This window comes from Nelumbo nucifera, chromosome 1 (genome assembly GCF_055504915.1).
Source record: "Nelumbo nucifera cultivar China Antique chromosome 1, China Antique-T2T, whole genome shotgun sequence".
Lineage (NCBI taxonomy): Eukaryota > Viridiplantae > Streptophyta > Magnoliopsida > Proteales > Nelumbonaceae > Nelumbo > Nelumbo nucifera.
The window spans coordinates 134,355,207-134,413,245 of NC_142649.1; the positions used below are offsets into that span (position 1 = coordinate 134,355,207).

Here is a 58,039-nt window from a genome sequence, read left to right on the forward strand (position 1 = left end):
AAATAATAGGAAAACCAACCCTAGTAACAATTATTAATTAATTAATTACTAATATTTTTATTATTTTATATCTTACTATTATTAATTATTAGTTATAAATATTTTAATGAAATTAATTAATTAATATTGATAATTATCTAATTAATTATTAATTAAGAATAACTATTTAAAAATTTATTTTATTAATATTTACTATGAATAAATTAATATTTTTATTTTTATTATTACTTATTTAACTATTTTATTACTTAATTGTTTTTATTGAATCATTAATTACATTAATAATAAAATCCTTACTTATTTATTCATTGATTGTTTTACTTTTCTCATCCATCTCAACTCATATTTTTCCATTTCAACAAATTCTTCCCACAATCCAAACTCTCAATATGGTTCATTTGTAATGTATTATCTAATGAAATTCTGAGTTGGTTAGCAGTTGCCCTATCATTGTTTGGAAAGCTCGCAATGATTTTATTGTTTCATAATGCTCAAGGTTCTGCTAACACTATTTTGGCTGCAGTCTCAAAGGTCTTTATGGTAAGAAGTTCTAGCTCAACTAGCCAGAATCAATCAATCCCCAGCACAGATAATCTGACTTGTGTTTTGCCTCCTTTATCTGATTTTGATGTTATCATGAAATGTGATGGAGGTGTAGCCCCAAATGATATGGTAAGGTGTGGTATTTGTGTTTTTCAACCTTAAGACTTTTTATATTGGCTGCAGGTGGTAAGAAGAAGCTTGGGGGACTTCGGTGTTGGCTGAACTTTTTGCAATATACTTTGCTCTTTTGTTGGGATGATCCAAGAATTGAAGACACATTCTGGTGCTTTCAGATGCTAAAATATAGTAGGCTTTTTGGAGAAGGGCTCCCCTTCTCTTCCTTGGGAATCTTTTTGGTTATGTGACTGTATTCGTTCTATTTTGGGCTGGTTCTCTGTAGTTAAGTTTTGTTTTGTGTCTCGGTCTGCTAATAGGGCTGCTCATGGTTTGTCTCAGTTATCTAAATCTTTGTACTCGGATTTTGTTTTGTGGAGCAGCCCTCCCCCTGTATAGAACAATTTGTTTCCCGTTTCTGTTAGTTAATTACTTTTATCTATCAAAGAAAAAAGTTGTCCCACTAAGAGAACCTTTCTTAACTAATAGATAATAATGATTCGATGATTCTTATTTTTTTTTTTTTGCTGATTTTAGTGGATTACCCATAGGTGGCTCTTATTTTGGTTGTTGGACGATTGTAGTCTTTTTGCTTCTAACCCGCCTTAGTCCAACTGAGTTACTTGTACTTCTGCAGAAATCATGCTTGCTCTGTCTATAATAATCATTATGTGGTTCAAGATGCTCCCCATTTCGTGTCTTTATCTTTTTGTTGGCTCCTCTATATTTCTTGAGGACTACCACTTAAATGAGTCACTAATTTGATGTAAAAGGTTTAGACCTTGTTTTATGTAATTTTCATTCCTTTGAAGCTTAAAAGTTTCTATACTCCTCAGTTTAGTTTAATTTATTTATTTTTGGATAGTGATTACACAATTCACACACAGTCTCAATGGCAGATTCAGGGGCCATTGTTTGGTTTAATGGTAAAATCCTGGGCTGGAAGCTTGAGAACATGAGTTCAAATATGAGAGTGACCACTTCGTGCACACACACAAAAAGAGGGTTGGGACCATATCAAGTCTAACCCTCCCAAAACCCCAGATAGATGGGAGCAACATTGAGTAATGGACTTTTGGTTGTCGTTTTCATTTCTAATTTCTGTTGAAGGTTTTCAACAGTTCCTGCTTTTCCATGTAGTAGGCTATGGGTAGTTCATCTCATTGTCTATATATGTGGGTGCACTTGATTGACCAGCATTACTTGGACATATTCTTTTGTGTAAGCTCCTTGAAGTCTTTGCAATTTTACTATTTCAGGGTTAAGATGATGACCTTCTGGATTCACCTATTTCAAATAATTCCCTTCTAAAATTATTGAAACCACCCCTTGCCGATTCCATGGAAGATAAAGTCCTCACCACTGGTTGTAAGCTTCTAGCACTATGCAAGAATCCAGTCATAATGAATGATACAATGAAAAGATCAGATTTTAGCTCAAGTGGCATCATTTTGAAAGTTCAGGAGCTTCTATTGAACTGCAAAGAGATAAAATCAAGCAATGGGGACAATAAAGAAAAGGTGAAGCCAGAATTAAGCCCAAAATGGATAGCTTTGTCGACAATGGAGAAGGCATTCTTATCTATGGTTTCTCTAGAAGGTACTCTGACGAGATTTCTCCAATTTATTTATTTTGGTTCCTAGGAGCTTATGATATTTTGAAAAGAAAAAAGCTCTTGTTAACAGATATTGTTATTTTGTTAACAAATGATTTCTAGAAAATTGCTAAGTGCATAGTTTCTTCCCCGTATGCCAATTCACTACATCACACATCCAGGATATTGTGCCTGGGACCTACCTATACTGGTGGTTGGGGATCCAACTGTAATGTTCCCAATATGTGATATATGGTGCATTTGTAATCCATACAGGAAAACAAATTTGTATTCTTAGCACTGCTCTCATTTATGTCCTCTTGATTGATTTCTCTTAGGCCTTTATGCTACTTTATAAGTTTATATTATTTCAGATATGTCTAGCACTATGAGACGGGTTGGTGGAAATTTTAAGGAAAGGTTACAAGAACTTGGAGGACTGGATTCTGTCTTTGATATCACTACCAATTGCTGTTCCACCATGGAGGTGTGAGTCCATATGTTAAGTCTGGTGATAATAAGTACATGTCATGAATTCATGATTAAAAATAGTTCAAGTGTATGATCTAAGGTTGACATAGTTGCAAAAGTTTGATTTTTTTGAAGTCATAATATCTCAAACTGCCTTCTGGTTTATTACTTTTTGCTTTTAATGGCCCCATCTAGTATGATAAATTCAATTGAATATTTGCAGGAGTTCTTATGGGGAGTTAAAGGATTGAAGAAATTTCATTTAGCCAAATGGGACAAAGTTTGCAAGGAAAAAAGGATGGGGTTTGGGAATAAGGAAATTGAAGGTCTTCAATAAAGCCCTCTTAGGCAAGTGGTTATGGAGAAGGAGGCACTTTGGAGAAGGGTGGTGGCTTGCAAATATGGGGTTATTGGCTTCAGATGGGACCCTGAAGAAGTGAAGGCATCTTATGGGGTAAGTGTGTGGAAAGGGATTATGAGCTTCCAATCAGCTTTTCTCAATCTTGTTTCCTTTAGAGTTGGTGATGGATTGACAATTAAGTTCTAGGAAGATGATTGGTTGGGTATTGGGAAGCTCTGTGACCATTGCCCTCAGCTATATAGGTTGGGTATGAAGAATAGCTCTGTCGCAAAGAATGTTGAGATCAATCAAGGTAGAGCAGTTTGGGGTCCAAAATTTAGGAGATCTCTATTTGATTGGAAAATTCAAGAGTGTATAGATCTTCTAACAAAATTACAATTAGTGGAGCCTCAGGTGAAAAGGAAAGACTCAAGATGGTTGAAAGAATTAAGAAATGGTTTATTTTTAGTTAAATCCTTCTATTAGTCTCTCTCAAGGTCAAACAGGGATATCTCAGGGTTGAAAGGCATTTGGGGAAACCCTATTCCTCCAAGGGTGGAAGCTTTTGCTTGGTTAGAGGCTTTTTGCTTGGTTGTCTGGGGTAAGTTGGGACCTGGGACTAAGAAGAAACTTGAGAGACAGTGAGCTTGAACTGGCAACTTAGTTCTTGCAAATGCAAGTCCTTGATTCTGTTTTTCTGGATCTTTCTAAACCTGATGATCGTATTTGGACTCCACACCCTAGGGGTTTGTTTTTCTGTGCTTCTTTCTTCTCTTGCTTGTGTTCAGCCCCGATTCACTCCCCTTGCCCGTTTAAAGAATTCTGGTCCAAACCTCTCCCTCCCAAGGTTGGGGTTCTGTTGGGAAGTCTTTCTTGGAAAAATAAACACGTTAGACACCTTGCAAAAAAGAAGACTTACCTTGTGACTTTCCCCAAACTGGTGTATCCTTTGCAAAGCTTGTGGTGAAAGCTGTTACCACCTCCTAATTTCTTTCCCTTTTGTTGTAGGCCTCTGGGAAAAGGTTTTTGATCTTTTTGGTCATAGGTGGATTGTACCTCTGCAGATTGGAAATCTCTTTGACTCCACGACCTTCAGTTGGCCAAAGAAGAGAGGTAAAGTCATGTGGAGATGCATTAGGGCTGCTGTAATATGGACGGTGTGGGAGGAGAGAAGTGGTAGTCTTCAGTGACATAGAAAAGAGTATGGAGGCAGTTTGGGAGTGTATTTTTAATAGAGCTATACATTGGGTTAAAGCCTCAAACTTGTTCTCAGATTTCTCTGTTGATGACTTGCGGAGAAACTGGGGAGCTGTAGCTAGAAGTTCTACTGCAAGGAACAGATCAGTGGTAGCTTGGGAACCTCCTGATGAAGGCTTTATTAAGTTGAACTTTGATGGCAGCAGCCTAGGGAACCCCAGGTCCAGTTGGTGTAGGAGAGGTCTTTAGGAATAATGAAGGACTCATTGTTGCTGTGTTCTCAGGCCCGGTTGGAATAGGGGACTCAGTTTTTGCAGAGTTCCAAGCAGTCTTGCAAGGAGTACAGATTGCGAGACAGCTAAATTTTGATAGACTGCTCATTGAAGGTGACTCTAAATTGATAATAGGGTGGCTGAAGGAACCAAAAACAGTGAGTTGGAAGTACAACGAATCTATGAAAAAGTTCAAATGGCTAGTTAGAGACATGACAGTTCTTGTGAAATGGGAAAGGTGGTCTGCAAATGGAATGGCTGATTATTTTGCGAAGATGGGGGTGTTTAAGTCTGAGCTGTTCTTGGCTCAGTTGTAATTTGGGTCATTGTAGAATGGGGTCGCACCTCATGTCCCTATTGGGATAGTTTGTTTTCTAAATCTTGATGTGATCCCTCTTTTTTAATAAAATGCTATCACTTATAAAAAAAATCATCTTCAAGACAAAGGTTTTCACTTGGCTAACAGATGCTACCTTTGTGAGAATTCTAAGGAGGATGTGCTTCATATGCTGGTTGAGTGCCTTTTCTCCAAGTTCATATGGGGTTTTTTCTTTAGGCTATTCAAAGTGGGTGGATGATCTCCCAATTCAGTGGAGGAAATCTTCTCTAAATGGCCAAAGATAGCTAGGAATGACAAGGAAAAGATCACTTGGAGTTGCATTCCTTTTGCAGTCTGTTGGGAGCTTTGGAAAGAAAGGAACAGGAGAGTTTTTGATGGGAAAGCTCAATCAAGGGATCACATAACACTCCTATGTGGCAAATGAGTCATGGATTGGATTCTGATTCTCCCAGATTTCGAAGGAATCTCAAGTAAGATCTTGGTGCTGAATTTTGGAATACCTCGCAGCTGGCGTGATGTGTTTTTGTTTTTCCTTTGTTGTCTATATGGCCTATGCTTATTGTATCATCCTTGTATTTTTCCCTATTTTGTTCCTCTTTGTAGGGTTGTACTCCAGTGATATCTCATCACTTCCAGACGTACTGCTTTTTTACTTTAGTAATTTTTCTTTTTATTGATTACCAAAAGAAATAATATCTCAAACTGCAATTTCAATCTCATATTTTTATTTTAGTGCTACAGTCGATATGCCAAAGAGGATTTAGTGAGTTATTTAACATAGTATGCCATTCCTATTTAAAAAAATGATATTATGTTTTGCATTGAAATTATCCTTTTAGTATGGGAAGTTTATTTCATGAGAACCTATGATACTCACAACTGCATATACCTAGCTTACTGGTTTCAGGTATGGTATGTACCCACTATGATGGTGGATACTGCATGGACACTTTGAGAGTATACTTCATAGCATTGACACCTAAGTTATGATACTCAGATAACTGCGTATACCTAGCTTACTGGTTTCAGATATGATATGTACCCAATATGATGGTGGATAATGCATGGACTCTTTGAGAGAATACTTTATAGCATTGATACCTAAAATATGTAAAATGGTATGTTTTAACAATCGTATTATAAAAAAGATCTGTATATCTTAGAAGTTTAATTGAATATGATGAGATATAAATTTTGAGAAATGATAGTTGCTTTAAAAACTACATATAGAAGCATGATATAAACATGTTGGGATAGTTCCTAGGAAATGGAGTCATATCACCATTTGCTGTACCCGTGTCCTTGTTGGTATCTATATCTGGGTATCACAGATGAGGAGCACAAATGCCATTTGATTTTCTGTTTAACAAGAAATGCAAATATGTTGATAATTATTGTAATGTGACGAAATATTCTGGAAGATTTACTTGCTTGGATGGGTTTATTGATACTTGTTAGGTTTAGCAAATGTTCCATCTGGGTTTGTATACAAGCAGTTCTTCACATCCCTGACCTAGGTACTCGTCAGAACTGGATTGGAATGTGATCAGACTTGTGTTTTCTATCCAAATTATTGGAACCATGGTGGACAAACACAAAACCAGGAGGAAATTCTTTTCCTCCTCAAATGCCTAAACGTGCATCTATTCTCAAATACAGCATTAATTTCAACTACTTTAGTTGTGTTGCTAGATAGTTTGTTGCTTTCAAGTCCCCACTCTATCCCCAATACTTGTATTGCTTTTGCATTGCTAAATTCCTGGTGTCATTGAGCTTATAGTATGGTTTATGCATTTCTTTTGAGTGGTAATCCTCTGTTTTACCTTGGATATTTGTTCCTGTCCTAAAGTGTGTATTTTTTTTTTCATATATTCAAGGCTGTGTATGCTCAAATGCATGCTTGTGTTCTTGTTGAGAACGCAAACACATAATGTGCATATGCATATGCATGTTATAGGATATACTCAGACTTAAGGTTGCTCTGTAACTCCAGACATGAAATACAAGGGCTGTGTTTATTACCATTAGGTTTAATGGGAATTATCTTTCTGGGAATTATTCATTGTTTTCATCTTTGTTTCTCAATTATTTGTTTTTTACATTGTTTAATAAATATATTTTTTCCATGTCCTTTATAGATATTTCTTTACAAAAATTCCTTTTTTTGTAGGGATGGTTAAAATCTAACTTGCCTTGTGTTTGCAAATTAAAAGATGATGTGGTTTTGGAAAATATCATGCTGCTCCTAAAATATTTAAAGATCATGGAGAATGCCATGTTCCTAAGTAAGGAGAACCAGGTACACCTTTTGGATTTTATTAAACATCCCTTGACACATCACTTTTGCAACCTTTATGTTTACTTTAATGACAGAACCATTTACTTGGAATGAATGGAAAGTTGGTTTTTGAGGGATCCTCCCTTTCTGTAGTTCGACAGAGAAGAGGGAAGAGAGAAGAGAGAATGAGAGAAGAGAGAAGAGAGAATGAGAGAAGAGAGAAGAGAGAAGAGAAGAAAAAGATTGTATTGTCTAATCTAAAGCTGGCGGCGCCTAAGTTAGTATATATACTTAGGGCGACAGCTCATAAAAAATACAAGAGGAAAGGGCAGACATGCCCCTAGTAGGCCACAGGTCGCTACACATTACAACACTCCCCCTCAAGTTGGAGCATATATGTCAATCATGCCCAACTTGTCACATAGTTCATTATGTTGTAGATAGTGAAGGCCCTTTGTAAGAACATCTGCTAGTTGTTCCTTGGAACTGATGTAAGGAGTACAAACTTCCCCCTTTTCGAGTTTCTCCCTTATGAAGTGCTTGTCAACTTCAATATGCTTGGTCCTGTCATGAAGAACTGGATTGGCAGCAATATTAATGGCTGTCTTGTTTTCATAGTAGAGAGATATTGGGCCATCAACAGAGAGACCCAACTCTCCAATCAAATTCTTTACCCATAGTACTTCAGCAACTCCATGCGCCATGGCTCTATATTCAGCTTCAGCACTAGATCTGGCCACAACACTTTGTTTTTTGCTTCTCTAAGTAACCAAGTTTCCACCAACAAAGGTACAATATCCACTAGTTCATTTTCAGTCATCCACTACCCCAACCCAATCTGCATCTGTGTAGACTTCCACTCTCATATGATCATGTTTCTTGAAAAGTAACCTAGTTCCTGGATACTTCTTTAGATACCTGAGAACCCTCTCAGCTGCCTCTAAATGAGAGGATGTTGGTGCATGCATAAACTAATTAGGTACACCAACAACATAAGCTATATCTGGTTGAGTCATTGATAGGTAAAGAAGTCTTCCTACCAGCCTTTGAAATTTCTTGACATCTGTCATGGGTTCTCCAGTACAATCACCAAGCCGATGGTTTTCCTCAATAAGAGAATCTATAGGCTTTGCTCCTAACTTTCCTATGTCTTGCAAGAGATCTAGGATATACTTCCTTTGGAAAATGAAGATGCCCCTTTTTGAGCGAGCAACCTCAATACCAAGGAAATAACATAGCTGTCCCAGATCTTTCACCTCAAATTGCATAGCAAGGGATTCTTTGACCTTCTTAATCTCAGAGTCCCAATTCCCTGTAATCACAATGTCATCAACATAGACAACTAATACCATAACATTCTTCTGATTTCACTTGACAAATAGAGTATGGTCAGATTGGCACTGCTTGAATCCAATTTGCTGAAGGGCCAAGTGAAATCTATTGAACCAGGCTCTTGGGGATTGTTTCAAACCATATAAAGATTTTTTTTAGTTTGCAGACTTTCCCTTCACACCCTTGTGCTACAAACCCAGGAGGTTGAATCATGTACACTTCTTCTTCCAGATCCCCATTTAAGAATGCATTTTTGTTGTCCAGTTGGTGGAGCTCACAATCAAAGTTAACAACCAAGGATAGTATAATCCAAATAGTGTTCATTTTAGCAACCGAGGCAAAAGTCTCAGCGTAGTCAACCCCATACACCTGAGTATACCCTTTTGCAACTAACTTGGCTTTATACCTCTCAACTGACCCATCTGCTCTATGCTTTACTGTGAATACCCACTTGCATCCCACTGGCTCTTTTCCTTCAGGAAGATTCACCAACTCCCAGGTGTTGTTTTTGTGAAGAGCACTAATTTCTTCCTTCATTGCCTCTATCCATTCAGGTGTAGATAAGGCTTCTGCAACACTTTTGGGAATGGAGACACAATTAATGGCAGTCAAAAAGGCACGAAATGAGGGAGCAATGTTTTTGTAAGACAATAACTGAGCAATAGGATGCTTAGTAGTACATGATCGAACCCCTTTTCTATGAGCAATTGGGATATTAAGATCATTAGTAGAGTCATCAATAGCAATTGGTCCAGTAATATCAAGAGGAACAAGGGTACCTGGATTTTCCTTCAAGGAGTCAGATGGTGCTGGATGTATAGTCTCAAGTTGCTCCACAGCCTTTGAGTTCAGCTGTCCCTTATGGCGCCTCAAGAAGACACGAAATGGAGAGGAGTCAGGAATAGAAAGAAGAGGAATTTGAGTAGTTGCTTGCCTCTCCTCCTTCACACTATTCTCCCCCTGAGGAGAGGCATGGAAGAAGGGTTCAGATTCAAAGAAGGATACATCCATCGACACAAAGTACTTATGTGTGACCGGATTGAAGCATTTGTAACCTTTCTGGGAAGAGGGATAACCCAAGAAAACACATGGAACAGATTTGGGATCCAATTTACCCCGGCTGGGAGAAAGATCATGAACAAAACACTTACACCCAAACACACGTAGTGGAATGGAAAATAAAGGGGATTGAGGAAAAAGAAGTTGATGCGGGGCCTTGTATTGCAGGAGGCACAATGGCATACAATTAATAACATAAGCTGTAGCCATCACAACATCAACCCAAAAACGTTTTGGAAAATGTATGTGAAGCATCCTACTGCGAGCAACTTCGAGGAGGTGGTGGTTCTTCCTTTCAACAATGCCATTCTATTGTAGTGTTCTGGCACATGAGCTTCTATGAAGAGATCCATGAGAAGAGAAAAACTCGGCTAAGTCATGATGGAAATACTCCTTTGCATTATCCGATTGGAAGATTTGGACTTCAACATGAAATTGAGTGAAAACCATGCAATGGAAATCTTGCACAATCTTGGGGACCTCTTCTCTCGAATGCATGGGATATAGCCAAGTGTATCTCGAATAGTCATCAATAAAGCTGATAAAGTACTTGTACCCACACTCAGTAGGTATGTTTACAAGGCCCCAAACATTAGAAAAGACAATATGGAAAGGCAAAGTAGATCTTTTATTATTTGAAGAAAAAGTTGTTCTACAATTCTTGTTCAACTGACACGTTTGACAATGTAAACTAGTAATAGGCACTGACTTGAACAATTCAGGAAACTCAACTTTCAAAGACTCAAAGGACAAATGACCAAGGCGATTATGCCATAACCATAGTTGACTGTTTGTAGACTGACTCATAAGACTCACAGAGGCTGATGCCGCAGGACCAGCTTTATTCTCCAAGATGTAGAGGCCATCAACCATATTTCCTTTACCAAACGTCCTCCCTGAGGTTAAATCCTGGAAAACACAAAAATGGGGAAAAAAGGTTACACAACAATTTAAGGACCGAGTAATACTACTTATAGATAACAAATTACTAAGAAGCTTAGGAACATGAAGGGTATTGGATAAGACAAGGCCATCTGGAAGGGATATAGATCCCTGACCAACAATGGTGGATAGAGACCCATCAGCAAGTCTCACTTTATCCTTTTAGAGAGAAGAGTGTAGGTCTGAAAGAGATTGGGCTTACCAGTCATATGGTTTGATGCCCTTGAGTCAATGACAGGTGATTCGGGAGCAGAGGTACACACATGAAATGCAGAAGCACCTTTAGCTGATGTAGAAGCGAATGAGTTAGAAGGGGTAGGAACCGACCTATCTATCTGTTTGAGTGTCCTACCATACAATTCCAGATGATCTCTGAAGGAGTTGATGATGTCTTCCTTGGGATCGGAGCCACTGGGATGTTCTTGGGGAAAAATAGTAGTCTGATTATTCAGCTGATAGTCTTGTGTGGCCAGATTTGCAGGAGTAAACTTCTTCTGAGGAGGCTTCTTTGAAGTGTCTTGACTTTTGGTTGCCCACTTGGGCTTCCTCACTAACTCCCAATAGGTTTCTCGAGTGTGTCTAGGCTTCTGGCAATGAGTACACCACAGTTTGCCTTTATCTTCACCTTTCCTTGGTTCCCCCTTTTTCATTCCTGTGTTACCCCCTCATGCAGCTAGGGCAACAGGTTGCTCCCCCTCAGAAACATTCATGAGATTTTTTCTGCTTTCTTCAGATTGGACTAGAGCATATACTTCATGAATTGAAGGAAGTTCCCTACTTCCCAAAATCTGCACCCGGAGAGGCTCATAAGCCGGATTCATCCCATGCAAGAAAGCAAAAACCCGCTATTGGGAGACAAGTTTTTTATAGTCCTGTGCATCTTCATCATTCCTCCAGCCAATAGTCTGATAATAGTCCAGTTCCTTCCAAACAGATGTAAGGGCTGAGTAGTATGTAGGTAGGCTACGGTCCCCTTATCTACACGTAGATGATTCTGCTTGAAGTTGATAAATCTTGGCAAAGTGCCTTTGTTCAGAATAGGTTGCCTTGGCTTGTTTCCAAATTTCACAGGCTGTGTCAGCCCATATGAAAATTTTCCTTACATGAGGTAACATGAAGCCTAACAGCCATGACATAACCATGCTGTTTTCTTGATCCCATCAATCATGTTCAGCAGTACCGGACTTTGGTTCTTTTATTTTTCCGCTTATATAACCAGCCTTCCCCCTAGCTATAACATAAAATTTGATGCCTTGGGACCATTCCAGATAGTTCAGACCATCAAATGGGGTAATGGACATAGAGAAATTCATGCCGTCCATCCCCCATTTAAGTTTCCTTGCTGGGAAGTAATACCAGAGGTTGCTGAATCCTCAGTAGCCATTTTCACAGAAAATCTACTGCTGTTTTCTCAAAAACCGAATCTGATATAGAGGGTTTTTGTCTGAAAAAAAATTAGGAGTCTCCAAAAAAAGTTTAACAGTACTGTAGGTGATAACTTTTCGTTGAAACACCTCGGTTTCCTGGAGGAAGAGACAACCAGTCCCTACAATCCTCAAAACTGTGACATTCACAGTGGTCAAATGCTTGTGTGAATGTAACAGTACATACCTGTTTTCCACGACCCACAGCACATAGAAAACCCCTCAGAAAATCAAGTTTTGGTGAATTCGGCTGCCACCACAAACCCAGAAAGACACCTTATGCATTCGGTTGCCACCACAGATCTAGAAAGATCTCTTACTGCATTCGGTTGCCTCCACAGATCTGGAGATATCTTTTACTGCATTCGGCTGCCACCACACCCTTCTCCTTGGTACAGAAACCAAGAGAGAGGAGAAAAAAAATCAGGGCTGAAGGTTGCGCCCAGAAGAAGAAACCACGATCTGAGAAAAAAAACAGATTTCCAGAAAAGGAAGGAAATCACGATCTGAGAAGAGAAGAGAACTTGTGCCCAGATCAGAGATGCTCTGATACCATGTAGTTCGACAGAGAAGAGGGAAGAGAGAAGAGAGAAAGAGAGAAGAGAAGAAAAAGATTATATTGTCTAATCTAAAGCTGGTGGCACCTAAGTTAGTATATATACTTGGGGCGACAGCTCATAAAAAATACAAGAGGAAAGGGCAGAAATGCCCCTACTAGGCCACAGGCCGCTACACATTACAACACTTTCTTTTGCTGGGCTCATTTTAATTATCATCAAAATTCTTTCTGGTAATTTTACAGTGTGTTAGTTGGGCTTGAAATTTCCAAATTTGGCAAGCTTACATTAAGAGGTGCTAGAATTATCTTATAGTTTTTTATTTGACACTGTTGCAATTGCTTTCTAGGTTTTTCTCTGCTTCAGAGTTCTTCCTCCATTTCCAATGTTGTAAAGTCTCAGCATGTTCTGATGGGAATAGTGATGCTTCAGAAATTCCATTGATGGAAGACCATGGAGGTACTCAGTTATTCATTTGACCATAGATCTTGTGTTGATGCTCTTTTATGTTATTTTGTATATGTAGTTATTATGGATAAATAAAACTTCACAATTCAAAGATTTACTTCTGGAGTTCCATTTAGGTGCATCAAGAGAGACAACCTGCTACCAAGGAAATTTGGCTGCCCTTCAATATGTGGAAGAGATTTCTATCCTTAGATTTGACAATATTTTTTTGTTTTCATTATCTTAGAAAAATAAAATAAACAGGATCTTCCTCAAGAATACTCACTGATATTTCATTTGAGCATTTTTCAGTTTACCATATTGCCCCCCCCTATTCTATTTTCAAAAGCATTACAATTTGGAGAAAGGGTGTAATTCAAATCTTTTAACAAAACCATAACACTGTTATATCCTTAAAGGTGGAGTGTGATATCTTGCTTGGTGCAGCAAAGATCCTAAAGAGAAAGGGATGTACTGCACTAGTGCAATAGTAGAGATTTGATAAATCATAAATGGTGGTTGGCGTTGACGTTGACAAAAACTAGGAAAAATAGACATTTGAGAATGAGAAGATGAAGTTTCACCACCATAGGAAAAATCTCTCTTCTTGAATCAAACAAATTGAAGAGCAAAAAATGGAATTCTTAAGTTAATTTCACATGAAATGACACAACTGTAGAGGAAGTTAGGTTCCTTTAGGGTAAGAAACCATACTTGTACAGAAACTATACTCTTCTGGAGATAGAAAGATCTGCAAAATGTTTGAGAATGGAACCTATGTGGGCCTACACCATCTGTCCTTCATGTGTTGGGCTTGATGGAGAGGCTTCTTATATCTCAGCCTAGGGAGAGGTTCCTGCTTGTGTACAACTTTACTCCAGTGAATCTAATTGTATCATTACTCAGAATTATCTAATTACAAATTTGGTATGGGGAAACCCTAAAAGTAACTGATGTCACATTATTATGGGACTTTACAGGTTATGGTTGTTATATCACTATATCATTAATTTTTTATATGCGATTGTGTTTATAAGAAGCCTTTGGCTCTGATTGAGAAGACCTTGGATTTGGGATTCCTAACCTCTTGGCATTGGTTTATTACAACCCAATTGTCATTATTGAAGGGAGCACAGTTGTGCCAGGCCAAAACTAAAGATCAAGACTCAATATGTATTAATTCCTTTCACTATTTTTAGTTATCCAATTTAGGGCTGCAAATGGTTCAGAGCGAACTGGATATACCTAAATTCTAATTTGATTTGTAAATATTGGATTTGAGTTGATCCCGTCTGTTGGATTTATATTGGGTTTGGATGATCAAATATGAATTGAATTCCATTAACAATTTAAACTAAAAATTATCAAAATATTTTTTATTTCATGAATAAAATGAATTGAAAATAACTACTATGAAACTTGAACTTATAATACTCATTAGAACACATACCAAATCAAAACCAACTTTGCTAATAGATACAGTGCAGATTTTATGCAGTTGAATTGGATCATAGCACGTAGGATGGGGTGGATCCATATTTGATCCAACTATAAACAGATAGAATTCATATCACCCTTTACAAGATTGAATTTCGATAAGCAGATCGTTTTTTTTCAGCTACAATCCAATTCCAGAGAGAAGTGAGTGGGCTAGATATAACTTTCTACATCTTGCAATACTGTTGAATTTCTTTATTTTAACTGGTGGATTTGCTACATTTCCGTTCAAATTGGTGTGATGTTGAGGTATCTGGTATTTTTTCTTATATTTATTTTATTGTTTTACATTTATTTTTCACTTCACTTTTTGGTTAGTAGATAAACTTGCATCTAGAAAAGAAAAAGAGGCCTTCCAAATTCAGGTTAAAAGAATTTACCAACCTGGGTTGGAAAGAACCATTTCTCAATCAAAAGGAGAAGGGGAAAAACCTTAGGGGGCAGAAACAGCCACCATAAAAGTTGAGGCATTTGGCGATCATGAACCTGTTGAGTTGGTTGAATGAACTCTCCTTGTCTAAAAGAGACATGATACAATAAATGTGATGATTAGAGTTGCAATGTAGCAAGGCTACTGTGCTGAGTTCCAAAAGAGGGTGGAAATCCTTTTGTTGATAACACTAAAATACAAGAACATAAGCTTTTCCTTCAGGTTTAAAGAATCTAGAAAAACGATAAGGGATATTTTCAATTCATATTTAAAGCATATGGAGCCTTTGGAAAGAAGAAATGCATTTGCCATAAGTTGAGGCCTTTGGTAAGGCACTGAATCCAATTTCCAATACTTAGCTGAAGATAGTTATAACTTATGAAATCTGATCCTTGAGAAAAGGAAATTCTTATGTTAGATGATCATTAGTTGTCTAAAGAATGTCTAATAAAATAGTGTCACTATAGAAAAAAAAAGAATAACTAGGTTGGTTTTTATGATGGGTGGATAGACTAGTGTATCATTGTTAGTTAATGTTATCCAGTTTTGAAAGGTATCTGGGGAAGGATATACTCTTGGGCGGCAGCCCATAAGATATTCAAGAATATACCTTATAGCTCTTTTTTTTTTTTAATTTCAGTAATATTTTTGTATGCAATTAATTCAAGTAGAATTTGGGTTGTACAAAGAAAATACTTGCCTTTCCCAGTGCCTAATTGTGCAAGGCTTTGTATATGTTTTTAATTTTTTACTTTAATGAAATACTTTACCTTTCTCTCAAAAACGTTATGTTATCCCAGGCATGCAAAAGACATGAATGTTTTTCTTTTAACTATCCTCTTTCTTTCTTTCTTTCTTGAATGCAATGTATATAATGGATTGTTAGTGATAGTTATATCATTATTTTTTTTTTCAGATAGTTACATCATTATTGCTAATATAGTTTTTGAAATAGGTATATTTCTATCCTAAATTTTGATGCCAAAGTTAGGAAATTGCTTTAGTGATGATAATTTACATTTTTGTCCCTTAAATTGCAGTTTTACGAGATGGTACTATATCTAGCAATTCTTCTAGAGAATGTTGTAGCATCATGGAGTATGTCTTTCTTATGAAAAGCTTGAGGTTACCTCAGAAACGTCAATGGTTGTTCTCTTTCTCAGGGTTCTCTTTATCTAGTTCTGAAACAACTGTTGATTTTGTGGCGGATGTTTGTTCAATGAAGTGGGATGACAATTCTTTGACATCAGGTTCATATTGTGGGACACGAAGGAGTTCAAATGATAGAACTTTTGTAAACCCTAACAGGTCAAACATGAATATTGGTCCCAGTAAGAGACCTAATGTCACTGAAGATACAAAGTATGGAAGTTGAGAGGACAGCGTAGATCCATTTGCATTTGATGAAGATGAACTGAAACCATCAAAGTGGGAGTTATTATCAATGAGAAAAAAAGGTCCTCAAACTCAGAAAAGCAGGGTAGTGGTTAGAGAACTCAAAGTGGGTGTGAGCCCCTGTTAATTGTGAGCCAAGACGGATCAAGTAATGGAGAAAATCACCATTCTTGTGAGATCTCCTGTTCATCCTCAGTTACAGAAGAAAATTCTTCCTTCTGGATGGCAGTATACTTAATGCTGTTAAGGATGTCTCTCTTTACATTAAGGATGTCTCTCTTTACAATTTTCTCATGTTAAAGGATTATACTATTCAGGGTATATCTATCTATGTATATATAATGGATTAAGAGTCAGGATTTTCCAATTCCAATTATTCTGATTTTTTCCCCTAGATCTCCTAGACAAGGCTTATAGAATGCCAGGTTCCTCCCAGTGCATAAGCATTGTATCTAGTTTCTGTTATGAAATAGCATAAAGTTCCTTGTGAATCTGTGATATCAATTTCAGGTTGTTTAATGCTCATGAGTCATGACCTGATTGCTCTTCAGGCAGTTTCACAGGGTGGCATAATGTTGGCATTTCACTAATTGAAATTTACTAGTCTAATATCAATTCTTTCTCCTTGATACTGGAGTTGCCTTCTCCATCAGTGTTTGTTTTAATCTTGATTTTCTTGGTGCATCACAGTGGGTGTGAAATCAACATTAAAAGCATTTCTTATTTGTTCTAATTTCTTGGAAAGTCCTAATGAACTTAACAAATGACAATCCTGTAGCAATAGCAGATTCTGGAGGATTGAAAACCATATCTTCCTTGACAATCAGCCATTTTCCGGTATTCATCTCTTGCTTATCTGAGCGCAGCCAATTTGAAGAGAACATTCCGTTATCAGAGCTCAATAATCAGAATGAGATACATCTCACAAATCACAAAATAGATTTTCTGGTTGCTATTTTGGGACTGCTTGTGAACATGGTTGAGAATGACAGATGGAACAGGTTATATCTCGATTTTTACCCCCTTAAGATTTTCTCCTGGATGTGTTATTGCATTGAAAAAGCTTATAATTTGTTACTATTAAGTACATTTCTGGATTATAATAATTTGTTATTAGTAATAATCTTTGATTTATATGTTGAATTCTGTGCTTTAATTGGGATTTTTGCTACTAATGCTCTATGACTTCTCCCAACTGTTCAAACAATTCAAAAGAACCTATGAGTAGCTCCAATAGGTGATAAAATGAGAGAAAGTAGACTAAGACGGTTTTTTCACGTGCATGGAAAATCACCTACTGCAACCTGTAAGAAGAAGCAAGTTGTTGCAAGTTGAAGGGCTAGAAGGGCTAAGAGCATACCAAAAAGGACATGTAGTAAAGTAGTACAAAATGTAATTCATGTATCCAACCCCCATATAGTAGGGATAAGGCTTAGATGATGATGATGATATAACTCCTAGTTGTGCCTCTGTAGGAAAAGGGTGTATAAATCTCCTAGCATGCGTGTAGTGCAAGGAATAGTAGGAAAATTGGTTCTTACTATCTGGCAGAGCTAGCTCTAGATAGGTCCAGAAAGGGAAAAAATTGAGAAAAATAAATAGGGTTAAAAACATGATTAAAGACCAGAATGTGTCTTTTTGCAATTGACTTAAATGCGCATAATTTAACTTGGATATGGCATTATATAGAACGGAATGGTGAAACAGGATTCATGTAGCCGACCCCATATATTTGGGATAAGACTTGGATGATGATGATTATGTGCCTGATGGTGATTATCTATCTTTGAAAGAATATACGTGAAGTCAATCAATTCTTTTTTGTTTTGAGAGAAAGTAAAGTATAATTTCATTGAAAAAAACTAAACAAGTTGCATAAGAGGTTGATCAATTCTCACTACCTGGACTCTCACATGCATATCCTTGCATAATAGGATAATCTCTATGTGACCTCTTGCCATGTTAATCCATGTTCATGAAAATTTCAATCTCACATTATGTACATATGAAGAAGAATACAATCCTTTTGTTTTGTAGACCTTATAGTGAGTTCTGTTGCAGATCACAGATAGCAGCAGCTAGTGTTTCATTACACATAACTCTGCCACATCAAAAGGGAACGACGAACGAGAGTCACAGGGATGTAATCCCACTACTGTGCTCCATCTTTTTGGCCAACCAAGGAGTTAGTGAGGCTGCTGGAGAAGACTGTTTCCATAGGTAAGTAAATTTATTTTCCAGCCACAATAGTCATGGATGGCCACCTCGCTTAATCACCTACCTATTTTATACATGCCACATGCAAAACTTTTATATTCTTTGTTTTTTCATTTTGATATTGTAATAATTAAATAGATATTGTTAAACTAAAATATTTGTTTGGTGGGTTTATATACTAGTTTCTTTTTATGATTTTCTTATTTGCTAAGATTCAATCAACACACGTTGGCATATGCTGCTTGAACCCTCAAAGACTTCCACCCCCCTTTTTCCCTTTTCCTAGACAGAAATAGCGGCTCAGCCCATATATTTTCAGAATTTCAGAATTTTCTTTTCTTTCTTCTTTTTATTCTCATAAATATGTTTCTATGTTTTAATATCAAAGCTTATACTTTTTTTTTATGAAGTGTTATAGATTTTGTCAATGAAAGATGGTTGCTGGTTGCTATGGAAACCTAGGGAATTATTCTAGGATTCATGGTTTCTATGTAAAAAATTCCATCGCTTAGGTGCCCCCTATTGCCCAGCTTCGCCTTGGTGCCTTGAAAAACTATACCAGCCACTTTTTCCATTTCAATTATCTACAATTATGGATGAACCTGGGCCGTTGAGTTGGAAACAGTCTTTCAATGGTTTACCCAATCACTGGTATTGGTTGGTTCTAACCAATTCAGTTTTTTTTTCCTTGGAATGGGGGTTACCCAACTGATTTGGCAATAGGAACCTCGTCCCTATAGCCTTATTCATGTCTTGGGTTTAAAGCACTGCTTCAAGTAAATGCAAAGATCTGAACTCAACTAAGCCTTAATCCCAACTATTTGGGGTCGGCTACAGAAATCCTGTCATTGTGCTTAGTTTGAGTTAGGAGCCACGTTTACTGTTAAATTTTTAGGTCCTTTGATAATTTCTTACTACATCCCACATTTTTCTTGGTTTTCCCTTGCTCTTTTATAGCTTTCCACTTGCACCAAGTTACTCCTCGTGGTGCAGTCATCAGTTGGCATTGCTTGAGGCAAATGCAAGGATCATAAGCAAAACTTTCCCTCTTTCTTCACTACATTGGAATAAAGCTGAAAATACAAAGGAATCATTAGCAAACTCTCTTGCATTCAAGCAGTGGCCATGGTGCAAACAATAACTTGATAATGAGACCCATGTTAGACTTGGCAGTCGGTTGGCCTTCAATCACAGATGCTTCTGTTTATATTTTAAACCTTGTAAAACTGGCTCAAACCTAGTTAATTGTCTAATTGAACTCTTGACACTGAAACTAGATGACTTTTGTTGAGCAAGAGCAAGTGAAGAGAGGAGAGGAGAAGAGAGAAGAGAGGTGAGTCGAGTGACTGAAAGCCCTCCAGAACATCGGGGGCGAAAGAATGATTTTATTATTTATACTAGTACAGTTGAACAATATAAACAGAGGAGAAATTACAACAGTACCCTTATGGTACTAAACCTGAATACATAAACAACTGTCAACACTCCCCCTCAAGTTGGAGCATAAATATCAATCATGCCCAACTTGTCACAAAGATCATGATGTCTGGAAAGGTTTAAACCCTTTGTAAAGATGTCTGCAAGCTGGTTCTCAGAAGTGACATAGGGGGTACACACTTTGCCTGTGATAACTTTCTCTCTGATAAAATGCTTGTCAACTTCGATGTGCTTTGTTCTATCATGTAGCACCGGATTGGCAGCAATGCTTATAGCTGCTTTGTTATCACAAAATAGAGTTATAGGTTTGGTCACTAGGAAACCCAACTCCCCCAACAAATTCTTTATCCACATGCCTTCAGCAACCCCGTGGGCCATAGCACGATATTCAGCTTCAGCACTAGATCTAGCTACCACATTTTGCTTTTTACTCCTCCATGTAACAAGGTTCCCTCCTATAAAGGTGCAGTAGCCACTGGTAGACTTTCTGTCACTTTGGGATCCAGCCCAATCTGCATCTGTATAAACTTCAACTTTCAAATGTCCGTGCTTTTGAAATAACAAACCAGTACCCGGATACTTCTTTAGATATCGGAGGATTCTCTCTGTTGCTTCAAGATGAGAAGACCTAGGAGCATGCATGAACTGACTGAGGACACCAACAACATATGCAATGTCTGGGCGAGTCATAGAAAGGTATAACAATCTCCCTACAAGCCTCTGAAACTGTTTCACATCCTTGAGCGATTCACCACAGTTGTCACCTAATTTATGGTTGGGGTCAATGGGAGAGTCAACTGGCTTCATCCCCATCTTTCCAGTGTCCTGAAGTAAATTTATGACATATTTCCTTTGAGAAATGAAGATACCCTTCTTTGATCGGGCAACCTCAATTCTAAGGAAGTATCTGGCAGGTCCTAGATCCTTCACTTCAAACTGAGTGGCAAGAAAAAGTTTCAATTTCTGAATTTCATCCTCCCAATCACCAGTAACAATTATGTCATCCACATATACAATTAGAGCAGCAATTTTACCTTCTCCTTTTCTCACAAATAGTGTGTGATCTGATTGACATTGCCTATATCCTTTCTGCTGAACTGCCACATGGAATTTGCTAAACCAAGCTCTTGGTGATTGTTTCAGCCCGTATAAGGACTTCTTCAACTTGCACACTTTCTGTTCATTGCCTTGGGCTAGAAAACCAAGAGGTTGAATCATGTACACTTCCTCTTCAAGGTCACCATTCAAGAATGCATTCTTGATGTCCAGCTGGTGTAAAACCCAATCCAGATTAGCCGCAAGAGAGAAAAGGACTCTAATGGAATTCATCTTGGCAACGGGGGCAAAAGTTTCTGCATAATCAACTTCATACACTTGAGTAAATCCCTTTGCCACTAAGCGAGCTTTATACCTTTCCACTGTTCCATCAGCCTTATGCTTGACTGTGAACACCCATTTACATCCAACTGGAACCTTTCCCTTAGGAAGATCAACAAGTTCCCATGTGCCATTTTTGTGAAGGGCATTAATTTCTTCCCTCATGGCATTTGTCCATTCAGGAACTGAAAGAGCTTCTACCACATTCTTAGGGATAGGGACACTATCAATAGAGGTAAGGAAGGCACGGAAAGGATGAAATATTCTCATAGGAGACAAAGTTGGAAATGGGATGTTTAGTGGTGCACAATCTAACACCCTTCCTGTGAGCAATAGGACGATCAAGATCATTAGCAGTAGAGGAATCATTTTCAATAGATTCAAGGACATCATTGGGAGCCAAAATACCTGATCCTCCCTCGAGGAGTCTGGTGTCACTGGAGGTACAACTTCCGGATTCTCTACAGCTCTTGAATTTGGTTGGCTTTTGCGACGACGAGAAAAAACACGAAAAGGTGGAGGGTCAGGGAGAGAGGGAAGCTGAACCAGTTTCTCCTCATGCCTACACTCCCCCTGAGGAGAAACAGGATAGAAAGGCTCATCTTCAAAGAAAAAAACATCCATGGAGACATAGAATTTACGAGAAACAGGATCAAAACAACGGTATCCCTTTTGAGTGAAGGAGTAACCAAGAAATATGCAAGGGATAGCACGAGAATCCAATTTCCCACGGGTGGGAGACAGATTTTGGACAAAACACCGGCAACCAAAGACACAAGGAGGAATAGAAAGAAGGGGAGCCTTAGGAAAGAGAAGTTGATGTGGGGCTTTGTACTCTAACCGATGAAAGGGCATACGGTTTATAAGGTAAGTGGAACAAAGAACAACTTCAAGCCAAAACCGTTTGGGAACATTCATATGAAGTAGTAAACCTCGAGCCACTTCAAGGAGATGTCGGTTCTTCCGTTCGACCACACCATTTTGTTGTGGTGTGCGGGCACAAGAGCTACGGTGAAGGGAACCATGCGAAGCAAAAAATTCCGTGAGGTCACTATGAAAATTTGGATTTCAGTTTGAAATTGAGTGAAGATCATCCGCTGGAAATCTTGAATGATTTTTGGTACTTCTTCCCTGGTTCGCATCGGGTATACCCAAGTATATCTAGAATAATCATCAATGAGGGTAATGAAATACTTGTAGCCACTCTCAGATGGTAAAGTAACAGGGCCCCACACATCAGAATGAACAATGTGAAACGGAGATTCAGATTTACTATTTCTTTGAAGAAAATGAGTTCTACAATGCTTACTCAACTTACACGTTTGACAAGAAAAATCAGAAACAAACATTGACTTAAAGAGTTATGGGAATACAACTTTCAAAGACTCAAAAGACAAATGACCAAGACGACAATGCCATAAATAGACTTTTTTCTTACAGGACTGACTCATAGGCTTTGTAACATGAAGACCAGCCTTATTCTCCAGCATGTAAAGTCCATCAGCCATACGACCCCTACCAATCGTCCTCCCTGAGGCTAGATCCTGAATCACACAATGAGAAGGGAAAAAAGTCGCTGAGCAATTCAAGGAATTAGTAACACTACTAACAGAGAACAAATTAATGGGAAAATTTGGAACATGAAGAACATCAGAAAGGGTAAGGCCAAGAGGAAGAGAGAGAGTTCCTTGACCAGCTATGGAAGAGTATGATCCATTGGCTAGTCTCACCTTGTCTCTTCCAGAAAGAGGGTGATAGGTTTGAAAGTAAGAGGACGTACCAGTCATATGTTTTGATGCTCCAGAATCAATGATCCATGGAGAGTCAGGGGTGTGAGAAGCAACATGGAAAGCAGTGGTAGGGTTACCTGACGTAGATGCAAATGAGGTTGAGGGAGGAGTATCCATCTAACGAATTGCTCTACCATAGAGCTCTAAATGGTCACGGAAGGAATTCATAATGTCCTCCCTCGGGTCAGGTCCAGTGAGATGTGTTTGAGTCACAGTAGGAATGGGAGGCTGATTCTCCTGAGTAGCCATGTTGGCCATGTGATGTTTCTTTGTACTTTGCTGTCCGTACTTCTTATTCACCTCTGAACCTTGCTTCTTAGTCAGATCTTGAGCCCATTTTGGTTTCCCATGAAGATCCCAACAGGTATCTTTGGTGTGTCAGGGTTTCTGGCAATGAGTGCACCACAATTTTTCCTTATCTTCTGTTTTTTTCTGGAGATCTCCTTTCCGGGAAGAAGATCCCACACCAGTAGATACACCCCCTTTTGCAACTAACACAACAGCATCCCCACCAGGGCTGTTCATCAAATTTCTCCTGCTTTCTTCAGATTGTACAAGAGCATAGACTTCTTGAACAGAAGGAAGATCCTTAGAGCTGAGAATCTGAACCCTGATAGATTCATACATAGGATTCAGACCTTGTAAGAATACAAACACCCTTTGCTGGGAGACAAGCTGTTTGTACTTCTTAGCATCCTCATCACACTTCCAATCCACACTCTAGTAGTGATCCAACTCCTTCCAGACAGATGTTAAGTCAGAGTAATAGACCGATAAACACCTCTCCCCCTGTCTACAAGTAGAAGATGCTGCTTGCAGTTGATAAATTTTGGCATAGTGTCGCAATTCTTAATATGTAGACTTTGCTTGTTCCCAAATTTCATTCGCAGTTTCAGCCCACATGAAATTCTTCCTGATTTGAGGTTGCATGGAAGCCAAGAGCCAGGACATAACAATACTGTTCTCCTGATTCCATCTATCATATTCAGCACTCCCGGAGGATGGTTCTTTTATCCTCCCATTAATATAGCCTATCTTCCCCCTTGCAGTGATGTATAATTTGATCCCTCTTGACCACTCCAGGTAATTTAAACCATCAAGAGGGACAACAGCCATAGGAAAGGATAGGTCACCCCCACCCATTCCATTCAGCATTGAGGAAACTCCAGATGTGGCTGAATCTTCACTGCCCATGATATCTGAATAAAAAGTTGAAACAGCAACCAAAAAAGTACAGCCGTACAAGACTATTTCAGAGATAGGTCCTTCTGACCACCGGTTTCACTGAGAACAAAAGAAAGAGCACTGCTGTTGCAGTACAAGAACAGGTCCTTCTGACCTACAGTTTCACTGAGAACAAATAACAAACTGAACACTGCTGTTGCAGTACAAGAACAGGCCCTTCTGACCTACAGTTTCACTGAGAACAAACAACAAACTGAACACTGCTGTTGCAGTACTGAAATAGGTTCTTCTGACCTACGGTTTCACTGAAACAAGTCTGCACACTGCTGTTGCAGTACAAGAACAGGTCTGAATGACCTACTTAGTAGGGCTGATAGCTAACCAGTCAAGGAGATCAATAGGGTAGCAGAACAGTCAATTAATAAGATTAATGTTGAGCAGACAATTAGTCGGCTAAAACAGACCATCCACAGTCCACAATACCAACAAAAAAAAGGTTTGAATACAGTTACTGTGTTAAGGAATGCAGTCGCTTAACAGTAGGGCAGCCGAACAGTTCATCAGTCGCAAACAACAGTAGGGTAGCCGAACAGTCATCAAACAGTTCAGCAAACAATAGGCATCCGAATAGACAAGGATGATAGTACCTCTTTTAGTTTCAGATGATAGTTTCCCTTATGGTAAACCAGAACTCCTTGACTGTAAACCAGAGCTCCTTCTATGAATCCTCAAACAATAGGCAGCCGAACAGAAGATGAGCAATACTTCTTTTAGTTTCAGATGCTAGCCTTTCTGAAGACAGAACACCTCTACGAACTGCAAACAATAGTCTCTCTACAGTCGAGCAGACAGGAGGAGCAATTTCTGGGCTGGAAGACGAAAAGACTCTGTAACTTCTGGGTCGAACTGACTTCACCAGATTAGGAGTTCGATTGGAGACAGCATTGGATGCAACAGTAGTTAGCTTGACACCACCCTTCAGGCTTGGACGACTTGCTCTGATACCATGTTGAGCAAGAGCAAGTGAAGAAAGGAGAGGGGAAGAGAGAAGAGAGGTGAGTCGAGTGACTGAAAGCCCTCCAGAACATCAGGGACGAAAGAATGATTTTATTATTTATACTAGTACAGTCGAACAATATAAACAGAGGAGAAATTACAACAGTACCCTTATGGTACTAAACCTGAATACATAAACAACTGTCAACAACTTTCTTCAAATATGTCAGTTTATTTTTTAAGCTAGTTTAGGAATGCTTTAATAAACTACATTTTCTTCAATTTAAGCATATACAAATCCCTTTTTGTTAACAAAACTATATTCTTAAAGTTTTCAAGAAAGAAGAAAACCCTAGTAAATTAAAAAAGATACATAAGGGTTTTGCACGAGGCTCAGTTTGGAAAGAACAAATACAAATATGTAGAGTGCAAAACCTTGTATTTTGTATGTATTTGCACTGTACATATTTGCATTTGTACATATTTGCACTGTACATACCTTGTATTTGCACTGTACATATTTGCATTTGTACTCTTTCCAAACTGAGACTTAGGATTTAAGTCATTGGGCTTGTGGTCTTGGGGAGGATCCTTTGTCCATCTTCACTTGTCTACCTGTATATTAAGCTTGGGGCATGTCCCCTTTATAGGTCCATTAATGGTCTGAATTTCTTGACATTAATGCATCCTTCAGGCAGTGGTGATCCATTCTAAGCTTAGCTACTGCAGAGTTGTAAAGAGAGTGAACAAACAGAAAAAAGGAGAAAATGATAGGTATATTCCAATTTTATGTTTTGTATTTGTTTTGAATTGTCAGAACGGTGAGGCTGCTGTTCTAAAGGAGAGCATGAAGCTGAGAAGATGATCATTGAGGCCTATTGTGCTTTGCTTCTGGCATTTCTTTCAACTGAATGGTTCCTCTCCAACCTTTATTTTCCTTATATAGAAATAGATAATTTTTGAGGATTTTCCTAATAGAAGATTATGTCTTCCCCTGACAGTCAGCAAATACGTGACAGCATTGCTGGCTTTTTCCCAGACAACTTAAAAATTATTTTTTCCCGTGTTAGAGAGATTTGTGGTAGGTATTTCTTGGGCTTTCTAAGTGGCAAAGAGTATGAGAGTAGCTATGTTGCTTTGTTCTTCTTCTTCTTTTTGATTTACAATTTGGAATTATTTTTATGAATTAATTTGTGATGAGCAATGAGGGTGGGCCTTGGTGCAACAGTTGGGTTGCTCCATCACGACCTGGGGGACCAGAATTCAAATCTTGGAAACAACCTCTCTGTATGTGCAGGGGTTAGGCTGCATACATCTGTCCCTCCCCAGACCCTGCATTGGCAGGAGCCTCGTGCACTGGGCTGCCTTTTTTTATTTTGTGATGAGCAATCTCATTGAATTGGATCATCAAACCCTTTGAATTGGAAATAGCTAGAAACCCAAATAAAGTTACACCCAATACAAGAAATGGTGCATTGGTGCACCAAGTTGGGAGCTAAAATGAATTGAGAGGGCATAGTTTTGGAGTGATTCTCTGTTTCTTGTTTTTTCCCTTTTTGGTAAGAACTTTGTTTCTTGTTTGGGATTGTATAATTTATTGTTTGCATTTTCTTTTTCAGGCGTTCCATCTGACACTAAACATGATATCGCCAGAAATCCATAAAGCTGTAAGTGAAGTTATTGAATCATGCAGGGGGCCTTAGATTATAGAGACCATCTGTACTCTGGAGGTTTTCCATCTCTTTCTCAGGCCTAACTGATTGACTGACTATTCTCCTTCGTCCTTCCACGATACCCAGAATGACTGGGGGTGGTTGCAGTTGCAGCACAGTATATTGAACTAACCACGCATCTTTATTGTAATGTCATTGATTCTTTTTGCCCTATTTGCTTCTTTTGGTCTTTTCTACGTTATTTTCAGCTTTCTTTGACCATCTGGGCACAGTGCTTATTTTTCTTTTCCCACTGATGGATGCTTGTATACTAAATGATGCCATAATTCCAATTGTTAATTCAACTCAGTCTTTTTTTTTTCTTTCTTAATTTGCTTTGTAATTACATTATAGACAACCTGTAATTCGCAATTTGTTGTTTAATAAAAGAAAGGATAGTTGTTTGTTTAATATGTTCCAGTTCAGAGGATCTTACCTACTAAATAATTCTATTTATTATTTTAACGAGTAACATGCATTCGCCATTGTGGAACTGGGCACCAATTCAATATTCAATGGGTGCGTTTTCTTTAAGGGGGTCTTAGGTTGGTGTTTCTTTTTTCTTTTTGTTTGTGTGTGTATGCGTGGAAATGAACCGTAAAATGTAGTCATAGGATTATAAGAAATGTTTGGTTATTGTATTTTTGAAAACTGGAACCAGTAAACCGGGTTGACAGGGAGTCTGATTTTACTTTTTAAAAATATTAGTAAACATGTACGTGCGTTTGCAGGTGACAGTATCTCCAAGACAAAACTATTTACAATTCATGGACAATTTTTGAACAGTTATAAGTGGACAGTTTCTTAATTGTTATAAATTGGCAGTTTTTGAACAGTTATAAGTGGGTAGTTTCTTAACTGTTACAAGTGGGCAGTTTTTGGAGTGAGAGTAAATGACATATATGCACTTTTTATGTCCATTGTATGTTGCTTAGATAGGGGGTAAAAATGTCTAATGAAAAGTCCAGAAAATGGGGTTATTCGCTTTTTTATTAGTAGCATAGATATAGATATAGATTTCTTTTTTTCTTGTATTTTAATGTTGTGTACAGTCGTAGTGGCCTCCATGGTTTTGAAAACCGGACTGGACTGGTTGACTCGGGAACTGTCCAAGCAACCGTTCTGTTTCACCTTTAACTCGTATTTGGCCAAAAACCATTGATTGTTCAATGGTTTTTGGCCGTTTTTTATTTTAATTATTTTAATTATTATTTTATATTTTTTAATTGGGAAAATTCTTGATTAATCATGTACTTTGGCTCGAGTGACAATTTGGTCCCCAAACTTTAAAATGCGACAATTCAGTACCCAAACTTTCAAAATGTGACAATCCAATACCTATTGTTAACCAGTTCGTTAATCAGCTGTTAATTGACATTTGAAAAGTTAAAATTGCCCTAAGAATGCCATCTAATTCTCTTTATCCACCACCCAAACATTGACAATAAAATGAATAGTCCCAAATTCTAGATTCTTCTAAACAGTCACCAACTTTTTTGAATAAAAGAGGCTAGAATTTGGGACTACTCAGTTTTTTGTCAATGTTTGAATGGTTGATAAAGAGAATTAGATAACACTCTTAGGGCATTTTTGACTTTTCAAATGTCACTTAACGGCTGATTAACGGACTGGTAACGACAGGTACTGGATTGTCACATTTTGAAAGTTCGGGTATTGGATTATCACATTTTAAAAGTTTGGGTACTGGATTGTCGCATTTTAAAGTTTGGGGACCAAATTGTCACTCGAGCCAAAGTACAGGGTACTGATCGGAAATTTTCCCTTTTTAATTTGGAACTGGATTGTCTATTTGAACTAGACGGTCGAACCGCTGGCTTGAAAACCAGTGGCTTGAATGGTTCTGGTTTTGGGTCGGTTTTTAAAACCTTGGTGGCCTTTGGCTTTCCAAGGTGGGCCCATACACAATCTATAACAAGGTTTTAAAAATCGGACTAGACATGGAACCGTTTTGGGGACCGGTTCCTAGGTCAAATGGTCTGACTGTCTGGTTCGAACAGATGGCCTATTCTAATTAAAAAATAAAAAAAGAATAATTGAAATAAAAAATGTAAGAAAACTGTTGTCTGGGCCAACAGTTTAACTGCCCGGGTTAGAGGGTCGTTGACCAAATCAATGATTTTTGGCACATGAGCAGTTTTAGGGTGAAACGGAACCAGTTGCCTCGGTCCGATCTGGTTTTCAAAACCATGATCTATAAGCATTGTTTGGTAAAATGGGAAAGCCCAAATCAGCTGTCAGTCAGTGATTTGAAGGGTGGTTCGCTTCAGTTTCTTTAAATAACTTATCCAAAACATTTAAAAGCAGCTGAACTAGTTTAACTGAGGCCCCGTTTGGCACATCTTTTCGTACGGTCTTTCGGCTTCTTACAAGCTGAGAAGACTGAAAATCGGTCTATTCCCGTTTGGCATGTGGAAGATCTCGCCGCTAAAAGATGGGGCGCTGAAAAGACGCGGGAAGCCCATTTTGGGCTGATTTCGGGAAGCTCCAAATGAAGCTTCCTGTGTCTTCCGCGTTTTAATCTCGTGCGGAAAGACCCGAAACGACACATAGAAAGATGCGCATCTGCCAAATGATCTTCGGGCTGCCCAGATCTTCTGTCTAAAGCTCAATGCGTTTATTGACTGTCAGAGCTACGAGAAGACCTTCTCAAAAAGACTTGCCAAACGGGCCCTGAATCTTCAGCTCAACCATCCTAAACGAGTCGTGAGTTGTTTGCCTTGCCACGCCAAGGTTCCAAATGAGGGAGCGACTGAAACTGCTTTGTGCTTTCCATGCCTACCCAGGCGGATGGTTAGGGGCCTAATCGTAAAGTTGAGCCAGGTTTAACTTTAACAAAGAACCAAGTAAAGACATCGGATTCTGAGCATCATATATTATTGACGAGCCATAATTTTCTAATGCCAAAACATCTGCTGTTGATCAAATCGACCCTCGCCAAGCCCTAGGAAGTGGATTGATTTCACTAATGAAAACATATTCATTTTCCAATGCCAAACATTTGCACATGCTGTTGGAAGAATCAGATCCGGAAACAAGAAATTCTAAACGACTAAACCCATTTCTATAATCATTTGACTTCGACGACGTGGATTCCAACTCTTAGCGATTTAATTTTAAAATACAAGAAGTGAGAAAATGTTAACAATTAACACATTGATGAGAAGATGAGAAGTGAGAACCGTGACAATGTTATTGTTTAATGAATTTGAGCTCACTTAACTCAGTAGTACCTTCCGTGAGATTTGCAAAGCTCTGGCTTTAATGGAGATTGTTTACTCGAGTTTAGTTTAATGGACATTGTTTACTCTGTAATCTGTATTGAGGGGTTGTGAGTTGTGACATTTAGGAATTGGAATGGCTTATTTTAATTCTAATCGTTTGGTTGGTCAGAATAGAATTTTCAATTTCCATTTATGGTAGAATGGCATTTTCCCATACGAGGGAATGGCCCCTCTGGTCTCCTTTTTTTGGGAAGGAGAATCTCATTCCATTTCTGGTAGAATCCTCAAGATTCCTCTTCAAACAAAAAATAAAATTTATTATTGATGGTAGGGTATCCAAAGAGGTGTTTAGCTCTCTGAGTGAAAAAACATGTCCAAGAAGCTTACCAATTGGAAGCAAAATACTCTTTTTTAGCTGGCAAGATGACTCTTATTAATTTCGCTGCATCTATGATCCCCCAGTTTGTGATGTAGTCTTTCAAAATCCCGGATAATGTGGTTAAGGATTTAGAGAGAGTTCAAAGGGATTTTATTTGGTCTAAATCCAGAGGTCAAAAGCCTTTTCATCTTGTTAATTGGAAGAGAGTGTGTACGGCCAAATGTTTAGAGGGTTTGGGTTTGGGCCTCAAGAATCTTAAATGGGTTAATAAGGCTTTTCTTGCTAAGCTTGGTTGGAAAGTTATTACGAATAGGGTAAGAGTTGTCAGCTCCAAGTATCTTAGTAATTCTAGTTTTTTTTGGGATGTAGTTCCAAAAAAGGGATATTTTGGGGTTGGAGGGGCATTCTTACTTCTAGAGATTTGCTTAAGAGGGGAATAGGCTGGAGAGTTGGTGATGGCAATCAAATAAATTTTTGAAAAGACTCATGGGTTGGTAACTCCCCTCTATTGAATAGGGTGAACCGTGAGGGCATCACAAATTTGGATTTGACAGTGAGTAGTGTAATTGACTGTGAAAGAAACATTTGGAGGGATGATCTTATCAAAGATTTGGTCCCTCTAGAAATTTGGCATTGTATTGAGCCTATTTTAATCCCTTCTACCCAAAAAAAAGATTGTGTGGTTTGGAGGCTCACGCCCAGATGGCAAGTTCTCTATTAGGTCAACGTATAATGAGGAATGTCTTACTTTATAATTTTGACTTTCACAAAAATTTCTAGAGGCTTAAAATACCTCCCGAAATCATGGTGTTCCTTTTCCTGCTTCTTAATGTTCCTATGGCATTAAGAAACCGGGGGTTTAACTTAAAGTGACCTTTGTGGTGAGGAAGAGGATTCTAATCACTTGTTTCTTAAACGTTCCTATCGCAGCTGGTGAGTTTATTTCTTCCTGTCCCCATTGTAAGTGATTTGTCAATCAACCAGTGGTGGTCTAGAATTTCTAAGAGTGTAAGATGGTATATATGATCAATATTTTAGACAAAAGCTTATAATATTGATGTGGTTTATTTGGAAGAATAGAAATGAGAATGCTTTAAACAATAAATCTTCTCAGCCCTGGATTATTATGGACAGGGCTTTATCCCTTATCCCTTTGGGAGGAGGTTAGGGTGAGTAATGTGAGTGATCTAGTGAAATCTTTAAAAGATTGGAAGGCGATTGGGGGTGTAACTCAAGACGTGGGACCATCAAGGTTAATTTATAATGCATCCCGTAATTTGGATGGTCGGTGTTCAATTGGGTGTATTGCTAGGAACCTTTTGGATTCAGTTCTTGATTTCAAAGCTTATATTATTTTGGTTTCACCTCTATTAATCTGACCTAGGCTTGGGCTGCTTGGGAATCCATTAACCTAGCACTAAATTATAAAGATTCCTCAGCCATTTTTGAAGGCGATTCAAAGCTTGTGGTCGATTGTCATAGAAGGAAAACAAAGGCTTTATGGAATTTGGTCTCCATCATCAATGGCCTCAGCGTTTCGTCATATTTTATCTCTATCATCACCTTCTAGCATGCATTTTGGAAAGCAAATCAAGGGACGGATTGGCTCGCTCTAATGCATTTTTTGGTAGGAGTGTTAGTTTAGATTGTTTACCTTGGGAAGTCAGATTTGTTTTTGGGACTCTTGGGGAAGAGCTACCCTAGTTTGTGTAGCTCATTTTTTTATCAAAAAAAAAAAAAAAAAACAAAAGAATCTCATTCTAGTTAGCTAAATGAAAAAAAAAAGATCTATATAAATATATTAAGCTGAAATGTCTACCTAAGAAGGCCTTAGGATGAGGGAAATGGAATCTAATAGTATCTTTTTGCCTTTTTCATAGAAATTACAAGAATGCCACTCTCTACCAACTCTCTCTCCTTTGCATTTTTTTTCTTTTAAATTACAAGAATGTCACTCTCTCCTACCAATTCTCTCTCTTGCTTTTTTTTCTTTCAAATTACAAAAATGCCACTTTCTCTCTTACCAATTCTCTCTCTCTCTCTTGTTCTTTTTTTTTAATTATAAGAATGTCACTCTCTCTCCTACCAATTCTCTCTCTCTCTTTCTTACAAATTACAATAATGCCATCTCTCTTTCCTTATAAATTACAAAAATGCCACTCTCTCTCCAACTGAGGGAGACCTCAACTCGGCATCTTGACTACTAGGGGACCTGCAATCAAAGGTAGTCGAGTTTGAGCCGAGCTGAGCTCGAACTTCTGAGCTCAAGCTTAAGTCTCTAATTCGAATTGAGCTCGAGCTAGACAACACCTTGACCACTGAGGGAGACCTCGGCTCAGCACCTTGACAACTGAGGGAGACCTCAGCTCGACACCTTGTCAACTAAGGGAGACCTTAGCTCGACACCTCGCCTGGTAGGGAAACCTCAGTTCAACACTTCAGCAGCTAAGGGAGACCTGGTAATTGAGGGAGACCCCAGATCGGCACCTTAACTGCTTGAGAGACCTGCAATCAAAAATAACTGAACTCAAATTTCCGAACTTTTGACTCGAACTCAAAATCAAGTCTCTAATTCAAATTGAACTTGAACCTGATAGCTTATAAGCGAGCCCAGCAACACAGGGCCCCTCCGCTAGTTAGTGACTTAAAACCCTCAAACCCAATTTATTCTTATCCAATACCAATCGTCCTTGGGAATTGTGTGCATCTTATGGAATGGAATTACAATTTACATCTGAACCAAACAAATAAGGATAGGCAATTCCAGTTCTGATTCTCATCCCAATCACAAAGTCTCTAAAACCTTGTTTTGTGAATTGTGACAACTGATTAAATCTACTTTAGATTCTAGCACTTCGTGATTTACACGTGTATACGTTTTCAGAACCCCAGACTATCCTTATATTATTTTTAATACCATATTGCCTCTAAAGTTCTAAAACACTACATGTTTTTCTCATCAAAGCCTAATGACTCGCGCCTTTGATGAAGTGCTGCTAAACGGTAAAACAGGTGGTTTAACGCCTTCGAGGAGCATGTATAATGAATGGGTCATGGGTGTTTTAGTATTTTTCACGCCTTCAAGTGAGCAATTTGATAATTTCCCTGTTAACTATTGAAATCCAACCAACCGACTACCGATGATGGCTCAGTAGTTTTTTGGCGGATTGTAGTGGAGATTAGGATCAAATCCTGTGTTCCTACCGGGGTTGGGGGTTTATTGGTACAAGAGGGACAGGCCACAGGGTGTAGCCCCATGAATAAAAAAAAAAAAAAACTTAATGAAATCCAAAATAAAACATTTAATAGCTAAGTGTCATAACCCCTTATAAGATTATGAATCCATTTAACTTTGGATCGAGTTAGGATTGAGGCCTTAATCAACTCGAACTTGACTAAATTTCATATTTTCATGCTCAAATTTTATATAGATATGTATTTATGCAAGTATTTATATATGTATATAATTATATATATATATATATATATATATATATATAAATATACATATTTATATATTTTTTATTACAAATATTTTTATATGTATATGTGTTTATATATCTATACAATACATATACATTATATGTTAAAAATTTAAGTTTAAAGACAACTTTTTTTAACAAGATAACAATGTTTTTTTACACAAAATAATGCTAATATTAAATTAATATAAACCCTAATTAAAATCTAGGAAATAAATACATTTTAAAAAATAAAACAATCCAACAAATCCAAAACTAAATTGAATTTAAGTCAAACCTGACTTAATCTATCAACAACTCGGATTGGGTTAGAGTTGACCTCAACCTAACTTAACCCAGGCCTGAGAAGGGGGTGGGTTTCGGCACTCGGCAGTATACTCAAATAAATGATAATAACAAGGCAAAATCTATAATGTGAAACACACAAATTGATAAAAGTGAGACATTGCAGATAACAACTTTAAATTATACTAAATCCTTTAATGTGATTATGATTTATGAATCGTGAATTAATAAAATAGAAAATAAATGAATTTATAATGTCTACATCTTCTGCACCGTATTTAGACCACCTTCTCCCCTAAAAAAAAATTATTAATTTATTATATACGTGGACAAGTCATTAGTTTGTATACGGAGACAAGTGGGAAATAAAATCAATAAAACAAAAAAATCTAAGGAAAATAAAATAAAATAATCAATAAAATTTTCTAAGGTAGAGCGAACCATAAATTTTGACGGTGGCTGGGCCATCGGTGGGCATGTGCACGTTGGTTGAGCCGTGTGTTTTCGAACTGAATAATCGAACCAAGACAACGGTAACGTTGCCACGTCGAGAGCCTGATTTCTACGTGGAATCGTCCTGCCATAGCCTTTGCTGAGTGCACTTCTTCAGGGATATTTTCGTCGTCCAGTTGCTTTCTCCTCCACGTCTGATTCCTCTGTTTTTTTCTTCGGGAGAATTCGGTAGAGCGATAAAGAAGAACTCAGGAGAATGGCAAAGAACTGAGCGACCACTGCATTTGTTTCGCTTTCTTTCATTTTGGCTGAGGAATAAAAAGAACTGAAGTCGTTGGGCAAGCGGCGCAGGAAGAGAAAAAGAGGGATGGCCGACCGTTTCTTTATTAACGAAATGCCGGAGTTCGTTGCCGAGACAAATGATGAAACAGGCGCCGAAGGCATCGAAGATTCTCTCTTGAAGCTTCTCTCTCTTCCCTACCCAACTCTCGCGGCGAAACTCAAAAGAACGGCTTTGGATTTGAAAGAAACGGTAATTCCAATCAAACGATAGAAACAATGTTGATTCTGGAGATCCACTAGGGGTTTCTGATGCATTCATTGTTTGTTTTAACAGATTGTGACCAATACATGGGGTTTCAGTGGGCGATGCGTCAGTGACTTCACACTGTACACTGGCTCCCTGGGGACGGCTTTCTTGCTTTTCAAAGCATACCAAGCAACAAAGAACAAAAACGATCTCAACCTTTGCGCTGAGATTGTCAAGGCCTGTGACTCTGCTTCCAGTGGATCTGGGTTCTCTCTCTCTCTCTCTCTCTCTCTCCACAGTTTTTCTTTGACCGTTTTGATTTATGGCTTTATGCGGTTATTGTATAGCAGCGACGTGACATTTATATGTGGGCGAGCTGGTGTTTGTTCTCTGGGCGCTATCGCGGCAAAGCACGCTGGAAACGAGCAGTTGCTTAATCACTACTTAACCCAATTTAAAGAGGTGATAATCTTTAAATTACTCTTATTGATCCATTTTTAATAGCCCAATTTGTTACATTTGCTTCTGTGCTTGAATGAACATCCACATCAATTGAGTGTTTCCTTTCTCCTGCTGCTCACCTCAACAGATCAAACTTCCTAAAAATGTTCCCAATGAGTTGTTGTATGGGAGAGCTGGGTTCTTGTGGGCATGTTTGTTCATAAACAAACACATAGGTAAAGGAACCATTCCTTCCACCCTAACGGTAAGGCTTTTCCACCCTCTGTGTTATGCTATGTTGCTCTGGTTCAAAAGGAGGAGCTTGTTTGATTTCTTAAGAGAAGTGGGGTAAACATTGTTTAGGGTCCAGTGGTGAAAGAAATCATCAAGGATGGAAGACGATTAGCCAGCAAGGTTAGCTGCCCATTGATGTTTGAGTGGTATGGAACGAAATACTGGGGTGCAGCCCATGGATTGGCAGGGATTATGCATGTCTTGATGGACATGGAACTGAAACCAGATGAGCTACAAGATGTAAATGATACTCTCAGCTACATGATTAAGAATCGTTTTTCCAGTGGGAATTACCCCTCGAGTGAGGATGATGGAACTGATTGTCTTGTACATTGGTGTCATGGTGCTCCTGGTGTCGCCCTTACCCTTGTCAAAGCTGCTGAGGTAATTTTCTTTTGATGGTTATAAGATACTGTCACTTGGTTAGGTTGTATATACAAGGAGCATCTCAGGCTGTTGTGCTTGGTGAATTGATAATGCTCCAATCAATGTTTCTGACAAAAGAAATTCCTTGGGAGTGTTACCAAACATCGCCTGAATTTTGCTAGTTTTGTCCCCAACAGATTACTTAGTTTTTCATTCTTCAGTGTCTCCTTTAGTTTCTCTGTATATGTAGCTATATGGAGGAGTTGATGTCTAAGTGGGAAAGAGGTAGGTTCTTTGGTTTTAATTGCCATTTTGCTCATTATTGCCATAAAAATGTTAAATTAAATGGTCAGGTTTTTGGAGGTCGGCAGTTCCTGAAAGCAGCTGGGGACGCTGGAGAGGTGGTCTGGAACCGGGGGCTGCTTAAGCGAGTTGGAATTTGCCATGGCGTCAGTGGCAATGCTTATGTGTTCCTCTCACTCTACCGACTGACTGGTAATTTGGAATTTCTATACAGGGCCAAAGCGTTTGCTTGCTTTCTACTTGACATGGCTCCCAAACTTATATCTGAGGGGAAGATGCATGGAGGTGATTCCCCGTACTCCCTGTTTGAAGGGATTGGAGGTATGGCTTATCTCTTTCTGGACATGATAGAACCTTCTGAAGCCAGGTTCCCAGCTTATGAACTCTGAGAAATGAATGTTTGAGAAGAACTTCTCTATACCGAATTCCCAAATGTGCATATTTGTAAAAAGTAGATAATTGCAGTGGTCTAGAGAGAGAGAGAGAAAGAGAGTGAGCTCAATTTTGATGTGCATCTACCTCAGCAGAAATGATCCATAACTTAATGAAATTGTCTTATCAGATTCTACTGTTGTCTGATAGGACTTCAAGCTTTTTTGTGGTTCAAAAGTCGCAGGAACTTCTACCCATCTTCACTAGTGTTAAGTTTGTAACAGATTTTCTTTCAGTTGGAATGATTTTACCAACAGAGATGATTGCAAGCTTTGATGTGAGGGCAACTGTGTCTATTATGCTTAATGCTTCCTCATTCTGCATATTTTCAACTGGAGCATTCCAGGTAGACTGGGCTCCATTAAATTTGGATTGGAGTTCCATGTTGGTGGGTCTGCAAAACAAATTAAGCAAATGAAAATTGAAGCACAACCTGATCGAAACATACAAAACCATACATTCTTTCTTGCTCCATGAACCTCTTCAACCTAGAACCAGAATAGTAGGCATTGCATTTGAAGATATAATTGTATAGGAGAAAGCAAACATTCAAAATGGATAGAATTCTTCCAGTTTTTTTCAAGTTTAGTCATGTAATGGTACTCCAGATTTTTGATGAGTTCTCATTAGTGTGCAGTAACACAAAGCATCAAGTTTAGGAGATCTGGGCTGCAAAAGAGTGAGGTTCATTCATCAAAATGACAAAATCCACTCTTCACTGTTGAAGGTTGAGACGAGATGAGAAATAGTAAAATGAAAATTAAAAAAAAAAAAAAGAAAGACAAAAGGTCCACCATTGTTTTCACTTTTGTCATGTTGAGAAGTGTGATCTTAAGGGTCCGTTTAGTTCACAGTCGGAACTAAACGAATTTGAATTTGAATGAAATTGGAATCAATTAGAACGGGATTTCATTTCAAGGGAGGAGGGAGGAATCATTTCACCAGGAATGGGAATGGATTTTGATTCTGTCCAATCAAACAGTTAGAATTGGAATATCTTTCTCGATTTTGATTCTGATTTTAGATCCCTATGAATTAAATGGACCCTTACTTTTTGTGTGGGGTATGCTCACAGAAATGTCTTGGGATGGTATCAAAATCCAGAACCCAGTTTGCTTGTTAATTGATTAATTCAACCAGATTCAGCCCTCTGCTGCCCCTGTATCGTCTGAAACAGTTCCAATCCCTTGTCTGCTTCTTCCATTCCCCAACCTTTCTGCCATCCTTTTCATAGGTTAAACAGATTTTCCTTTACAAATAAATTAAACATGAAAATTATTTTATAAGATAACAGGAAAACAGTCGGTCACTACCACCATGTGTATTGGATAGGAAATCTACCCACAAACTCTTCCCACGTCCCTACTCATAAGGTACTACTGTATGTATTGGGAACATCTCCTCGTGATATTCCAATACACGGGAGTCATGGAGGATGTGAGTAGGGTCTGTTGACAGCCCAGGCTGTTGAATTTAGACAGCCAAAATTTAAAAATTCTCTTAACCAAGTATACAGCCAAGCACGATATCAAACTTGTTAACTGAATAAAGTATCAAAGTATTACTATCTGATATCATATGAGATAACTTAGATTTGGATATAGATATACTTTAGAATATATGGATATGGAAAAAAGATATGAAAATACTTGGATATACAAGAAAAAATATATAAGTAACACTAACTCTAAAATTAAATTATATATGAATAAGATATAATCACATGAGAAATACTCAATTCAAACATTACAATCAATATCAATGAGACCATAAACATGTACACATAATAAAATAATTATCACTCTATTTCAATATATTTTTAATTATAATTTTCAATTTTTATTAAATTTTGAAAATGTTTACTTATTTAGTATTTTATATAAATAATAACTCTATTTTTTCAAATAGTAAATATGTTTTCATTTTAGCATATATTATTTCTATTTTACATATAATTGTAAAATAAAACATATAAAATCATTTAAGGTAGATAAAATATTTTTTTATAATTATCAATTTTTATTAAAGTTCAAAAACACTGTAAAAGTGATCAATATACAGTTTCATCAAACTAGGCATTGATATTTGATGCACATTCGTATTGGTGTATATCAGACCATATCCTGTTATGGGCCCGAGCGTAGGATCGCGTCACGGGTCGCTCCACCGCAGGAACCTCAGATCTTCCCTTGCCCTTAGCCTTGCGTACAGGCCCTATTTTGATTATCTCAGGGGTGATTTGTCCAAGAGATCACTTCACTCTCCTTCACTCTCTTTCTTGACTGAATATTCGATATCCTCATTCAATAATAGCGTCTCCTTAAATAGGAGATTACAAGAGGAGGGTTCCTTGTTGGATTCAGCTAGGTTAGTCCTAAACGGACTCAAACTCCTACTTCTAATTAGACTACTTACTTTTAATGGTACTACAATTCCTTCTAAGAATAGGGGATAAGATAAGGGAGAATGGGATAAGGGATAAGGGATAAGGCGCGTTCTCTTGTCGTGTCCGGATAAGGGTGGGCCCACCCTATGAGCTGTCGTGTGGGCTCCGCTCTGCTGCTGCTGCTGGTGTGCGTGCGCGTGGCTCATGGTGCCGCTACCGCGCGATGCTGTGTGCGGTGCCGCTGCCGCGTGGTGCTGCGCGTGACTCATGGTGCCGCTGTCGTGCGGTGCCTGTCGTGTGCATGCTGCTGCCTCAACTGCTGCCGTGTGGTGCGGGTGCTCATAACATCACTCCCCTCCTGGACTACGAGCTTGTCCTCAAGCTCGAGGTCTGGATAAGCGTTGTGGAGGTCGGTCCAGGGAATCCAGGTCGCCTCTGTTGGGGGTAGTCCCTCCCATTCGACTAAAACCTCGAAGGTGCCTTGATTGATGTAGGACCGGATGAGGGTACGGGGCTGGAGGATAGGTCTGCCCTCCTGCAAGGGGGGTAGGGGAGGCACATGGTTGGGAGGGGTGCCAACATAAAGCTTTAAGAGGGATACATGGAAGATGTCATGGATCCTGCTGTGCTCCGGGAGCTCGAGTTGATAAGCTACCTTCCCTATCTTCCTTAGAATCTTGAAGGGCCCGTAGAATTTGGGGGCCAGCTTAGGGGGCCCCCGGCGCCTGAGGGACAGCTGCCTGTATGGTCGGAGTTTCAGCCAAACGTACTGCCCTGGTTCGAAGGTGACTTTGCGGTGCTGTTGATCGTAGGCATGTTTCATACGTGCCTGCGCCTGCTGTAGGCGCAAGGAGACTTCGGCCAGGAGGGCATCACGGGCTTGGAGGCTGCAGTCCACTTCTTCCAGCCGCGTTGAGCCCGGCTCGTAGGACAGAAGGCGTGGAGGATCTCAACCGTACACAACTCTGAAGGGAATCATTCCAAGGGAGGAGTGATAGGATGTATTGTAGCAGTATTTAGCCCATGGGAGGTACTCCACCCAGCGACGCGGCTGGTCCCCCACAAAGCAGCGAAGGTACATCTCAATTGTCCGGTTCACCACCTATGTTTGGTCGTCTGACTGTGGATGGTAGGCTGAGGAGAAGGCAAGGACCGTGCCTTGTAATCTAAAGAGCTCCTTCCAGAATGTGCTTGTGAAGATTGGGTCCCGGTCACTGACGATGGATTCAGGGAGTTCATGTAGGCAAAAAATGTGGGTGAAGAAGGTATGGGCGACCGAGACTGCGGTATAAAGATGAGATAAAGGGAGGAAGTGAGCATATTTGGAGAACCGGTCCACTACCACGAACAGGACTGACTTCCCCCCGACTTTGGGAAGCCCTTCGATGAAATCCATGGCAATGTCGGCCCAGATCTGCGTTGGGAGGGAGAGGGGTTGGAGCAGGCCTGCGGGGTGCAGATTTTCCCATTTTTGCTGTTGGCACACTGTACAGTTCTGGATAAAGTCCCGTACCGAGGCCCTCATAGCTTGCCAGTGGAAGTCAGCATGAATGCGATGCAGCGTTTTTTGAATGCCCTCGTGTGTTGAGTGGTGTATGCTGGCGATGATGGAGGGGATGAGGGGGCAATCAGCGGGTAGGTAGATCTTCTTTTTGTAAAATACTAGCCCATCATGGGGAGACCAGTTCGGGTTAGCAGAACCCGACTGTATTTGTTGGACTATGTTGTTCCATTCTGATGATTGTGGCAGTGTGTTCCGAATGTCTTCTAGCAGGGTGGCTCGTGGTTGGGAGATCGCATGGAGGAGCATACTATCTTCTTCTCGTCGGGATAGGGCATCCGCTGCACGGTTCAGGGATCCTGCCTTATAGTCTACTCGGAAGTTGAACCCCAGAAGCTTGCTGACCCAATGTTGCTGTGGGGAGGTGGTCAGTCGTTGTTCCAGCAAGTATTTGAGGCTATAGTGGTCCGTTTTGACGATGAAGGGTCTGCCCCACAAGTACGGCCTCCAGTGCTGTACTGCCTTGGCTAGGCCAATGAGCTCGCGTTCATAGGCGGGTAATTTGAGATGGCGGTTAGCTAGCTTGCGGCTGAAGAAGGCTATCGGGTGCCCTTGCTGTTGAAGGATGGCTCCTATGCCCATGCTGGAAGCATCACACTCGACTGTGAACTCAAGATCAAAGTTTGGTAGCTGGAGGACTGGTGTGGAAGAGAGGGCTTCCCTTAAGCCTACGACGGCTGCCTCGGCTGTGCTATCCCAGTGGAAGGCATTTTTCTTGAGCAGGTTGGTAAGCGGGGCTGCTAACAGGCCGTAATTCTGTACGAACTTTCGGTAGTACCCTGTTAGCCCTAGGAACCCACAGAGGGCCTTGGCGGATTGTGGCCGGGGCCAGTCCTTAATGGCCTGAATCTTGGAGCTGTCCACAGTTACACCTTGCCTGCTGATTACATGTCCAAGGTAAAGGACTTGGTGTTCCCCAAAGGAACACTTGGATCTTTTAAGGAAAAGTCGGTGCTGCTTTAGGAGCTCGAGCACGACCCGCAGGTGTTGAATGTGTTCCACCCACGTCTTGCTATAGACCAAGATGTCATCGAAGAAGACCAGTACATATTTACAGAGGTGGGAGTGGAAGACTTCATTCATCAGGGCTTGGAATGTGGAAGGGGCATTGCAGAGGCCGAATGGCATAACTAGGAACTCGAAATGGCCATGATGCGTCCTGAAGGCTGTCTTTTCTACATCTGCGGAAGACATCCTGACCTGGAAATAGCCTGACCTGAGGTCTAATTTCGAGAAGAATTGTGCACCGTGGAGTTCGTCCAATAATTCGTCTACGATGGGGATCGGGAACTTGTCCTTGATGGTTCGGCTGTTGAGTTCCCTATAGTCTACACAAAATCTCCAAGTCCCATCCTGTTTGGGCACCAACAGAACTGGGGAGGAAAAAGGGGAGTGGCTGGGCCGAATGATCCCCTGCTGTAGCATATCTGCGCATTGCTTCTCTAACTCATCTTTCTGTCAGTGGGGGTAGCGATAGAGCCGAACAACGACCGGGTCTGACCCTACAATTAGAGGGATCCGGTGGTCACAGGCTCTAGGAGGTGGGAGGCCCTTGGGTTCTTGGAAAACGGCCGAGTAATCGGTGAGAAGTCTCTCCACATCCGTTGTGCGCGAATTCTCCCCCTGGAGTGCATGCAGTTGTGTCTTGGTCCTTGTCCGGGTTCCCTGCCAAGTAACCGGTTTGCCATCTAATTGGAAGGTCATGGTCAAGGTAGCGAAGTCTCACAGGATTGGGCCTAGCGTGATCAACCATTTGACGCCTAGGACGATGTCAAATTCGTCCTAGGACAGTACAAATAAATCTGCTTGGAAGGATTCTTTTTCAACCTGAATCCTAGTGTTCTTGCAGATACCGGGGCTATGGACTCTTTCCCCGTTCGCCACGGCTACCTGTAGTTGTGGCCTGACTTCCATGGGCAACTCTAAAATGTGGGCCGCCTGATTCCTGATGAAATTGTGGGTGCTTCCGGAGTCTACCAGAATGCGCACGGGTTTCCCCGTCACTAGTGCCCTTAGTTGCATCGCCTGGGAGGTTCTGATCCCTGTGATTGTGTGAAGTGAGATCTCGGGTTCAGTTGGTGACGGCTCTTCCTCATCTTCTTCAGTCTCGTCTACTAGAAGGCAGAATAGTTTCTTTCATCTATGCCTTGCGGAGTATAGATCATCGCAATTGAAGCACTGCCCCTTCGCGCGCCGTTCTGCCATCTCGGCTCGGGACAGACGCCGAATGGGGGGTGACACCCTACTGCTCCCTGTTTGTGATACTGATCTAGAGGGGTTACCGGTGTGGGTCCTTTGCTCCCTGTTGGGCGCAGGGGTAGACACTCCCGCTGGCCTTTACGGTGCCCAAGTCGTGGTTGGCCGTCTAATGCTAAAGGGTCCCTGAGTAAGCTGCATCTTCCGTTCAAAGGCGCGGGCGAGGTTCATTGCCGTAACCAGATTTGGGGGGTGCTGCATCTCTACGTCCACCCTTAAGGGTTCTATCAGCCCTGTTGTGAACATGTCCACCTGCTGATCTGATCTGACCGTGGCCGCTCTGGCAAGCAAGGTTTGGAACTGGCGTTGATATTCAGCCACGGTTCCCATTTGCTTGAGGTTGATTAGCTCACCCAGCGGGTTGCTCGTCATCGGGGGTCCAAACCTGAGGAGGCAATAGGACCTGAACTGCTCCCAGCTGAGCCTGGGTTCTTCTTGCTTCATGCGATAGAACCAGAGTTGTGCCTCTTCCGTAAGGTGGAAGGCTGCCAGGTTGACCTTGTCTCTGTCGTCCGTGCGCTGGTTGCGGAAGAACTGCTCGCAGCGGTACAACCAACCTAATGGGTCTCCGGTGCCGTCGTAAGATGGAAATTCAAGCCGGCTGTACTTGGGGACAACTGCAGTCATCGGTGCTGTGGCTTGATGTTCGTTGGTTGATTCTGTCCCGTTCGTGCGGCGACTGTTGGTAGAGGCTAGTCCCTTCGAGTTTTTTTCTTTGTTGGAGAGGAACGCTTCTAACAGGCGACGCAGCTCCCGGACGTCATCTTTGACCTCTCGGACCTCCATACTGGTTTCTGCGAGCCTATGCTCCAGTTCATGGACTCTGAAAGACAGCGACTCCTGTTCCCCCATGACGGTTGGCTCTGATACCAAGATGTTATGGGCCCGAGCGTAGGATCGCGTCATGGGTCGCTCCACCGCAGGAACCTCAGATCTTCCCTTGCCCTTGGCCTTCCGTACAGGCCCTATTTTGACTATCTCAGGGGTGATTTGTCCAAGAGATCACTTCACTCTCCTTCAGTCTCTTTCTTGACTGAATATTCGATATCCTCATTCAATAATAGCATCTCCTTAAATAGGAGATTACAAGAGGAGGGTTTCTTGTTGGATTCGGCTAGGTTAGTCCTAAACGGACTCAAACTCCTACTTCTAATTAGACTACTTACTTTTAATGGTACTACAATTCCTTCTAAGAATAGGGGATAAGATAAAGGGAGAATGGGATAAGGGATAAGGGATAAGGCGCGTTCTCTTGTCGTGTCCGGATAAGGGTGGGCCCACCCTATGAGCTGTCATGTGGGCCCCGCTCTGTTGGTGTGCGTGCGCGCGGCTCATGGTGCCGCTGCCGCGCGGCGCGCGCGGTGCGTGCGCGCGGTGTTGCGTACGACTCATTGTGCCGCTGCTGTGCGATGCCTGTCGTATGCGCTGCTGCTTCAACTGCTGTCGTGTGGTGCAGGTACTCATAACATATCCACCGATACAAAGACATATCATGCCAATACACACAATTCATGAGATGCATATTCGATCATGATATCTTGTACAGATAAGATATGCCCCATATAAAGAATATTGTGTTGATACTTTAAACCCTTGATGCTAACACATATGTGAAGAAATCATCACCATTATTCGTTATTCAGCTAAAAACCAAGAAATTCCGTAAAAGACATTTGATTTGTTCTTTTTTTTTTGGGGTAAAAGATTAAATATGCCCTATGTTTTCTTAAATTGACTTAAGCATAACTTGAGTTTTTTAGAAAGACTTAAAACACCTTGTGACTCTTATGTCTTTCATTTCTTTTCAAATTTTTAAAATCTACCCTAAAATTTTTAAATTCATGCAAGTAGTGACTCTTATGGTTTATTCTTTCTCCACGTGTCCAACTAGTTAAAGATCAATTTTCCACCAAGCTTTCTCAAGGTACAAGAACTTTGAGAGCATTGTGGAATTTCATAATCTCTCATGTTCTGCAATGAATCTCTAATTCTTGCTGTACATAATCTCTCATAATTTTGTTGTACATAATTTCTATTTTTTATGCTTGATTGAAGTAAAACGTCTTGATAATTTTTTGGTTCTGATCCATTTTCAGTTCTATTAAGTACCTTTTACTATGTTTCCTTTATATTTGCAAGTTTTTTTTTTCTTTTTTACCTTCCCTCTATTTTACTCTAGAAATAGCCTAACTTTTTTGTTCTTATTTTCTTCTTTCTTCTTCCACCTTACTCCTCTTTCTTCTTTTTTCCTATATAAAAGGGCAAAATAGAATTTAAAAATTTTAAATGAATTATTTAATTGTGGAGATATATTTAAGTCCATGGGTCAACCCACAAAATATATTTAAGTCTATTTGAAGAACTTAAGGTACATTTAAGTCAATTAATAAAAACTCAAGGTATATGCAAGTCTTTTTAACCTTTTTTTTTTCAAAAAGGGGAATATAATATCTAACGGTTGAAGCATGACTAGGGGGAGTGGGGACACACAAAAGATTTCGAATCCTTTAGGGTTGTCATTTGTCAACCAAGTGATCAACCCTTTCTTTGGCTCCACCCAACTTAGGCCTTTGGGCTAAAACCATTTAAATTTTGACAAAAGCCCCATCTAAGCTCACCCAAATTGCACCCCTACTTGAAAGCTGTGTTTATGTGGAGGTTGAATTGTTTTTGCCTCTAGCTTGCGGGTCATCATTTTGACCATTCAGGTCCATGATACGTCTATTTGAAAGCTGTGTTTATGCATATTTTATATTTTATATTTTAATCTTTAAATTTTTATTTATAAAAAATGCTTAGTTTTGGAATTTAAGGCCAAACAATTTTTTTTTTTGTAAAAGTAATGGGATTTGGTGCCTTGGAATGTGTAGATCTCAAAAACTTGTCCAAAAATCAATTTAAACATTGCCCCAATTGAACAAGCAGAGCCAAGTATAGTTGGGGGGGGGCCAAGTTTGTTAAATCATTATTTATAATGGGAGATTGGGTCAAAATGTAATAAACTGGGTCCTTCCCCCACCCCAAAACTTGAATTAAAGTGTAAAAGATCATACTCTAACTCTCCTCCAACCCCAAAAATAAAAAATAAAATGAAATTGTTTATTTTTCTTTAAAAAATATGTAATAGATTCAGACCTTCTCAAATTATTTTTCGCTATACCCTACTTCTTCTGCTCCCTATCTCATTTTTTTGTTCAACTTGGCCCCTACAAAAGAAAAATCTTGGCTCTGCTAGTGAAGTTAAGCATGCGTTTTAATGTGTAACCTGATGCAGCGCGATCCGGGCCTCTGTATTACCGAGCTCGATGGGCCCAGGGAGGGGCTCGGACTGCTGTTGGTAGTAGCGAACTAAGGGGCCTTGCTTCAAATATACGGCCAGTACCTCGAACTGGTTTTCGGCAAGCGGGAGCTCGAATTGTGAATGTTGAGGCAACGCGGGCCTAACTGGCTGAGAGGCCCCCGACCTAACTGCAGGCTGCGAGGCAGGGGTAGCTAATCTCTCTTTCCTGCCGTGAGATGATGTCAAGGTCTCTCCCCGGCGAGAAGGACGTTCGTTCCGACAGTGAGGTATGGCTTGCTGCGTGGCCGGATGCCGAGGAGGGAGCGGCTGCTGGGCCTGAGGCAGTGGAGGAAACTGTTGTTGATACTGATACTGAGAAACTTGATGCAGCACTTGCTGCTGATAGAGTTGAAACTGTTGGTACTGTTGCATTTGAGCTTGCATAGCTCACATGCATTGCATCAGGTCTTCAATCTGGCTTTGGCTGGCCACCGGAGGAACGATGGAGGGTTCAGTGAAGGTTGTTCCAATTGTGGAAGGAAGTGGAACGTTCACAGGTGCCACTGTCTGAGGCACATTCAGGCTGGGAACCCCGTTTGCAGAGAGGGGGACAGTGAACTATCCAATGTAGACAGTGGGAAGTTGGGGTTGCTCCTCAGAAGCGTTTCGGTTTGCACCTTATCCGGCATTGCTGGAGGAAGCCATGGATGCTGAGTTCTGAGAGTTACAGAGATTGAAGGAAGGCTTTTTGAAGCGTTCTCACAGACGGCGCCAAATGATGCAGCGCGATCCGGACACTCCTAACTGGCAGAAACCTAGCTCCTAGCTGGTGACGGACAGTACCTGAGACGAAGAGGAAAGCGAACAATTCTCGGGGAGCTCGCTCGGCGAGAACACTCCGATGCTTAAGTTAGAACTCTGATAGAACTGTAGAGAATGCAAAGAGAGAGAGAGAGAGAGAGAGAGAGAGAGCTAAGAGTGCAGATGGCGCAAGTTCAGTACCTTTTCTCCTTAGGGGTCGGGGTCCTTTTATATTGGAGATCTGTCAAATTAGGCATAACCGCCTCTGCCGCAGCCGTTACTGCCAGAGCCGAGGTGGCGGATGCAGGCAGCCATTGCAAGGTACGGACCTGTCAGGCATGCCACATCTTGCATAAATGGCAGGCACGCCGCCGCCTGAGGAGGGACGTGAGCGTAGCCTCTAGATTCGGCAGGTACTGCTTGTCAGGCGGATCTTTCCTACAGGTTGCTGAGCTACTTTTCCCCGAACTATCTTGGGCCGAGCTACCTTACACCGAGGTGCTGGGGGTGTGCCGAGGTGCTTATGCTTGAGGTGAGTCTTAGGCAAGTATGGACAGGAGTGTTAATGGTGCTGATCCGAAGTGCTTCCACTTCGGGATACTTAGCCGCAGATCGGGGTGTTCCCTTCTCAGGAAGAGTTTGGGGCTCACTGGGAGGAGCTCGGGTCTTAGGAGGAGTTCGGGACTCCTCGCTTGGAGGGAGCTCGAGGCGCTCCTCCCTTAGAGAGAATTCAGGGTGAGCTGGATGTTACTTCCTAGTGAGTTGCCATATCCACCGAGTTGTCTGGCCGGGCTCCGACGAGTTCGTTACGCCGAGTTATGGCCAGGCTGTCACGCTGAGTTGTCACTTATGCCAGGTTGTGTCCACATGTCCTTGTGCTACGAGGTCGGGCCAAATCACCCTCCATCATAACCCACGACCCGATGATTAAGTCAAACAAGTCAATGATTCAATCACCTACGTCAAATGGGTTTTGATCAAGTCAATATTTTTTTTTTGTCAAAATCCTGGATTTTAAGAAAATCAGACTGGAAATTATGATTGGGTGGGGATTCAAACAATTCAACCATCTGGATCAATGATGGATTTAAAACACTGCCTAAAAATGTATTAGAAGACATGAATGTAGGCAACTAGGCCATTATATTGTTCTTGAGTATGGATCCACATGAGTGGAACTGTGGAAGTTGTGGTCCATGTTGCCACCTGATATCAAAATAATTAAGGGAAAATTTCCGATTAGTACCCTATACTTTGGGCCTAGGGCCACTTTGGTCCCCGAACTTTAAAATACGATAATCCAGTATCCAAACTTTTAAAATGTGACAATCCAATACCTACCGTTAACTAGCTGTTAACCAACCGTTAAGTGGAATTTGAAAAAGGCACAAATGCCTTTCAAGTGGTATTTAATTTTCTTTACCAACCATCTAAACGTTAACAAAAAATTAACAATCCCAAATCTTTGCCTTTTTCATTCAAGAAAGTTGGGGTCAGGTTTGAGTGGGCATTCTGGTGACCCCAACTTTCTTGAATAGAAGAGGTAAGGATCTGAAACTATTAATTTTTTTGTCAATGTTTGGATAATTGATAAAGAAAATAAGATAAAACTTAAAAGATATTTATATTTTTTTTAAATGCCATTTAACGATTGATTAACAACTAATTAACAGCCACTACTAGATTATCATGTTTTAAAAATTAAGATACTAAATTATTGCATTTTAAAATTTGAGCACCAAAGTGGCGGCACTAGGCCTAAAGACTAAAGTATAGGTACTAATAGCGAATTTTCCCAATAACTAAGGAAATGGGTAATGGGTTTGGTTAAGAGATATCCTATTCTTAGCTAGCATTGAAAAGTAGTTTTCTCTCACTTTTGGCTTCAGCCTTATTCAAATTATTCATGGCTGCAATCCTTCATAAATTGATTCTGTTTCTCGCAGAGACCCACTCCACTTTTGAGGCTTGATTGTACATAGAAAAATTTATAGTCCCATATCCCCATAGGAAAACTATATAATGCAGACCTTTAATTTGTGTTTTTTTTTTTTTTTGCCCTGCGAGTTATTAATGACCACATGCGCTGTGTCTTTGGCCTGTACGAAGGAAAAGAGTTGCGTCAGATCCGTAGCTCGCGTGAAACTTTGGGCCAACTCTATTGCTCATGAACTCATGATTTCATGATTTGAACGAATATAAAATGTATTTTTCGAAAAGATTGTTCATACTTTATGCAACTATTATATCACATGGGGCTTGGATAAAACAGTAAAGGAACAAAGGACAACTATGCAAAAAGATGCCAGACTCTTTCAGACCCTTCCTGCTCCTGGCCAGTTATGAGGGCCAATCTATTCAGAGATTTATAAATTTAAAAATTAAAAGATAAATTTAAGTTTTTTACAACCTACACCTACATATTCGGATAAAATTAGAATAGTGGCTCTCCAAAATAACCTTTTAAGCTGTGTTTGTTTGTGGGTGTAAAACCTCATTCATGTAAAAGTTCATAATAGAATTTGACACTGAACCGTTGAAATTTTAAAAACGGAATTATTGATATAGTATCTCATTATAAATGATATTTTATATCAATTTACGATGTAAAACTCCACTTTATTCAAACATTAACAAACCTGAACTGAGAATGGAGTTTTAGATCGATTTTGATTTACACCATAAACAAACACCAACAAAACCGAATCGGTGGCAAAGATTTACACGGCAAGTAAACGCAGCTTTAAGAATCTTCAAGGCTCTCAGCAGCTCCACACCCTTCAACATAGCAACCGCTTCAGCTTGGATTGGAGATGAAACTACTGCATGGGGTGGGCATGACCAAAAAATGCAGCTATTTGCTCTTTCAATGTGATTTCTGAGGATTATGTACACCATGAAAGAAGTCAGCACCATTAAGTCGGTTACAAAACCGACTCAATTTTTGGTTAACAAAGGACCCAAGTGGTCCATTTAAAAACCATAAAAAGATTAGAACCACCTCTAATAGATAGTTAGTTCAAGTATAAATACGGGTTAACCCCCTTATGCTTATGAGTTTAGAGAGTAGTAGCCTCCAAGTTTAGAGAGAATAGTCTCTTGGTGAGTAGCCTCCAAGCAAGGTCAGTGTGTGTAATTTCTAAGTTAAAATAGTGCACGTGTGTGATATATTGTGTATGTTTGTATTTTTGTGTGTTTTGCATTAGTAATATGCATAGTTATTCCTAGTTATAGTGTATTTGTTTCTCTTTGCTTTTTTTGTATGCTCCCGCTTGTTTGTTGTGTTTCTACATTTGGTATCAGAGCAAGGTTGATGGAAGTCATCATTCTAACGGATTGACGTTTGAGTAAAGAAGATCTAGTCGTTACTCTACCAGACTAGAGCCGTCCATTGTGAGTAGTGTAACGCTGTGAAGGCGATTAGTCCAGGACTAAGCTTCTTGGTGAAAGGCAGTAGAGGAGAGTTTCACCAATCATAGTGGCGGGTTTAGCCAGCATACTTGCGGGAATGGAGAAGGTAAACCACTATAACTATGAGGTGGTGCACGTGCATGGAGTCATATTTACAAGGAGAAGATTTGTTGGAAGTAACAATCGGAGGTGAAACTACTGCTCCCATTGACGAGAAAGCTAAAAAGAAGTGGAAAATCAAGGCAGGTAAGGCTCTTTACGCTATTAATCAAAGGGGAGCTTCTCAAACGTGTGTCGATAACACTCAGTAGTGTAAGAGTAATCAACACGACATAATATGTTACAATTGTTCCAAGAAGGGCCATTATGCACGTGAATGTTGGGACAACAAAAGAAAGCCAGCTGAAGGAAATATAGCAACGTCAATCAATCAGCAAGAAGATAAAGGAAGTGAAGAAGAAAGGGATGTTGAAGCTTCCTATTGTATTATAGAGACAGATGAGTATGGTTGCTCTGTTGAAGATTATTCAACAGTATCAGTACTTACCGTCTTGCCAAATCCTGGAGCAGTTGACTATAGTTGAGACTAGATTGTTGACTCTGGATGCTCAAATCATATAACAGGAGATAAACAAAAGTTTCAATCTATGTCAGAATATAAAGGCAAGCGAGTTGTTACAGCTAATAATGCAAGATTTCCAATCACCCATATTGGTCAAGCATTATGCATCCCGTGATTCATCAAAGGAGAAGCCCAACTCCAAAATGTCTACCATATGACAAGTATGAAAAATGGTTTATTATCAGTGTCTCAATTAACTGCATCTGATAATTATGTAGTGTTTGATCCAAATGATGTTAAAGTGTATCGAAGAATACATACATTGGAGGCACCACTTATGGAAGGACGGAAATTAGAGTCTATCTACGTAATGTCTACTGAATCATCTTATGTAGAAACGACTCGATGCAATGAAACTGTTGATCTTTGGCATGCAAGAAGACTTGGACATGTTTGATACAACATGGCTCAAAGTAATGATGGCAAAGTCAATGTTGAAAGACCTCCCTCAATTGGAAGTACGGACCGACACAGTATGTGTTGGATGTCAATATGGCAAGGCACACCAATTACCATATACTGAAACAAAGTTTTGAGATAAACAACCTTTGGAACTCATTCACTCTTATGTATTTGTACGAGTGAAGCAAGAATCAAACACACGGATAACATTTATTGATGATTTCTCAAGGTACGTATAGGTGTACTTCTTAAAAGAAAAATATGAAACATTTTCAAAGTTTATAGAATTTAAAGAGAAGTTGAGTATAAAATTAAGTGCCTTCGCACTGACAATGACAATGGAGGAGAGTACACATCAGAAGAATTCTCAGATTATCTTAGGAAACATGGGATACCACGATAGTTGACATGTCCAAATACTCTGCAACAGAACAAAGTAGTTGAGAGAAAGAATTGACATTTAACTGAAGTATGCAGAGCAGAAACATGTTGCATAGTAAAAATGTGCCAGGACGATTTTGGGCACAAGGCATGAAGACAACAACACATGTTATCAATTGACTACCGCAAGCATCACTTGGCTTTCTCTCACCATATGAGAAGTTATGGAACCGTCGACCCGCAGTAAGTCACTTTTGCATATTTGGTTGCATATGTTACCAAACCTTCTATGCAGCAAGTTCGACAAGAAAGCTATTTGGTGTACATTCCTTGACAAAGAAAGGGATGGAGGTGCTATGATCCGAATAACAATCGTTGCTATACACCTCAAAATGTGGTGTTCGATGAAACTTCATCTTGGTGGTCACCTGAGAGAGTGGTACTACCCAACTCTGAAGTCATGGAGCAAAATGTACAAGAAAAGTTAACTAAAAAAGATTCAAAGCCTTAATCGAGCTCATCAGATTCTCAAAAATCTCCAAAACCATGGAGTATTGGTGTTCTTGAGCAAAAGACAACTGAAGATATAAGACCAAGACAAGAATTACAAAGGTCAACTAGGGTTAGACGTCTTAACCCTAAGTATATACATGCCGCACTCGCTAAAGAAGTCAACAAATTAGAACCAATCAGTTATGAAGATGTCTGTCAAAGTGGAAGATAGCAAAAGGCAAGAAAAGGGATTCAAGGCATAAAGCAAAACGAATCCTTTGGATGATTACGAAGAGAGAAATCGTTGCCGAAGGGGAGAAATGAAAGAAGTCAACACCGACTTCATTGAGTCGGTTACAAAACTAACTCAATTTTTTGTTAACAAAGGGCCCACATGGTCCATGTAAAACCAATCAAAAGATTAGAGCCGCCTCTAATAGATGGTTAGTTCTGGTATAAATAGGGGTTAACCTCCTATGGTTATAAGTGAGTTTAGAGAGTAGTAGCCTCCAAGTTTAGAGAGAATAGTCTCTTGGTGAGTAGCCTCCAAGCAAGGTCAGTGTGTGTAATTTCTAAGTTAAAATAGTGCATGTGTGTGGTATATTGTGTATGTTTGTATTTTTGTGTGTTTTGCATTAGTAATATGCATAGTTATTTCTAGTTATAGTGTATTTTCTTCTCTTTGCTTTTCTTGTGTGGTCCTGCTTGTTTGTTGTGTTTCTACACACCAAACCCTTCACGACCCAAGCGCTAGCTACTTGGGGAAAAGGCCGCCCAGTCTTGAAGGGAAGTCATATTCTTGGGATGGGGAGGACGATGGATCTAGTTGATCAAGAATTTGGAGCCATTTCAGGAGTAGTTTCTTTTGCTTAAGACTTTAAAACTACAAATCTATAGTAGTATGGTGTGTTTCAAGATTCTAGGTCCTACGACGGCATGTTTGAAATTGTAATTTCTGAAACACGCGAGACCCCTTGTGATGTTATATGCCATGGTGGTGTGATGAGTTTTGAAACACTATAAAATTAGTGCATTCCAAAATTCACAATATTTTATGATTTGGAACCATCATACTAGACAGTTAATTGCAAAATCCAAAACATACACCACTGCAGCCTGAAAAAACATGTAGCCTCTATGGTGCATTTTAAAATCGGCTGGAATGAGCTTTTAACATGGTACCAAGTACCAACACTCCTTTAGTTAATGTATTTATTTCATCTATAAAAAAAGGAAAAATCTATGATATGGGAGGAAAAGGTTTTGGCCGATCAATATCCCATGCATTTTGATGAAAACATATATGATTGGTTACCACTTTTATGATAAGGGTTGATTGGTTATAAGTTTTTGTGAAAATTCCTGATTAGTATCCTGTACTTTGGCTTAAGTGATAATTTGGTCCACAAATTTTAAAATGCGATAATTTCAGTGCCCCAACTTTCAAAACAAGACAATCTACTACTTACCATTAACCAGCTGTTAAGTGGCATGTAAAAAAGATAAATGCCTTTTTTTTAAGTGTTGGATCAGAACCTATGATGTCATAACTTTCTTTCCTTGGAGAACAAGCCTGGCACCACGTTTCGCTAAAACTCATGTCGTCTCAACTTCGATCCCTAAGGTGATGCTTGGTAAGTCAAGTGATGAAGTGAAGAGAAACTAAAGACAGAGAATGCCTGTTAATATGAGACTTATGTACATGGAACTATAGAAGTGGGGTCACCTGTGAATTATGATAATAGCGGTGATGGGAACAAGCTCCAGTAACCTGCTTGGCCATCGACTTGGAGCTAAAGTCGTTGGGGCCCACTAGACCAAGGAGGCATTTTACTGTGTCAAGCATTTCGCTATAACATTTCTATTAGAAAAGGACTGAGGAAGAACATATAATAGGAAAACAAGTGTTGTTTTTTCATAGGGGAGATGGATTGGCCTTGGCAAAGAGAAGGGTTGGTAACCAAGGTAGGCACGTCAGGAGGAGGTTAAGAAATCAGTTACTTCAAGAGACTAAAGAATGGTGGGGTATTTATATAACTTAACAAAAGGTTTCTTTCGCCGGGTTTTTGTGCACTAGGCATTTGATAGAGGTGTTTGGAGGACTGTCAATTATTCTATGCAAGAAGGGTTTTGGTGTTTGTGACATAGAGTTTAGGCTCTGTTTCATTTGCTTGAGGAAGAAGATGATGAATTGTGTTTTATTTTTAAGGGTAATTTTGACATTCTCAAAAGTCTTAAATCGCACATGAGGTCATGTGATATATATAACTGACGGTCCACTAATGGCAGATACTAGATTGTCACGTTTCGAAAGTTCAAGTATTGGATTTTCACATTTAAAAGTTTAGGGACCAAATTGTCACTTGAGCCAAAGTATAGGGTATTGATTGGGAATTTTCCCTAAGTTTTTTTTTTTGGCATCATGGTCAAACTCTCAAAGAGAAAAAGAAAAAAAGAAAAACTCTCTTAGTTATGGATCATAATTGGAGGAATGGGATTAAACATAACCCACTCCTTAAGATGGGATAAGGCTTAGATGATGATGATGATGATGATAATAATGAACAAAACCTTAATTATTGGTCAAGTACATATTTCAACAGGCAAAGTGCACTATGTATAATTATATTTTATCATTAATTCTTTTAAATTGGTTTGGGCACATCCCATTTTTGATAATCATTATACATAAAAACATCATGGATAACTATTCTCCACATCTTAGGCCCCGATTGGTTCGTAGGAATTGGGGTTTGGAATCGGAATCAAAATGGGCTATTCTGATTCCAATTGTTTGGTTGGGTAGAATCAAAATCCCATTTCTGTTCTTGGTGGAATGGCATTCCTCCATTTGAGGGAATGGCCATTCCATCCCCCTCCCTTGGGAATGAAATCCCATTCTTATTGCTTCTAATTCTCATTCTCATTCATGTCTGAACCAAATAGACTATGGGAATAGACCATTCCAATTCTGACTTTGAAGGCTTTCTATTCTGATTCCGACTATGAACCAAATGGACCCTTAATATATTAACGTTGAATACATATATCATAAGCTTTTGGGCCAAGTCGGGTTGTCCAGGCCTAAAACTTCACAACCCAATCCCAAGTTAGGCCATGTCGGGTAGAAATGATTGATCCTACTAAGTTGACTAGTTTTATGCTTGTATATGTATGTTTAGGGGTGAATAAATGGGTAGATTCTAATTGGAATGGAATTGACCTTGCACTAGCATTGAATTGACTCTACTCAATTTGTTGTCGGGTAAGGTCTAATTAAATTCTTGGTACTGATCCCCATCCAAGCTTAAAACTTCACGGCCCAATCACAAGTCAGGCCATGTGTTAGACAATGTATGCCCTTAGCTCCAATCAACATGATGTACATTATGACATTTATTGTAAATGAATAAATTACATATTTGATTCATGTTATTATGGTGTGTTTCTATGTAATACCCTTAAACTGGACACATATGAGACTCGTGATAGTTTAGAATCTTCATAGCCGTTGGATAGATCTGGGGAGATTTATCCTGCCAAGGCTGACACTGGTGTACTGCCAAGTTGGTTGGGATGGCTTGTCTCAGCTGCCAAAGTGAGACCTAAGGTACATGCAGTGTGGGTTTTCTTGAAACCCTGAACCGGACCAAAATTCTAATATTGCCCTAGACCTTAGAGATAGATGGGCAAAACTGGAATGTTACACCTGACCCCTAGACTCGATTATGATACTGCACTAGGTGTCGGATTAGGTTGTCTTTGATATGCTAATCAGTGAGATCCTTAGAGGGGGTCAAAACCTGGTTATGTTGGGACAGTTCAAGAATTCATTTGAGTGGGTGATCATAGTGATAGGATCAACCCCTTTGTCGGACAAAGTGAATGACTGTGGATGCACTTTCTCTGATGGAAACCTAAACTGCCGATAATTGATTTCATCCATTGAAATTTGTTTTGCAAATATATATATATATATATATATATATATATATATATATATATATATATATATATATATATATATATATTATGGTTTCAAAATGTTTGCAAAATGTTTTAATTCCCGGGATCCATGTGAGTAGAGAGTGTAACACTGTACCTTGCAGCTGAGGGAGAGGTCCTCTCTTGTCGGGCAGTGTTTGATTATTATGGGCTGAGAGGTTAAGAGTAAGACCATTGAGGATTATACCTTATGGGATAATCTAGCACCTGCCCACAGTCCTTGGGCCTTCATAAGATGGCTGGACCCAAGGACCATTTAGTGTAAATGTTGGGCCCATTAAGAGCCCATAGTGATGGACTCAGGGGTTCAATGCATTCAGCGGTGAATTCGGCCAGGCCTTGTAACAGAGGCTAGGATGAACCCATGTGGTTGATGTGTAGATCAATGATAGGGTCCCACACCATACAAAGAGATCCAAGCTAGACAGCTTTAAAGTGGAAGTGAACCTAAAGGCTTAATGAGCTTAAAAGCCCATTTTGAACTGGGTTAATTAGATTAATTAAATAGGGGTGGATCTGAGATTTGGATCAGCAAATAAGATGAGGGGTTATCCTTATCCACTTAAAGAGTCCAGATCCAAATAAAGATTTGGATCAAATGAACTCCTAAATTGATTAAGAAGGTTGATCTTTATCTACAGATAAGATAAGAGATTATCCTTATCACTTAAAGAGTTCAGATCAAAATAAAAGATTTGGATTAGGAAACTCCTAATGAGATTAGGAAACTCCTAATGGGATCAGGAAATTTTCTCTTTAAGGCTATAAATAAGAGAGCAGGGCGAACCTCCAAAGACACATTCGCTGAATACGAGAGAAGACAACACAGTTAGACTGCTCTTGCCTTTTACTCTTTCTCTTCTTGCTCTTGCCGCCCTACCCTGTTCGATCTTCAGTTCTTGGATTGGATCAAGATTTGATCTTGATATTGTTTATTGCCAGAAGAAACAATTTAGAAGTTGTGTTCACTGTCCCATTCGATTCTTGCTGAAGAATCGCTAGTTCTTGGTGAAGAACTACCTGTTAATCCTGCCTCACCCTAAGCTGTGTCATCTTTAGTGGAGGGAGGATTTGGTACTCTCTTTGGGCATGAACACTTACATTGGGAGGAGAATTCTTGCGTGGATTCCGTATCAGGTATATCCCTCCCTTAATTTGGTTTCAAATTTGGTCCGGTTTGGTTACAAGAACGAACCTTGAAAATATAGTTTTCTAAATTGGGAATAGGATTCCTAGATGAGAGTAAAGAAATTTTTGAAATTTCGCCCAACCTTCTTGCAGGGTTCGGCC

General features: G+C 39.7%; 2 protein-coding genes across 17 annotated transcripts; both read left to right on the forward strand.

Annotated features, from left to right (window-relative positions):
* The first annotated feature begins 311 nt into the window (after positions 1–311).
* Positions 312–27,255, forward strand: LOC104586447 (wings apart-like protein 1). Of its 14 annotated transcripts, XR_016080197.1 has the most exons (9): positions 314–540; positions 727–849; positions 1,917–2,256; positions 12,813–12,922; positions 17,011–17,233; positions 18,294–18,452; positions 26,052–26,148; positions 26,236–26,315; positions 26,854–27,255. XR_016080197.1 is itself a non-coding variant. In XM_088894359.1 (7 exons), the coding sequence occupies exons 3-7, from the start codon at positions 2,201–2,203 to the stop codon at positions 26,864–26,866; spliced, it is 561 nt and encodes a 186-aa protein (XP_088750485.1). In that variant the 5' UTR covers positions 314–540; positions 727–849; positions 1,917–2,200; the 3' UTR covers positions 26,867–27,255. The 14 variants fall into 14 exon arrangements, 3 of the variants coding, with proteins under 3 accessions (XP_088750484.1, XP_088750486.1, XP_088750485.1); XR_016080196.1 differs by lacking the exon at positions 26,236–26,315; XR_016080205.1 differs by lacking the exons at positions 17,011–17,233; positions 18,294–18,452; positions 26,052–26,148; positions 26,236–26,315; positions 26,854–27,255 and adding exons at positions 2,626–2,738; positions 2,946–5,341; positions 7,042–7,170; positions 16,001–16,723 and having other exon boundaries at positions 313–540; positions 727–2,256.
* A 7,673-nt stretch (positions 27,256–34,928) lies between these two features.
* Positions 34,929–37,425, forward strand: LOC104586449 (lanC-like protein GCL2). 3 transcript variants are annotated; one of them, XM_010243697.3, is made up of 6 exons: positions 34,929–35,319; positions 35,404–35,582; positions 35,667–35,778; positions 35,906–36,022; positions 36,121–36,435; positions 36,771–37,425. In XM_010243697.3, the coding sequence occupies exons 1-6, from the start codon at positions 35,155–35,157 to the stop codon at positions 37,107–37,109; spliced, it is 1,227 nt and encodes a 408-aa protein (XP_010241999.1). In that variant the 5' UTR covers positions 34,929–35,154; the 3' UTR covers positions 37,110–37,425. The 3 variants fall into 3 exon arrangements, with proteins under 3 accessions (XP_010241999.1, XP_010241998.1, XP_010241996.1); XM_010243696.3 differs by having other exon boundaries at positions 34,978–35,319; positions 35,664–35,778; XM_010243694.3 differs by having other exon boundaries at positions 34,978–35,319; positions 35,404–35,778.
* The last annotated feature ends 20,614 nt before the right edge of the window (positions 37,426–58,039 follow it).

Excerpts from the sequence above, each read along its gene's own strand:
- LOC104586447 (XM_088894358.1), top strand. The coding sequence starts at position 2,201 with ATGGATAGCTTTGTCGACAATGGAGAAGGCATTCTTATCTATGGTTTC. Across the intron at positions 2,257-12,812 it reads ATCTATGGTTTCTCTAGAAG|GTTTTTCTCTGCTTCAGAGT; the intron begins GTACTCTGACGA and ends ATTGCTTTCTAG. Across the intron at positions 12,923-17,010 it reads ATTGATGGAAGACCATGGAG|CAATAGCAGATTCTGGAGGA; the intron begins GTACTCAGTTAT and ends ACAATCCTGTAG.
- LOC104586449 (XM_010243694.3), top strand. The coding sequence starts at position 35,155 with ATGGCCGACCGTTTCTTTATTAACGAAATGCCGGAGTTCGTTGCCGAG. Across the intron at positions 35,320-35,403 it reads CTTTGGATTTGAAAGAAACG|ATTGTGACCAATACATGGGG; the intron begins GTAATTCCAATC and ends TTGTTTTAACAG. Across the intron at positions 35,779-35,905 it reads ACTTAACCCAATTTAAAGAG|ATCAAACTTCCTAAAAATGT; the intron begins GTGATAATCTTT and ends TCACCTCAACAG.